This window comes from Labrus bergylta, chromosome 21, assembly GCF_963930695.1.
Source record: "Labrus bergylta chromosome 21, fLabBer1.1, whole genome shotgun sequence".
Taxonomy (NCBI): Eukaryota; Metazoa; Chordata; class Actinopteri; order Labriformes; family Labridae; genus Labrus; species Labrus bergylta.
Window position 1 is genome coordinate 8497468 of NC_089215.1, and position 67943 is coordinate 8565410.

General features: G+C 39.6%; 8 protein-coding genes and 1 long non-coding RNA gene across 12 annotated transcripts in view; 4 read left to right on the forward strand and 5 right to left on the reverse strand.

Annotated features, from left to right (window-relative positions):
* Positions 1-4368: 4368 nt before the first annotated feature.
* ascc1 (activating signal cointegrator 1 complex subunit 1) lies at positions 4369-19813 on the reverse strand. Its single transcript, XM_020649994.3, has 10 exons — positions 19530-19813; positions 19323-19425; positions 19120-19217; positions 18853-19031; positions 18594-18727; positions 17826-17945; positions 17579-17703; positions 15907-15980; positions 14024-14162; positions 4369-4573 (listed from the first exon to the last, which is right to left on the reverse strand). The coding sequence occupies exons 1-9, from the start codon at positions 19645-19647 to the stop codon at positions 14046-14048; spliced, it is 1068 nt and encodes a 355-aa protein (XP_020505650.2). The 5' UTR covers positions 19648-19813; the 3' UTR covers positions 4369-4573; positions 14024-14045.
* Positions 19814-19880: 67 nt separating this feature from the next.
* Positions 19881-24886, forward strand: anapc16 (anaphase promoting complex subunit 16). The gene is made up of 4 exons (XM_020649995.3): positions 19881-20032; positions 20314-20467; positions 24058-24132; positions 24240-24886. The coding sequence occupies exons 2-4, from the start codon at positions 20326-20328 to the stop codon at positions 24347-24349; spliced, it is 327 nt and encodes a 108-aa protein (XP_020505651.1). The 5' UTR covers positions 19881-20032; positions 20314-20325; the 3' UTR covers positions 24350-24886.
* Positions 24887-26358: 1472 nt separating this feature from the next.
* On the forward strand, positions 26359-28235 carry ddit4 (DNA-damage-inducible transcript 4). Of its 2 annotated transcripts, none has more exons than XM_020649996.3 (3): positions 26359-26514; positions 26759-26991; positions 27101-28235. In XM_020649996.3, exons 2-3 carry the CDS (start codon positions 26808-26810, stop codon positions 27598-27600), a joined length of 684 nt encoding a protein of 227 aa, XP_020505652.2. In that variant the 5' UTR covers positions 26359-26514; positions 26759-26807; the 3' UTR covers positions 27601-28235. The 2 variants fall into 2 exon arrangements, with proteins under 2 accessions (XP_020505652.2, XP_020505654.2); XM_020649998.3 differs by having other exon boundaries at positions 26362-26514; positions 26762-26991.
* Positions 28236-28820: 585 nt separating this feature from the next.
* On the reverse strand, positions 28821-33623 carry dnajb12b (DnaJ heat shock protein family (Hsp40) member B12b). The gene is made up of 9 exons (XM_065949394.1): positions 33325-33623; positions 31804-31981; positions 31535-31680; positions 31248-31421; positions 31058-31128; positions 30818-30927; positions 30155-30327; positions 29879-30017; positions 28821-29770 (listed from the first exon to the last, which is right to left on the reverse strand). The coding sequence occupies exons 1-8, from the start codon at positions 33455-33457 to the stop codon at positions 29896-29898; spliced, it is 1107 nt and encodes a 368-aa protein (XP_065805466.1). The 5' UTR covers positions 33458-33623; the 3' UTR covers positions 28821-29770; positions 29879-29895.
* A 32-nt stretch (positions 33624-33655) lies between these two features.
* Positions 33656-35977, forward strand: LOC136177266 (uncharacterized). Its single transcript, XR_010664893.1, has 3 exons — positions 33656-33778; positions 33895-33979; positions 35639-35977. It is a non-coding gene; the product is annotated as an uncharacterized lncRNA (long non-coding RNA).
* A 2758-nt stretch (positions 35978-38735) lies between these two features.
* Positions 38736-44924, forward strand: scd (stearoyl-CoA desaturase (delta-9-desaturase)). Of its 2 annotated transcripts, none has more exons than XM_020645780.2 (6): positions 38736-38893; positions 39163-39426; positions 40298-40428; positions 40570-40775; positions 41148-41380; positions 42639-44924. In XM_020645780.2, exons 2-6 carry the CDS (start codon positions 39189-39191, stop codon positions 42836-42838), a joined length of 1008 nt encoding a protein of 335 aa, XP_020501436.1. In that variant the 5' UTR covers positions 38736-38893; positions 39163-39188; the 3' UTR covers positions 42839-44924. The 2 variants fall into 2 exon arrangements, with proteins under 2 accessions (XP_020501436.1, XP_020501435.1); XM_020645779.3 differs by having other exon boundaries at positions 38746-38893; positions 39103-39426.
* A 3705-nt stretch (positions 44925-48629) lies between these two features.
* sec31b (SEC31 homolog B, COPII coat complex component) lies at positions 48630-61290 on the reverse strand. Of its 2 annotated transcripts, XM_065949724.1 has the most exons (26): positions 61143-61290; positions 60250-60474; positions 59727-59922; positions 59508-59603; positions 58769-58909; positions 57715-57857; positions 57509-57608; positions 57249-57410; positions 56679-56831; positions 56343-56573; positions 56185-56259; positions 54688-54780; positions 54481-54592; positions 54189-54367; positions 53958-54084; positions 53710-53855; positions 53177-53350; positions 52947-53099; positions 52645-52834; positions 52192-52563; positions 51982-52020; positions 51294-51352; positions 50740-50865; positions 50531-50650; positions 50362-50433; positions 48630-50087 (listed from the first exon to the last, which is right to left on the reverse strand). In XM_065949724.1, the coding sequence occupies exons 2-26, from the start codon at positions 60450-60452 to the stop codon at positions 49908-49910; spliced, it is 3642 nt and encodes a 1213-aa protein (XP_065805796.1). In that variant the 5' UTR covers positions 60453-60474; positions 61143-61290; the 3' UTR covers positions 48630-49907. The 2 variants fall into 2 exon arrangements, with proteins under 2 accessions (XP_065805796.1, XP_029135522.2); XM_029279689.2 differs by lacking the exon at positions 51982-52020.
* Positions 61291-61509: 219 nt separating this feature from the next.
* ndufb8 (NADH:ubiquinone oxidoreductase subunit B8) lies at positions 61510-65647 on the reverse strand. Its single transcript, XM_020645769.3, has 5 exons — positions 65493-65647; positions 65133-65259; positions 64869-64968; positions 62400-62555; positions 61510-61674 (listed from the first exon to the last, which is right to left on the reverse strand). Exons 1-5 carry the CDS (start codon positions 65623-65625, stop codon positions 61582-61584), a joined length of 609 nt encoding a protein of 202 aa, XP_020501425.3. The 5' UTR covers positions 65626-65647; the 3' UTR covers positions 61510-61581.
* Positions 65648-66255: 608 nt separating this feature from the next.
* The window catches only part of gpx9 (glutathione peroxidase 9), a 3264-nt gene continuing 1576 nt past the window's right edge, over positions 66256-67943 (reverse strand). Inside the window, exons 2-6 of the mRNA XM_065949925.1 lie at positions 67814-67943; positions 67604-67697; positions 66896-67026; positions 66649-66779; positions 66256-66577 (exon numbers count right to left, since the gene is read on the reverse strand). The exon at positions 67814-67943 is cut by the window's right edge and continues 206 nt beyond it. Coding sequence (XP_065805997.1) covers positions 66520-66577; positions 66649-66779; positions 66896-67026; positions 67604-67697; positions 67814-67943 — 544 coding nt within the window. The 3' untranslated portion in view covers positions 66256-66519. The remainder of the gene's footprint in view (positions 66578-66648; positions 66780-66895; positions 67027-67603; positions 67698-67813) is intronic.

Consider the following 67943-nt stretch of genomic DNA (forward strand, 5'->3'; position numbering starts at 1 on the left):
ACTGGACAAAGACAGTATGTTCTATTAATATTTTCAGCCCACTCTCTCAAAGAAATCAAATAGAAGTCTCTCCCGAAATGTCAAAGTTTTACTTTAATGTAGGCTACTTATAGTTTTCTTCTGTTTATTTGCAAAACAAACTAAAAGGAAAAAAGGCTAACGAATGACAATAGACAAGGAATACGCCTTTTTGGGCTGTTGCCTACTACTTTGCCTTATATATAAGCCTATACCAACCTTTTTCACACAGTATTACCTGAAGTCTTGGTCAATATTATTTCAAGCTCAGATGCTGACAGTTATAATCAAAGAAAGACAACTTAGTGCCTACACATTGAATTACTTTCCCAATGTAAGCAGGGTTTTGGTTGACTTCTCCAGAGATGGTGATATCTATGGAACATCTCTGGAAATCAGACTTGTCTACCATGTTTTGTATTATTAAAGATGATTACTACATCAGACAGAACACTCTACATGTCTAACACATGCTTGGAACTCTTACAAGTTTCTCTGTAATTCAGCATGAGTCCTTGGCCAGAATTTGAAAACAGTCTATCGGATGAAACATTGATTTTATGGTCTATAAAGTACTGACATGTGTCACTGAGGAGGTAAAATATGAGATATTTGCTGCTGTGCTGCTACTTTTTCCAATAATATGTGACCTACAGGGTTCTGCTGTACCTGCACATCATTTTAAGTCTACCCACGTTGTTCCTGCTTCTACCTAAACTCTCCATGCCCTCTCTCCCTCGCCTCTCCCTCGCCTCTCCCTCGCCTCTCCATTACATCCCCATGAAGATAAACATAATCCAGCGCTCTGCTCACTCATTTGAGTTTAAGGTTACCAATATTGGCCAAAGGCTGAGCAGCCAGGCGCAGGATCACATTCCCGGGATGCTGCTTAGCTGGTCAAACTACCTCTGACACTGTCATCAAAAACAGTTGATGTGGCAGATGCAGTTCTTTTCCTGAGTGTGCAGAGCTTTGGGAGGCAAGGGCAGCAGGAGAAATGTCCCGCAGCGTCAGCCAGCGGTGCACGTCAACACTATGACACGTTGGACATGATGTGTTAATCAAGAGGTCATCATCAGTCCTGTCATGACTACGATGAATGTTTTTCAGCAGATAAATGGTCAAACACCTGCAGAAGGTTGCTGTGACTGACCTAGATAATCTGAAGCAAAGCCTATGATTAAAGCTATACTGTAATTACGTTTTTTAGCTGGTTATGGACCAGAGTAAAATGTCTACTGAATCCTACAAAAGCAAACTAGACTATCAGCAAGGAGATTTAATACTTGTAGTACGGCTATTTTTAATGCCTGATACACAACAACCAGGCAGGTGCCAGAGACAAAAGCAATCAACTGCACATAACCCGGTCGTTTTATTATTTATATTATATATATATATATAAGATTCACAGTACGTGCTTTGTTCGATGATTAAAGGACGGGACAGGACCATTAAAAAGATAATACATAGTATGTCCATATGGGTCACCAAGATAATCAGACAATTCAAGACCTCACGATGGCAATAATTATTTCAAAATTACTTTATTTAGCGGTGTGAATATTTCCCATTGGGACCATTTGAGAGACTGGTGCTTTTAACTTTTAAAGGTGATGCCGTTAGGCAATAAGTAGAGAGTCTTTTAAAGGGAAGGATAATACCAAGCTGCAACCTCTGAATGGTGAAGTATGGGGCCAATGCGGAAGTGCAAAAACCAGCAGGTACTTGACTTGAAGCTGGCTGCAAAAGGTGAGGAATTATATTGAAATGCCCATTTTTACAGTAGAGGGTGGGTTATACTCATCTGTTTTGATTATATTAAGGCTATAGTGATGCATAAATGTGCATTTTTGGTAGTTTATAGCTGTTTGCCAGGCAGCTTAAGGCCTGCCTCAGCTCTACCTCTTTGTCTTCTTCTAGATCAATCGAAAGTAAGGTGCCGATAGCATTTCCAATATGGCGCCCACCATCGTTTGGCTTCAGACGCCTCGTCATAAACTAATGGAAGACATAACTGAGACTACGTTTATGTTTTTTATAGTAGGCAATAATAGGCATCTTTCTGTTTGCAAGCACCTGACCTCAACACATCCTTTGAGGGTACTGTATTAATACATTTTGTAAGGGTATAAAAAGGATGGTAATGTGTGTTTAAGGCGCTACTGTCAACAAAGTCTCAGTAAAGCATCAGTTCAATCATCTTTCAACTGGGGATGCTCTAGCTGCTCAGGAGTATTTACAGGCTGTGTTCCGCTTTGCATTATTAGCTTTTAAAGATTTTTGAGGGGTTTTAAGAAAGTCTGTGTCGACTAGACTTTGGCAGAGGAAAGTCTCATGAGGTCTCTCCTACAGCAAGTGGAAAACATGTTGACGAAAAGCTCCGGATGTTTAGGGATGTTTTTCGGAAGGAGGACTTTTTTTTTTTTTTTAAATTGCAGGGAGCTCTTATCAGCTCGCCTCTTCTGCTCCATTAATATGTGAAGTAGCAGCAAAGTGACCAACAGCCCAGGAGGACTTGTAATCACAGCAAACCATTTTTATATGCGTGGTACATGAGCTTCAGGCGGTAATGACTCTCTGGCATGCTTGTGCCTCACTGATCGCATTGAATCAGCACTCAATTTCAGTAGCAGATAATTCGTTTCAGTTGGGGTCTTTTCCGATGCAGCAGTAACAATCCTGAACCCATATTGAAACGATCAATCTGATCATTTACGTTACGCATATTGAGAATCCCACCACACTCACTTATGAAAATACTTTATGGATGCTTTGCCTTTCGGTCCTGACAAAAATGATGAAAATCAAAAACATTTGAACACCTTAGATCATAATGTTAGCGATCAGCTACAGGACTCGCACTCCTATGATGATTCCCATGACCTTTTACACCACTTGTGCTAAAACTCATGAGATGTTGAATGACTAAACAGAAATCTTGTACTTGTTTTAGCTGACACTTTTCCCACTACCTTCCTTACAAAATGTTTAATTTTTCTGTCTTCAAAATTGGAAAAATGAAGTTACAGTCCCATAATAATCTTACATTGATTTACCACTTGCGCACATAAAATAGCTAACTACCTTGTGTGCACAAGATTTTAAAAATAATTTTAAATCTTGTGTAAACTGACTCACTTTTATATTTGTTTAGACTTTTGGTCAATGCAGCCATATAACTTCCATGCAGTTAGGTCATCAAAGGAATGTAAACCCAAATGTGGCCTTTTCCACCTTGCAACCCTTACTAATGTAGTTTTATTGTTCATTTTGCAATTAAGTTCTCCTTCATACCTGGATGACGAAATGTTTTCTCCTCAAGTTGTTGCACTTTTATATTTACCACATTTTGTTAAAAAAAAAGCCTGATTATAAGACATAATGGCCATTTTGTTTATTTTTTTCAAGTTTCTTCACTGTTTTCCATACAGAGTTGTTATTTCAGTACTCTACTTATAACACTCAGTCATCTCATAGACACTTGTTGCTGTTTTTCAGGATTGTTGCTTGGTTACATGCTAGTTTAAAAATAAGTTGATTTCCATAATTTTTAATCCCACCAATGAAGCTCTGACTGACGGTTTCTCCTGCTCTCACTTGACACAGCTCTGGACCTTTAATCACTAAACAAATAAAATATAAATCACCAGGCGAGATAGAGAAACCTAGCCTCATCAATAACCGTACTTTTTAAGACATATGTTTTGTTTTGCAGACAGAACAGAACTTCTACTAAGTTGGCTTTAATGCTTGAGTTGATTTTAGTTTTTTTTCCATATTCAGTGTGTACATATTGCCTCAGGTTACCTAACTCCTCTGGTGATTGCCTCAGGAATCATTTTTGAGTGGATTTGACTAAAAGACACACACATCCAAACGGAAAAAAAACATGAAGTGCATCCTCTTGTTTTCTAAAGCAGCTCCACACAACCTGTTAAACATCTTAGAGTCAGGCTGCGGAAGAGTGCCTTTAATTGTAAAGAGATTAACTGATGTCATCTGTTTCCCTCCTGCTCCTCTCAAGGCAGATGTTGATAAATATGATCTATCCACTTCACCAAGCAGACTCAGTTTACATAAAGAGGAGTGAGGGACGGGAAGCTTCATTTAAATAACATCAGACAAGACTGTGAGAAGAAAGATATGAAGGGTTGCTTATCTGTAAATATTTGCGGTTTATGAATTTAAACAGCGTATTGGTTTTACGTCCTACAAACTGCTCATAATGCCCAACACGTGCTCGGTTTCTTATCATGGCTGTACATATTTTCACGTGTTGAAACTCATCTGTAAGAAACGGATCGGGAGTTTCTGCTTCACAACAATTATTCACAACAGGCCACGGTCGGCTGCTTTACACATTTATTTATTCTTGCCAGATTAAAACAGAATGATTAAATAAACTCCTGTGAGCGTGAAGCAAAACGTAAGTAAATCAAATGTTAGTTTTCCAACAGATTTCAGCAAATGATTTAACAAAGATAATGGATTCTGAAGTGTTTCTTCTTCTTCTTCTTCAGCGAGCCACACTGAAGACTTCTCCAACGATGACCTGAAACACATAATGAGTTGATCAATAGCGATACTTTAAAGCACCATGGAACCTCAATTCTGCACTAGATGACTCTTCGTTTGAGTTGTTTTTTTTCAGACGACTGATAAGAGACAGAAAATAACAAGCTAGGAGGAGAGAGTGGGGGATGACAAGCAGCAAAGGAGCATGGTCGGATTCTAACCCACAGTCTACAGCCTCTGTACATAGGACGAGCCACTTAACCGCTAGGCTATCTGACACCCTTCCCCTTTTTAAAAAAAATCAATATTTGATAAATTAATGAATCATAAAGTTGATCAAATATTAAAGTGAAAAATCTGAATCAACACATCTAAAAGTCAGAGGCAAAGTCTTTAGAATTGCGTGGGATATGACAAATGTTGAGTATTTTTTTAACCTGACCACATTTTTCTTAATTAATTTAATATATAAACTGAAAATGAAAATGTTTGCAGAGCGCTGGTCGTTATCTCCAGATTGTTTGTTTGGCCTATTGAACTGTCCTGAACCCCAAATATGATCATTTTATGATTATAAAAATAAAATAAAGCAACACATCTGAGAAGCTAAAACATGTGTGTGTTAAGAATGTGTAGCTTGATAAACGGTTAATTTAATGAAAACAGTTATTACAGGAAATACAAACTTAAGAACTATTAATAAAAAAAGAAACGTGGTTAAACCAGTCTTTTATAATGTCAGTGGTTTAGCTTAGAATACTGCCTCACCTTACATGTGACACTTTATTTTTGTATGTTCTTCATTATTACCAGTACTCAGAGACCCCTACAATCTAATCATCAGCATTATTACTGCCTTTATTATATTTTCAGTTTTTAACAAATCCAATTTTAAACAAACAAATCTGTGTTTCTTCTACAACAGCCACTACAGTTTGTTGTTTGTCTGTGAGTTACTGCCTGTGGAAGGTGCTGCCGCTGTCAGAGCTGGAAAAACAAGAAGTAGTTCCTTGAAAGGGGGAGAACCGTCAAAAGCAGTTATTTTGAAAGTTGAGAGGAGAATTAACCACATCGGGAAGCATTTGATAAGTAATCTCCTGTGACTTACAGCTGTAAAAGAAGCAGCTATAAACGCGTATGGCTCTAATTCAATTGGATTCAAAGTGGGTCACACAGCTATTAAAAGTGCAAAGTTACTTCTGGGGAGTCTGACAGCAGTTTGCCTTTAAAGTAGCGTAGCTGCTGGTGTGCACTGCAGGCAGCTGCAGGCAGGGCTGGATCAGAGAGCTGCACCTTTTTCAATTACATGTCCACAATATAGACAGAAGCGGACTAATATTCTGAACTCCTGACATCTTCACTCTCCTAGGAAGATTTATTTTAGTCGTCTTTATCTGCTACTACTATGAACCACAACTCCCCATCAGTCTCACTCTACATCCTCCCAATAAGAAACAGCTCTGTTGTGCTGCATGAAGGGATTTCACACTGAACAACTTTGGAGGGGCTGGATAAAAGATTTGAATAGCTGTCAGAAGGAGGATTTGTTTAACAATTTATAGCTTCCAATACGGAGGGAGTAAGAGCAGAAAATCTCAGCTTCTGCATATCAACCTGAATGGATAGCTTTGAGTGTCCAATTAGTCAATGAACAGGGAAGAAATCACCAATGGATTAAGTCTGATATATCATAAGCCTGTGTCACGATTTTGTATTTAATGCTGCATTAGTCCATTTTTTATATTAACAATGAATGGGTTCAATGGTTAGTGTAACACTCGTAAAGTGATTGCACACATTTATTATCTGTTGAGCAGTTTAGCCTCTTTCAGCTTGCTGTTTAGGTTTTTATAGCCCACCACTTGTCTGACTTGCATGGTTGACATAGGTCAGATTTGAATCTGGGCGCCCCTAAAGATTTTAAATTAATGGTGAATCTTTTCAGTCGTTAATTTAATGAAACGCAAAACATTTACTCGTTTGAGCTCATTAACTGGAGATTGGTTGCTTTTTTTCTGTTCTTTGTAATAGAAAATGTTCCAACTTTGAGTCAAGTAAAACATGAAATTTCACGACACCCCCCCCCCCACCCCCCTTCTGCTTCTACCTAATTGTTACCGATATGTTTGATACTCAGTAGATCCATTGTTGAAAACTCTAGATTTGTTTTGGAAGGGAGAGATTTGTTGAAGCCTATTTTGAGCTCGTATTGAGCAGAGGGTATGTAAGGTAAACAGCAGCTCAGAATGACTACCTGCTGTTCAAACACACTCAGCTTTGTGCCTCTCTTCTTCGTGTGAATGCTTCCAGCAGTAAACAGACGTGGACAGCTGCAGGCAGCCTCCAGACTCAGCTCTTTGAAAGATAAAGAGCTGCAGCAGGGATCACCTGCCTGCTCGCTGGAGACACAGATTAAACATTTCAAATACTCTCGCCTTGACTGTCTGTCAAGGCCGCTCGTGCCCATTAGTGACAGAGTGATCAGCGTGAGATCCAAACGGTGGCGACGCTCAGTTGGAGAGTCACGTCCTACATAAGAGAACTATCAAAGTAAGGCGCTGACATATTTCACCACAAAATGATTTGCAGTTTGAAATATGGATCGTTTATTTCATGCCAAAGTTGAACACAGGAGGTGTATAAACACCACAAACATGTGCAACGTATAGAGTCCAAACAAGTCATGCTCTGAAAACGACGGCCAGCAGAGGGTAAAAACTGGTGAAACCAAGGGCTTGAAATGTGAACAAAGTGTTGCCTAAACACAATCTTTTAGTATATTAAAGATTATTATTGTGCTCCTAGTCTATCAGAGAAGAAACACTTTCTGACAGACTCAATATTTTCTGTATCAGTGTTTTGTCTTTCTTTAGGAATATGATCCTAAAAAAACAGACGACTAAACCACTTGATGGATTCACCAGGCGAGATCATATAGTTTAAACTGACAAAGATCAAAACCAAACATTTGAAAGCTTAGCGTCAACCTTTGCAGTTTGTTTTGACAATACTTCAAATGGCTGATGTCTCACGTCCTGGTTCACTTTTGTCTCCATAAAGGTTCATCATTTTTCAAAAAAAAAAAAAAAAACTTAGTTCTGGGTTGTTTTCCCTGTTGGTAGTTCATCCTGCTTCACCGCAGCTTTCAGGCATTATTCTGTCATTAACTAGCAGACGATAGTGACAGGGAGGTACCTTCATGCAATTCTAAGACAAGTCACCATATTCAAGGGCGGCCATTTTCTTCATTTCCAAGATGGAAAGCTCAAATGTTGTTATTACTTCGTACTGCTTTGCCCCAGGATTACGATTCCTTAAAAAGGAACCCGAGTAAATCAATCAACCAATCTTTATTTGTATAGCACCAATTCATTTTTTAAAAGACACTTTACTCAAGACACTTTACAAAAGAGCAGCTTAAAGACCTCGCTCTTTGTTTTATATGAACTCTGCTAGTGTGGGTGCGCCCTTAGCTAGATAGCTGGTGGATTAATGCTAACGTTAGCTTTTGTCCAGCTGTAACTAACAGGCTCTCAATTATGTTTTACTGGCTAAATGATCACTGGAGATTGGTCGTACCTTCTTGCTGAATGACATGTTTGATCACTCAAAAGACCTTTGGAGGGAAATCTTGAATTCAAGCTTGTTAAGGGGGGAAACACGACAAGAGGAGCCGGAGTCTACCTACAGAAATGTCATCTCAGTGCTCCCTCGCTTGTCAAATTCATCCTTCCAGTTAATTGGACGTCGTTTAATATATTCTACGCTTTGCTCTGTTTAATGAACCTGCTCTACGTTTGCAGTTTTCGCACATTACAGCACACACTGGTAAAAACTCTCTGTGACCTTAGAAAGTAATTAAGAGCTCAATCGATTTCACGTGTGTTATTAGTTACTCCGAGCATGCAAATCAAACATACCTACTGTATTAAAAGGTCACATCTGTCAAACATCCCCTTTTTTTTCCCCCCTTCCCTATGCAGATGCATAGCTCCCCATTATAGCTCCCTTAGATAGAAGCTTAATTTGTACTCAAGCTATAGAAAATTGTATAGTGCTGTTCTGAATATCAAATAGCCCTTAAAATATGCACAAAAAAGATGAAAATCTGCTCAAACCTTTTTAAAACAACTTTTACATTAAAAAGGTTGCTGTGAAAATTGGCACCAAATGAAATATGCAAATTGGAAAGACACTTGAACAATACTGGGTTAGATATCTTAAGATTATAGTTGGCAAGGACGTTATAAAATTGCATGACTTTCAGGTTGGGCGTAGTTTTTTTAAAGATTTCTTTTTTTTGGCTTGGAGATAGGACAGCGGATAGTCGGAAATAAGGAAGAGAGAGAGTGGGGGGGATGACATGCGGGAAAGGAGCCACAGGTGGGACTCAAACCCGTGCCGCTCACTTGGAGGACTGCAGCCTCCACACATGGGGCGTGTGCGCCCTAACCACTGCACCACCAGCGCCCCCGTATTTCTTGTTAAAGGGTCATCCAAGTGATTTAACCGTCTCTCTGTGTGGAAATCAAACTCTTTGTTCTGTCTAATCAGTATATTGAACATAAATGTGTCAGTGTTATTTCACATCACATTGTGATGGCTTGGTTTCAGTGAGTACAGCGCAGCAGCCTTTTAAAACATACGATCTGCGTGACTCATCCGAGCATGTAAACAAGCGCTCGCACACATGCCTCAAAGGCGAATAAGCTGTTTAACATTTTAATTAAAAACCCAGCTCCTCCGTCACTTAAGATCCACAGACAATGAGGAGCAGATCCACAGAGGAAACACAAAACAGACACCGAGGTCTCATTAATGCCGCCTATTGAAAGGGACACATGCTAGTCTCGAAAATCTCAAGGGTCACTTTGGAAGTTCCCTCAACAGGAAGCAGAGAGCTGACTAATTAGAGTGAGACATGTGGCAGGGATACAAAAATATATGACTGTCGGTCGAGCTGTGCGCAAGCAAACTCAACCCACACACACACACACACACAGGAAGCAATGTGGCTATTAAATGAGTCAATACAAAGCATTAACAAATTAAACAAATACTCTCCAAAGTGATTTGTGTTTTTATTTTCTGATTATGCATTTAATGTGATGAAATACATTATTGTTCCCTGAAATTATTGTTTAAGTCATGCATCAACCACATCTGGAAAAGAATGCTTGTTTCATCTTCTAAATTGTAAAAGTATGTTTAATATCTCCGTAGATTAAATGTCTTTGTGTTCATGGTGACTTTTCTCTGTTTTTTGTCCTTTGATATTTGTATGTTGTGCTTTTATGAGACATTTAACCTTCGGCTTTGATTGCTTTACTTTGTCAATGAAATATATCTTTATTTATCAGAATAAACTAAATATCTTTGGTGTTTTGTTCATTTATCTTAAATATCTTTTTAAATAAAATGTGCTTGTGTTTTTTGATCACCCTTCCTTGTTTTATATCTCAGTAAAAGTAAACATCTTTGAGTTGTTTTTTTATCTTTATATATGAAAATTTAACTTTTGGAACTTTTGGAGTTCATATCTTTTGGAAATGAAAATATTTGGGGGTTTGAAAATGTAATTTCAAAATGTAATGTTGGGATCTTCAGTCATAAGCAGTAGGTAAACACAATAAGTAGGTCTGTGGCACTGTAAAGTTTTGTTTAAAGGTCAAATATTAGCCTCCATTTCAACAAATTTAAAAAAAGTCTCAAAGCTCCCCAAAACAAGTTTGCAAAGTTTGCAAAACCCCTCTATTTCAACCCTGCTCAGATCAGGCTTTTTCTGTGTCTGTAGCTTTAAATGTAAATGACCTGTGTTCGACCACGCCCCTCTCTGGAAGGGGGTGGCTTGGGCTTTCTTGCACCATGTCCTATTGTTTACGTTGAGAAGAAGAAAAACCACCTAGCTGTATGAGTGTCACCCTTGTGGGGGAGGGGTTACTGCCCTTTGTGATGTCATGAAGGGAAATCACCAAAAGGCCTGTTTGAGCACACATTTTCTGAAAATTGGAGCAGGCAAAAGACGAAGAGGACGGACTTCTCTAATAAACAGGCAAGGGACACATACAATTTATTAATTTTAGAAAAACATGGTGAAGTGTATTTTGCATAATAAGTGACCTTTAAGTACATACAAGTGTTTTAATGGTGCATTAGTGTATGTGAATATACAATTAAAACCGTAAAATATAGAGGCTAGCAAGTGATTTTTTTTTTTTTTTTAAACCACATCTTAAATGTTTGTGTACTGCTGCTAAATGCTCAATTACGGACTTAAATGTCAGCCATTTCAAACATTTTCTGATTAACATTTGTGACTAAGCAATTGTTCATATAGAGAATCAATCTATCCATGGTCAATACTGCAGAATTAAGCAGTCTGGTCCAATAAGTTCCTGACCTTTGCAACAAAATACACACAGAGGTATTTTAAATCAACATGTAGTCCAAACATCTTTCCTTGAAATGTGCTTACAAATTACATATGTCACCAGCGTGAGTCTGAGGATGACGTGGGTTTTCAGTATCATCATTACTGAGGACATCTGCCTAACGCATCCTTAATCATGTCCCTGCCAGAAAAACAAGGATGCACAGTCTCCATGAATTAATTAACTTGCAAATCACCTTCTCCCTCTCCCCTTCTCTCACTGTCTCTCTCTCGCTGTCTGCTCTCTATTTACAATTCCCAGAATCCTCACTGATGAGTTACCTGAGAGTGGTTTATGCATAAAGTGTACTCCTGACCCAGTAACAAGCGGCACGGAGTGGCTAATTAGGTCCCAGAAAACATACATTTCATGGCCAGAAAGTGTCACAGTCGATGAACGGACACCTCAGCGGGCTGGTTGATGAAAATTTGCATCTCCCTGACTAATGGCGTCTGTTGACATGGCTCCAGGAGGACAGAGAGAAAAAAAAGAAAGAAAAAAGAAGTCACACCACTGCTGAAATGGGAGGGTGGACAGCACAGGATGGCAGAGCTGACAAACAGAAACCGCCTCAGTTTGCATCATTGTAACTTTTGACCGCTCTGAGATCACCCTCCTGCATGCCAAGCAGAGAGCACAGCCAGCTGACAAGAGCGCTGAGAGAGAAAAAAAAAAAAAAAAAAAAAGCTCTGACGGCAAGATCAAGTGACCGAGGCTCTGCGTCCAATGTCTGTGTTAACAGACACACTCGACAGACGGGAGTGGGAGCAAGGTTGTCCTTGGTGTGGGAAGGGCACGGATAAAAAAGATTGAAAAAATACTCAGACTTGTGTAATAAATCATGTCAGTGACGCATTAACACATTCATGAGGCAGGGAGATGAAAGGAAACAGGGAAAAGGGTTTTTTTGACTTGTAAGAGTTAGTGATTGAGACCAGATCAAAGTGAAACTCAACCAGAATGTTTAAAAAAAAAATGTAAAGCTTATTCAAAAAAAGCTATTCTTCTTAAAGCTCCTGTGAGGAACTTTTGGTTCCTGTTGATTTTGGCGCCCCCTGTGGACAAAGCAGTACATCTTATCTGTATGCCATCTTGTCTTTTACTTTTGTAAGTTGTGTTTTTTGACAAGTAATCTCATCGTGTTTTCTTTCAACTGTCAAATACATCACTCATTGGGAATATTTGCTGTGGTCAAAGTAAACAAAGGCTGTTTCTGTAGCGTGCTGTAACTTCGTCTGACACCTACCTCTGGCAGTTTTTTCCAATTACTGGTAAAATTTAAAAAAAAAACGTTATTTATTAACATATAGAAAAAGTTAATCTTATAACTAACTGTCCCATTTTGTTTTGGTCACATTGGAGCATCTTTATTTATTCAAAAATCCTCACAGGGACTTTAATATTTGCTAAAATCTAAAATGTTAAATTCAGAGTTTTTGGTGGAAAAAATGCTGGGGAAACCTTGAAGAGCTATTTCAGCTATTATGGTCGACAGGAGAGACGACACAGAAAGGCTTAAATTATTCACAACCTGCCATTAATACTGACTTCCTGTATGACTGGACTGAAGTTATAAGAATGGCTTGGTCATTTAGGGCATAAAAGAAGCTTTGCAGCGAACCATTTCCTTCATTTTATGGAGAGTATATTACTGTGATGGATGTTATTTACCAGTAGACAAAAAGTTAATGTTAGTGGTGGAAAACATAATCAGACCCATCACTAAGAGCAAGGTAAGGGATGTAGCAGAAGTCCTAGTGTCAGAAAATATTTGTATAAAACTATTGCCAGAAAATAAGTACTCAAATATCATTTTGCATTTACTAGGTTTTGTTGTTGTTGAGGAATCTTCAATTTGCAGCCATGTATAAGCAGCTTTCAGTTATGTATTTGATTGAGTTGGAGCTAATACTAACTTCTCTAACAAAGGTTGGGCTGTTTAATCTTTAACTAAACATCAAAGGATGAATGGATCATGTGTTTGGCGTCAAAATCTTCATCTGCAAAGTAAAAGTACAGCCATACAGTCGATAAAAAGAAAGAGTAAAAAAAGAAGAATCAAATGGTGAGACACAAGTGAAGGAGCCCAGAAATGCTGCATGAGAACAAGTGGCTATTACTGGTTCCATTTCCTTCCAAGAGCCAGCTCATTGTGGGTTTGAGGGTTAGAGAAGACGAAGCCAAGTTATTTCTTTCCCTGAAATATTGTATACAGGCTGGTTCTCACTGAAAATGTAAACAAAGGAGGAGTGGTCTTCTTAATTGTAATTTTCCCACTGGACAAACCAGCTTACAGGTGCATTGTCACCATCAATTAAAAAGAGGAGGGACAGTGACTTTCTGAGCAGGCGTTCAAATTCAAAGGCTGTTAAATATGACTTGATACGACTCGTCTGTACCAGACATGAGATGATTTGTATTTTAAGCACACTACTCGAGCGAATACATTTTCTACACTTCAATGTAATGACACTGAACAGCTACCCCAACAAACACTGATTCAAACCCTGAGTCGTATTCAACTTCGTTCCTTCAACCATCCACTTTACAACTGGATTCAGTGTGTGACCTTCTCTAGAATGGAAGAAGAAAGGAGCGTTGCTGTCTCACACTTTTCTTCTGTTCATTTCTTATTGGAATTAATAATCCCCAAACTTGCAAAGAGAATAATGAGGAAAGTCTTTCTCTTTTTTTCTCTCTCTGTTCTATTAAAACATTTGGTGTCATTAACTCTGATGTTGTTGGACTCCCCGTAGAGAACAACTCCTCTGGAGACTGAAAGACACAAACAGAAACCTGCCTGACGCGAGCACTCCAAAGTGATTATGCATGGATGTTTCATAATTCTAATCATTTTTCACTCTGATCATTTTTTTTTTTTTGTTGTGGTTTTTTTGCCTTGGCAGTTCCCAGAGGATTTGAGAAAAACAAAGTAATTGCTACAGACACAGACGGAACAAGTCACCTGCAAGACTTAAACGACCCTCTGCTGCCCTCTACTGGACAAGGCTTTCATGACACTACAAACTACAAACTCTTCATGATGAACTTCTTACCTCAGTATGTGCAGCGATGAGCTCATGAGAGGTTGATGCTGCCTGCAGACGAGTAGTAGCCCGTACAATCAGTGGAATATCGCTGAGACAGCAGGACAGCATTCAGCTCAAAGTCTCCAAAGTGATAAACTCCGAATTTCTGTCATGAAAACAACACGTAATAAATAATGAAATAAAAATCAAAAAGCACAAAACTCCACCATTAAAATAACTTTTTCTTTTTTAATTCAAGGCATGTCGTGTTTCCAATTTCAAGGCAGCTCAACCTGGAATTGATTCAGAAAAGTGCGCTCCTTCATGTTAGACTCTACAGAGGAAAGATGATGAGCTGACAATTACAAACACTGTGTTACTATGGTTACAGAAGACTCCTGTAATTTGCCAGGGCTAAAAAAAAAATTAAGGACTTTATTTTTCAAACAAAGACTTTGTCGAAGCCAGAGAGGATGAATTTAGAAGGTTTTTTTATTGACTGATATCAGATGTCACATGGAAGGAAACTGCACCTGGAAGATTTTAAAGTCTGACTGTATTCAAAAATAAATAAGTGAATAAGTAAGTTAATAAAAACACTATTTTTGAGCTGTGCAGGTTTATTATTGCTCTCAACATTGGGTTCAATTCATATTCTAATAAGATATTTGCTCTATATATTGATTGCAGATTGTTCTTTATTACCTTTCACATTTGTTTGCTTTAATTCAAACAGTGTTTCTTTTAACCATCCATCCATTATCTATACTGTTTTTTCCCGTTGCAGGGGGCTGGAGCCGATCCCAGCTGTCAATGGACGAGAGGCGGGGTACACCCTGGACTGTTCGTGAGTCAATCACAAGGCTGACATAGAGAGAGAGACAAGACAACCAGCCACACTCACATTCACACCTATGGGCAATGTAGAGTCACCAATTAAACTAACAATCATGTCTTTGGAATGTGAGAGGAAGCTGGAAAACCAGGAGAGAACCTACGCGTGCACTTGGGAGAATATGCAAACTCCACACAGAGAGGCTCCTGTCAGACAGGGATTTGAACCAGGAACCACCTTGAGGCAACAGCGATAACACCATGCAGCCCTCCTTTTTAACAGCTGATCTCAAATGTAAATTACATTTTGGAAAAAAGTCTTGAATGTTCAGAAATTAGCTGACGATAACAACATAATATAACGGCCTACATGTAACGCCGTCTGTTGCAGGGTCCTGGTGTACGAAACCTGTTTGTGATGTGAAATTGGGCCACGCATAACTGGCCAGTAAGTAGATCAAGAGGGTCTAATTACATATCACAGCTGCTCTGGGAACAGAATCATTCAGTCGCAGCTTGATTTCATGAAACCTGGCGGGGTCTGAGTGAGTCAGCAGCAGAAATTAACCCGACTGTCCTCCGTGCATCCTAAAGTGGAATCAGAGTGTGCCACCCCCAAAGCCCTAAAGCTCTCCATTTTAAGACCTTTTAATTAATTTGAAAGCTCTCGAATCCCACTAGGACTTGAAATGCAACCACAGTTGAAAAACCTGAACATGCAAGTACTTTGAATATGCAGAGTTGTTGCATGCTGTTATAGTGTCATGTTGTTTCATTGGCCTAAAGAGAGCCTATTGCAGAGATTTATCACCACTCACAACACTTCACAAAAGGGATGTTTTCAAATTTAGCCAAACATAATAAAGGAATTGGTGTTAAACAGTTCCTGCAATCAATGTGTACAACTGGGTCCTACCTCTATGTGCTTTTATACCCTTTGGCCGACGACTATGATATATGTAACATGACTATTTCAAATCCCTCTCATGTATTCTTTATCCAGTATTGACATGGAGCCTGGATACTTGTGATTCAGGGGTATTTTTAAGGGCATGTGGGAGTACTTTTCCACTCACCTTCAGTACATTTCTGGCATCAAAAGCCTCCCTTTCACTCATGACTTGTCTTCCTGTTCCTCCTGAGTCTTCAACTGTCAATGAAAAAGCAGAACAATGTCATTCAGAACACAGTCAATACAGATATGTTATCTCATGATCACATAAACATGCTCACTGCTGCGTCAGCTGGCAAAAGTAAGGTGACAATCAAGGTCATCTACTTTGTGAAACCCGTTTGTGAGACAGAGATGAAAAACACTGATTTTAATCGGATTTGTCTGCATGTTGGCAAACACCGTGAGCAGTGACACGGCCACTCCTTTGTGCGGTGTTGTTGGTCAGCCGAATGCACATTTGAGAACTGGGGCTGGACCTAATCCATGGCCAAAATGAATGAGGCCATTGTCAGGGTACTTGGAAAACACGGTGCTGGGTGCACATAAACAAAGATGAGGCCAAACAGAGAGCGAGCGGCCTGATGTCTATCACCAGGAATTTGTTGTTGTAATTGTTCAAGATTCTGTTTGTCGTCAATGCAGCCCAGGTCCGAGCCAAGAGATAATGAGGGGACATTGGTAAACATGTGGAGGACAGGAGCTGCCGATGTGATCAGAGCAGGTCGATAAAGTTTTTTTTTTTTATAGAAGCAACAGGAGCAGCACTGTTTCTTTTTTTGGCTTTGTTTGTTGAGCCTAAAGCCAGAGTTTTCATGAAGCTGGCTCTGTTATCACCAGGCTAGATGGGACCACAAACTTGTGCTTCATACCAAAGAGCAGCGTCCTATAACTTAATCTGCCCTGAGAGTATTCTCTGAGCGCAAAATAGACCCCCAGCAGAGAGAGAAGTTTACGCGTGCCGACCTGTTGAACGTTAGGTTGGTAATGACACAAAGCAGCGATCTCTGGTGTAGATAAATTGAAGGCAATGCAGTAGTGCAAAAACACTGCATTTCCTCAAGTGTCGCTTTGGTGCCGGCTCCAAAATCCCAATTAGAGCTCATATTAAAATGCCCATTTTTACAGCAGAAGCGAACATGTTTACAGCCTAGTTCAAAAATAGTTATGTTCTTCACAGCTTGTTTCTTTATATTTGGTAGAACTCATCCACATCAAGGTTAAGAGTTGTACATGATTAGGGTTGTAGCTGATTTGACTGATAGGCGGGGGGCTTTTGGCCGTTTGCCAAGAGGATTTAGGCAGCGCCTCAACTCCAGCTCTTTTTCTGTTACTAAGCAGAGCGAAAGTTAGGTAGAGATAGCATTTCAAAGAAGGCGGCCACCATCATTGGGCTTCAAAAAGCCTCTTCAGAAACCAATGGGCAACGTCCCTGAGACTATGACCAAGTCTATGAATTCTACGGATAGATGCAAACTGTTACAGAGCACATTGTTGTTTTTTAAAAAGAAATCATCTCATTTTGATTTGGCAAAAGACTAAAATGATTTCCACATTGGACAGTGGAAGGGATGACGTAATATTCTCTCATATTCTTGACAGCACTCTGTTCCTCACAGCTTAAAGACTCTTAGGAAAACTGCTCAAATTGTGAAGTTGAAAGACTTTTTAAAAAGCGTTAAGGGCTCATTTTATACAGTACTCGGGGTCTTGCTGACAAAGACAGTTGGTTAAACCAATACAGTAATTACAACGATCTCATCAGACTGTTTTAGGTTCATCAAGTCATTCGTTACCTGTGGAGTCCTTCCTGAACAGAGTGTTCATCACAGTGCCGTGCAGCTTCACTCTGTCCCACTCTCTAACCATCAGCCCTGCTGAGACAAAATGCTCAACCAGCCTGTCAGCAATCACCTGCAACCTAATAAGTAGCAGGATTTTTAAAAAAAACAATTCAAGTAGAATAAAATAATTCAAAATTTTGAAGTGTCACCTTTGTAACTCTATTTAATTTCTCACAGGGTTTGTAATTGATCCACTTACCTGTCAGATCCATCTTTCACGTTGACTTTAGCATACAACACATCCACCATGGCTGGATCATCATTCATGTACTCTATCCCCTTCACCGCCAGTGGCAGAGGTTTTCCCTCTGTGATGTCCCTGACGACCGACGGCAAAATCAAGACAGCAGCTACTCAATTGCCACATCAATCTTAAAAGAAAGACTTCACTTTCCGTTGACTCTATTTGTGCTGTCAGACATCAAACTGGACTCACTAAAAAAAATGCTTTGTATTTTATTTGAGCAACTGTTCAACAAGTGGCCCGTTAAAAATGTCTCTTTTCGCTACATATTTTCAAACTTAACTATCAATAACACTGAGCCTATTTATTACTGCAGAAGAAGACATCTTAACAACGAGGTCACGACACATAGTTTCATTTCATTTCATTTTAAGTAGCATGGTTTATTAAAACAGCTGGAGCCTGTATTTTAAAGTAAATAGGAGTCAACATTGTGTTTGCTGGGGACTATTTTCTTCTGTGGATTTGATGTGCTATATGAACTTAAACAACAGGACAGTGAATACTGAATAATTTAGAAATAAATTGCGATTCCCATTCTCATAATAATGCAAGAACATCCAGTGCAACAAGGTTTCCATGAATGCGTTGTTTGCTTCTGGCACAGACATTTCATACTTAGAGCAGGAGTGTATAGAGTTGTTCGTATAATAACAGTTTTCTTTTATTTTGTAGTTATGCACTAAAGAATCTTTTAAAACAATAGTCTCGATTGGCCCCTACCTGATGAAGTTTTGACACTCTTGGAGATGCTCACACGCTTTCCTCACTTCCACGTCATTCAACAGAGCCAGGGTGCCGATCGTCAGGTGAAGCTTTGCAGGGTTCTGAAAGATGCTTCCATCTACCCCGTGATCCTGCGAAAAGATTGAAAACACAGAAACTACTGGAGAATATATAATAAAAAGAAAGGTTGAATGAACGTCTACGTCTGCCCCCTCGTCGTCACCATCCTTATTCACGCCGCCCTCTACACGGGTACCTGTGAACACTGCTTCAACACCTCCTCTTTAAAGGTCAGGAATCCCTCTTGAACTTTTGCGTCGTTCAGGGGGAACGACAAGAAGTGCGTGAAAGGCTGCTTTTTCCGGAAGCTCTCCACGAGGACCTCGACTCTTGTGACCGCAGACGAGACTGCGGCTTTATGGGAGCCTGTGATCACTTTGAGTCACACAAAAAGAAGATGAGAGTAATTATTCTGATCAAGAGAGTGGTCTTTAACTTGCATTGGGATTTTCTTGACCCTCACCGATCTGTCCTTCCACTCCTTGCTTTGGGATGCCGATGGACGTCTTGGTGTCAGACTCTAGACGTCTGCGTGTCTCTCCTTTTTTCCCAATGATGTATCTGTGGAAACAGAGGGGAAACAAAAACACACACTATCCTACTAAAACACAACCATTTTGTGCTTTTCAAGGCGGCGAAGAGAGAAATCAGTTTTTTTAAACTCACTTGTAAAGCACACTTGGGACATCAATGGCACAGCGGTATCCTTTATCAGTCTGTTCAATGCAGGTGGTGTCACAGGATTCATCTTCTGCAACATCTTCACTCTCTTAAAAAAAAATGGTAACCCAAACACACACACAACATATTGTTTTTTTTAACTTTTAGGGACTGTCAACTCAAGTCTGAGGTGTCACAAACATTTCCACTAACCTGGTGGTCCCATGTAAGAGAAATCTTCCTCTTCTTCCTCATAGTGTTCATCCTTTGTGATATTCCTTCTGTATATTCTTCCATCTATATTTATAAGCGGTGGACGTAAAACCTCCATAATGTAAGGAAGCTAACCTAACCTACTTAAAAGGGAATGTTTTAAGAAGTTGTTAAATAAGCTGAAGTAGCTTTTGAAACACCTTTTTCTTTCTTCTTTTTTTCCCCCACAAGCTTCGCGTTAGTTACCTGACAGTCGTTGTGTTGATTTTTCTTGCTTTACGGTGCGCAGAAGCTGCCGCTAATGTTTCGCAGATCTACAAACGAACATAAGCGGCAACTTCATTACGAAATGAGGCCATCCATGTGGTTTGAGATCTGCTGTTAAACGTAAAGTACACCTCTGTCGTAAAACTAGTGTCGAAACATCTAAACAAACAGCAGCAGCAGCAGGGATAAAAAAAAAAGAAGAAAAAAAGCGTTTCTGATTGACTTTGAAGTAGACGGTAAATTATGTTTTTTAAGAGCTTAATTATATCGATGTTGTGTTTATTCACGTTTAAATGTAAATGTTAATAGTTGCCTATGTTGGTGTCAGAAGGAGAGTTAGCTTTATTGCTAACCACCTCGCAGTTAACAGGAGAACAAAATCTGCTTTTGTTTATTTTCATGAGCTGTTTTTTTGCCAGGACTCGAACAGTCCTATATTGTTTATCTTCCCATATTACGTTAAGAATAGCAGTGATTTGTCATTTTATTTTGTGTGTGTGTGTGTTTGTTTTTAAAGTTTACTGCGGCGATGGCTGCGTCGTCTTCGTCCTCCTCTGCGGGAGGAGTCAGCGGCAGCTCGGTCACTGGATCTGGGTTCAGCGCCTCGGAGCTCATCCCTCCCAGAAAGGTGCTGTACACCTATCCTAAAGGCGCAGGAGAAATGATGGAAGGTGAGATTTAACACCTAAAGGAATCCGTGTCATGAAATTGTTTAGTCAGTGAAGATTTAAAACCACAGACCAGGTAAGAAATCTGGACGTAGTGATGGACTCAGAGCTCAATTTTAAAAGCCACATTAAGCAGGGTGGGTCGGTGTTCCAGCAGCCAGCATACATGCAAACACACAACACAACACATATATACATACATATCCCACCCATACAAAAAAAAAAAGCCCACAATACAGTTTGATATATGAAATTCAGGCTAAAGTTTAAAAAGTTTAAATGTCTTCTGTCCTTACTTAAAGGGGAGTTGTTTTAAAGTGCAATTGCAGTAGGTAAAAAAAAAGCCACATTAAGACAATTATGGGCGGCTGTGGCTCAGTTGGTATCGAGTTTTTAAGATATATCGATATATTTTCAAACAAGATACAGAGCAGGGGTGGGCAACTGGCGGCCCGGGGGGCACATGCGGCCCTCGTCAACCCTCAGTGTGGCCCTCAGGTCAATTATATCTCAAAACATGAAGAAAACGTGGCAAAATCTGCCATTAAAAACCAGAAATATGTCCATGATAATATTTGATCACTGGTATATGTTGAGTTAAATTGGAGACATGATTGACTGTAATCGTTTTTGTATTCTACAATTTGGCCCCCTGGCGGTGAGAATTAAATGAATGTGGCCCCTCGCTGTGACCAAAGTTGCCCATCCCTGATCGTTAATATCGATATAGTTTAAGTTGCATTAAAATAACGTGACAGAGGTGTCAGGTCACTTTTTCCTCATCTCACTGATGATGACTGACTGTCTCTTAACCCTGCTCCTCCTCTCTCTCTCTCTCTCTCTCTCTCTCTCTCTCTCTCTCTCTCTCTCTCTCTCTCTCTTTTTGTATTTAAGGAACATTTTTATTTTATAATATCACTTTTTAAATTCACAAACAGGTAGTTTATTTTTCCATGTGGCGGCTGTGGCTCAGTTGGTAGAGTCGTCGCCTCTCAACCTGGAAGGTTCGAGGGTTCAATCCCCAGCTGGGCAACATGTCCGATGTGTCCTTGGGCAAGACACTTAACCCTGAATTGCTCCCACTGCTTCGGTGGCGGTGTATGAATGGGATTAGTTATTTCAGATGGATGATACTACATAGCGATCATCACTACCATCAGTGTGTGAAAGGGTGTGAATGGGTGGGTGTGACCTGCGGTGTGAAAGCGCTTTGAGTAGTCGGAAGACCATTTACAATTACAATTACAAAGTCAGCCTACTATCACCTGAAGAACATATCAAGAATTAGAGGACTTATGTCCCAGCAGGACCTGGAAAAACTAGTCCATGCTTTTATCTTCAGTCGTCTTGATAACTGTAACAGTGTCTTTACAGGTCTGCCTAAAAAAAATCAGTCAGACAACTGCAGCTGATCCAGAACGCTGCTGCTAGAGTCCTCCCCAAAACCAAGAAACTGGATCACATCAGTCCAATTCTGAGGTCTTTACACTTGGCTCCCAGTCTGTCAGAGAATAGACTTTAAAGTCCTGCTGCTGGTTTATAAAGCGCTAAAAGGTTTAGGGCCAAAATACATTATTGACCTCCGGATTAATTATGAACCATCCAGACCGCTCAGGTCGTCTGGGACAGATCTTGCTCTCTGTCCCCAGAGTCAGAACCAAACACGGAGAAGCAGCGTTCAGTTTCTATGCTCCCTATATCTGGAACGAACTCCCAGAAAACTGCAGGTCTGCTGAAACTCTCAGCTCTTTGAAATCGAGGTTGAAGACACACCTGTTTACAGCTGCCTTACATTAAACAGCTTTAATAAGATTTTAAATTTTAACTGTAACTTTTAACTCCTTTTATATTTTTAATTTATTAATTTCATTTGAATTATTTTATTTGAACATATGTTCAGATTTAATAAAATCCAGTGATTTTTATTTTTTTTATTATTTTATATATATATATTTTTTTATTTTAATGTTTCTTTTCTTTCCTCTGTCAGGATGCTTTTGATGTCTTGTGTGAAGCACTTTAAATTGCCTTGTTGTTGAAATGTGCTATATAAATTAACTTGCCTTGCCTTACACTTGAAGAAAGAAATGGGTGATGTAGATAGCTGCGTCAGTCCCTGTGACTTTGTGCCCTTCGGTTGCTGTTGGATCTCACATTTGAGGCATGTTCATTGAAGGCTTTATTCAGTTCTCTGAGCTAAGCTGAAGAAGTCTGAAGAGTTTTGAAGAAATAAACAGGTTCCTTACTGTCTCTTCTATGAGGGAAAAAATATAATAATTCTTGATTAATTCATGACACCAAAAGAGTTGTTTAACCCTAGTATTCCTTCTTAATAGGATAATTTCCTCTTCAATGATCTTGGTTTCTTGAAACTACTGATCAATGTTTTCATGTAAAATATCACTACTGGTTTCCTTTTTTCCCAACTGATTGAGAAACAGTAAAAATCAACAGTGATGTGTAGTAGAAGACTGTGTATTTGTAGATTCTGCCTCTGTGAAAGCTGGAGACAAAACAAAAATATTAAGATTTACTTAATAGTGATCTGGCACCTCTCCAGCTACCAGATTGGGTCCGCACTGGGACTTGAACCGGCGATCCTCCCAGTTCCCAACCCAAATCCCTACAGACTGAGCTACTGTCACCCAACTTGCCAGGTTTTTCTAAAGCTTGGCATGTGACCATCTTCTGGAGCAGTGGTTCCCAAACTGCTGCACAAGCTCTTCACGGTGGTTTGCAAGAGCTTTGCGAAAAACCCTTTTTATTAAAGTCAGAGTCACTCCAAAGATAAATTAATTGTATACAAACAAGAGTCATTGCATTTCCACTTTTATGCATTTGAATATTTTAGATGTAAAATTTGCTGTTGCCTAGCATAACATGATGAATGTGAAGTGTTGCGACATGCAGTCTGACACAGCATGAAGAAAAGATAACAACAACTTTTAAAAGATAACAAGGTCCAAAAACAGTCAGATGACTAAATTGACCCTGATAATACATTTAATGCTGGCCGCACTCACACCTAGACTTGGCAAGATTAGGCCGATCCAAACAGGCTAATTTATCTCACCAAGTATTGTAACTAGTAGAAGTAGTGATTGTAGTAGTTTTCCATGGTTTGGAACATCTAAAGGTTTTTTATGTTCTGCTTTTAGTGAAGTTATCTCCAATAAAGCAGGCCGATTCTTGCCCACCCTCTTTATTCTATAGCACTTCAATACCTCTCTCCACATGTGGATGTATGTGTGGCACCAAGGCCATCTTGCTCTGTACTCTCACTCTCACTCTTTGTCTTGTCTGTTTTGAAAGTGTTCTAATTAATGCGGTTCGGTTTGCTAAAAGTTCAGAGTGCTGCAAGTTTAAAAGCAGCAAACACACTGATGAATAGGACTGTCGTGTTACTAAAGGTCTGGCAGCGCTGAAGGCTGTTTTTATGTAACACTGAAAATTGCACAACATTCAACTCGAAGTCCTCTCTCAGGAGTAGTTTGAATGCTCTATTATAAAATTGTCTGTTTAGTGTAATGAACACAAAAGGCACAATTACGTCTCTCTAATATACCTCTTGACTTTTTTCTGTTTCTTTCTAGATGGCTCAGACCGATTTTTATGTGAGTCTGTTTTCAGCTACCAAGTTGCCTCCACACTAAAACAAGTCAAACATGGTAAGTCAGTAACTGTTTATGAAAGGAATGCTGTACATGCTGTTTTCTTTGTGTGATCCATGAAAATTCCTTACCCTAATAGAGTATCACTTTTGTACCTTTTCCAGATCAGCAAGTGTCTCGAATGGAGAAACTTGCGAGCTTGGTGGAGGAGCTAGAAGCAGACGAGTGGCGGTATAAACCTATTGAGCAGCTATTAGGATTTACACCGTCTTGAATACAGCTGTCAGGTGCCTTCAGAAAATAAAGAAGCCAAATAGAAGGAGGTGGTTTATTTTAGTGTATAGCTATATTCATTTGTTTGGTTTTATTCTATTTCAGATTCTTTATATCTGGAAATACTGAATGTGAGATCACTTTCGCAATAGTCTGAGTATTGCTTTCTTGTTTACCCAAAATAAAAGAACTAAAACACCTCTCAGTAAAAATCTTTGTTTATAATAATTGTAAACATATCAAAGTTTTTTTTTTCTGCAAGTTCTTGGTATGTTTTTTTTCCATCTGATTTATGCTTGAAGGTTAGGTTGTTTTTCCAGCCAAAGCTGTTCTAACACTCTGTGTTAGGGGAGAAAACATTTATGTTGTGTAATAAATCCCTTGAAGTGAGGTATTGTGTTTCCTCATGGCTGCTTTGTAACTCATAAATCTGAAACACTCCTTGCCTGCTCGCTCTCTCCTCTCTTAGTGAGTCCTCGTCTCTGTGTGCTCCAGCACAACAAAGGAAGCTTGTAAATAAAGTCATACTTGGACATTCCTTGGCTTGTGTATGTTTGCTTTGCAGTGTCCTAACTTCCACTGACATGATTCTGTTTTCTTAATGATGGGCAACTAAATCTTAAGACTTGTTTGTTTGTGAAGTAATCAGCTGTTCTTCAGAGTGAACAGTTTTTTCTGGCACATTTTGAAAACTTGCTGATGTGGCGGTGTACGTGATATTACTCTCGTATGTTGACGACAAGGAGGTGTGCAGATCTGTGATGTTTTGTTTAGCGGCTTATTGTTTTCAAACAAATGAGGGCTGGGACTGTACAGAATGTACTTTTCTGAGTAAAAAAATGTCTTAGGGCGGCCCTGGACACTGTAAGACACACCCCTAGTTGGAGCTTAAATGTCCCTTCTTTTTTTTTTTTTAGGAGTTCAAAAGTTTTACTGCACACCTTCTAGGAATCCAGTTTACAAGTAGTGTTCTCAATGTTCTTGAACATTCATGACAGTTATTTTTTTTTTGTACTGAAGACTTTAACTTTGGCTCAGAATCTTTGCATATGAAAAAGGGAACTACCTCCCCCCCCCCCTCCCCAACCCCAGAACTTTGCTGTGGACTCTTCGTTCATAACATCCTCCCCCTGAACATACTGAGCCTGCGACACGTGTTTACGTCTTTCATTTCCTGATATAAAGTACAGGCCGTCCCAGTCACGTGCAGTAACAGCATATATCTGGCAGCTTTCCAATAACTTTTTCTATGCAAACACTGAGTTTGTCATGCACAGTATGACCAACAGAGGCAGCAGTTTTTTCCCTTTGTACTGCCAGTTTTATGTTTTTATTTTAAAACATTTAAGTTTCTCCTTCTGGAGTCCTATAACTCACATTATGAATAATATTCATGCTTAATAGATATAGATAACACATGCTTAATAGATATATTAAATATTAGTTTGTCTGCTTCTTTGCTTGTGCATCCAAATTGTTGTGCTTTGTTTTTTTCAATTTGAGGTGGAAACATTACATCGTAAAACATATATTTAATTTGTCCTGCATCAAGAGTTGTGCTTAACTTTTGATGGTGTTGATGAGCATGAGCTGATGTTTGCATCTCTGTGTGCCTGATCAAAAATTCTGATGTAATGCTCGAGCAAAACAGGTGACGTAATTGTGCACTGCAACACTGTACCAGCAGAGCTAAGCCTGCATGGACTTGCTGCCGGACCTCTATGCTGTCAATACACTCTGGACGCTTATACAGTTAAGAAATGTATATGTATGCCCATGAAAAATATAAAACAAAGAAATGCAGCATTATTCCTGCAAGACCCTGTACATTTCCACAACACTGGGGTCTGCTATTCATCATATCAACCCCCCTTCCTCTGCCCCGTGTTTGTCTTCTCTGCTGGCATGTTACCAGGCAAGATACAGCGCAGATGGCGTGCCCCTCTTTTTGATTGGCTAGCTGGAGAGGGATGGGCGTGGCCTAACAGCCCCTATATAAACATTGTTGTCGGAGAAACTGCAGAGAGCCTGGCAGCTGGTGAGAGACAGAGACAGCGTTAGGGACAGAAGTTTTTTTCGGCACTTGTTATTGAAGACAATGAGCAGGCAAAAAACTACATGAAACACTCGACAGCGAATTCAAACGACGTCGTTTGCAAATACGCGGTAAGTACTGTTTTACTATTGTGTTTCTGGCTATCTTTGGTGCTAATTTTAACCAGTTTTAGAGCTGCTGCCTCCATTGAAACAATGGTGTTCCTGCTAATAACTTTTCCTATTCATGCATTCCGAAATAAGCCAGCCTTAAAATGCTTATAACCTAACAATTGGGTTTATTTAAACTGCTAACTTATCCTCTTCTATTTCGTGCTTGAAAGCTTATCAGTTGTTTTTCTCTTGTCGTGAATAGCAGAGCACAGAAGAAGCTGTTACTATTGAATACTGCAAAGAAGACAACCATGCCTGCTCTGTCTGCATCTACTGATATCGGCAGCTCACCACCTTCCCCGGTGGACAGTAGTCCACGGAGGCTGTCCTGGGGCAAACTGGTGCAAAGACTGACTGATTTCAGCACATCTAGCAATGGCAGCAGTATAGAGTCTGGGTCCAACAATGGCAGCAGGAGTGATCTCTCAGACTCAGGTAAGCAGTGCTTGCAAACATTTATAATTGACTTATTAGAGGTTGTTTATATCTTCCATACATTGCATTCTTCTATATCTTACCCATTGTGTATTTTTTTTTCCAACAGGCTCAGATGTCTCAAGTGACCTCTCCCCCTGTAATGATGACCTGTTTTATGATCCAATGGAGGAAACCATCCTGAAAGAAGTCGTGGACCTTATTGCACGAAGCTTGAGAGAAGCCAAAGACTCAGACTGCGCCTTGCGATGCACAAAACTGCTCATTCCTGAGAAACTTCTGGAGCACATCGGACAGGAGCTCCTTCACCTGGCAGCTAGTGAGCCCTGTGGTTTAAGAGGGGCTCTCGTTGACCTGTGTGTTGAGCAGGGGGCCACCTGTGAGAGCATGGGGCAGCTATCTGTAGACCCTTACCTTGTCCCCACCTTTCAGTTGACCCTGGTGCTGAGGCTGGAGTCTGGGGGACTGTGGCCAAAAATCCAAGGACTTTTTACTGCGAAGTCTCCTACCAGTCCAGTAGTGAGACAAGCAATCAAACTTAGCACTGGTTTCCGCGTGATTAAGAAGAAACTGTATTGTTCTGAAGAACTGCTCATTGAAGAATGTTAAACGGTGTAGAGGACTTTTAATGGTTTATTGTCTACGACTTTAAAATGAGCTCACAGAAGAGCCTTATTACTGTAATGTCATGTGTATGATGCCTTCTAAAGTGTAAGGAGGGACTCTGTCATGGTACATCCTATTGTTCCTATTGTAAGGGAGATAAAAGTTCATGGTACCTGGAGCAGGTGTTGGATAAACACCCACTCTGCACTGATGACGGAATTTTCAAATGTGTTAACATCCTGATAATATCTGCTCAAAAGGCATTTTGCAAGCATTGAAGTGCGTACCTCAGTTTCTATTGAAACAATGTAAAAGGCAGCTAGCTATATGATTATATTCATGAAAGACCATTGTGTTTTTTTTAAGTGTTAATTAATTGTAACGTTCACCTGTTAATGATATGTACACCAAGCATACCATTAGGGACCTTTATTAGTAACTGCTTTAAATTCAGAGCAGAGGCCTACCACTGCTTGCCTTGTGCAGTTTATGTGCAAGCTGCAGCTATTTCAGGCTCTATCTTGTATCTGTGTGGACCTGTTTGCATTCAACTTTATTTATTTGACATTCAAATACTCATACCATTGCACTGTTTTGTACTTCCATGATGCAAATAAATTATTTTTTTCTACAATTCAGTTCTCGGGTTGACTTGTTTTTATGAAACCTTTCAGGTCTATTCCATTCGTTCTTAGTTTTACAACAAAGGTTTAGACTGACATTTGGGAAGCAAATAAATCTTGGAAAATGAGTGATCAATTCTGCTAAATATAAAACCACAATTATCAAGCTGCAGCCAATCTCTTAGTAAACTTTAACCGTGTTAGAACATCTTTGTGGGAGTGTCAATCTTTTGCCTAATCCTTTTTAGATCATCTGACAGACCTAGGAACCAGCCATTATCAGCTATTTCATGCACATGTATAAAACCTGCAGAAAAAAAACACTTCAGTAAATGGTGTGAGACAAAAATAGAAAGCAGAGCCACAAAAAAAACATGCCAGAATGTATCCGGTGAAAGATTGTGACACTAAAGTTACTAAGAGGCACATGTTGCACGTTCCCTAAAACGTGAACGTGCCGAGTGCCATGTTTCCAGTTACCAGTCCTAGGTATGAGCCAGCCGGCAGACTTTCTGCTGAATGCGCTGAATGTGCTGACTAAGCTTTTGTCTCTGCATTCTGTGCCTGATCTGCTCGGAGCAATAAGTCACGTCCAACACGTTTAAGCATCCATATTTTATTTTCATCTGGGAGTAAAAACGGGGTGGAAAAAGTGAGCAAGGTTTGTTTGTTTTTTTATCTTAGATTGATAATACATTTGTTAAATAAATACTATTTGAAATAAATAGCATACTATAAACATAAACAGTGTGACAAAAAAACAACTTATTCCATCAGTCATTCATCAGAGACATTTAGCCGCAAAACTGAAACACCCCTCTTTGTGGGTGACTATGTCTTTTCTTCTTTAAGCGTCTATTGTGAAATGCCATAAATATACACTATGCGATCTTACCCTTAATACAGTTACAAGAGGCAAAGTGTAAAAGGGACATTTTCTACATATTGTCTCTCACACGCACACACACACAGCAGCAGAAGACAAATAAGGTGTTCAAGTGTCTGACAAACCTAGACATGAGTGTATATTCATCAGAGGTTTCACATTATTCCTGCATAGTTTCAGAATGTGCATTTTAAGCAAAAACAGAAAATCTCACCCAAAACTTGTCTCCCCTGCTGATCTGACTGCATGAAAAAAAAAAGAGGAAGCATTCACTGTGGTATCTAATCAGCTGCTACATAAATAACATCCGTACGACTACAACTACGTTCTGGTTTCTTACTGCATTTGCACAAAAATTATGAAGAGGCCTCGGCCTGCTTCATCATGGCTCTGTCAGAACTTGGGCTTGGATGTTGTCCATACCCTTTCAAGCTATTTTAAGTGGCTTTTTTTTTTTTCTCTTGTCTTTTTAAGCACTTTTAAACGTTGTATTTCTATTTCACAGACTTAGTTTCCACAGAAATGGTTTCAACCAGTCCATGTGGTCAATTTGATGCAGATTGGTGCTGGTTTGTTCATGTTGCTTGTTGAGTCATCTTCATTTTCCAGTTATTAAAGCTCATCTATTTACAGCCGATTTTTCTTTTGTGTGGATACTGGAGACCTGGGGGAAAAAAAAGAAGAAGAAAACATGAGAAATAAAGACGAAACATGCTTGTAATCACAAACAAAATATGTTCAGAAATGTGGAAAATGTTTCTGTAGAACATGCTTTTAGTCCTGAAAGCCTCATCCATGTAATGAAGCTGTGATCTCGGACAGCTTGGCGCAGCTCGGTGTGCGAGCCCTCTGAGCTCTTTGATACAGATCAGTGTCTCCAAAATAGCGAGCTCTATAAAGCATGCCCTCCTCTGCAGAAAAAGAAAACAGGTCATGAAACATGTGTTAGTCTTTCATCCTTTTCCATGAACATATAATGGTAGAAACAACTTTCAGTGCTTGCAGTAAAGTCCATCAACAAGCACACTGATTTCCCTGGCCCGCATACTTTGTTGTTTCTCCTTCCAGCAATTGTTGCGCAAATTGGAAATATAATCATCCTCCACCGTCCGCTCCAAAGTCTTCAGATTCCCTCCAGTCAACTCTTTGGAGACCTGCTCTCCCACATAATATGGCACCTTCAGGTTCTCAGTTAACCTCTTCTGCGTGTAACCTGCTGACCTGTGTGAAGATAAGACGTAAGTGTAAGAGATATATCACACGACCCAAATGCAGTGCAAGGATGACGGTCTGTCTCTGTTAACACGACACATTGCTTGCTGTGGCTCACAGATGGGCAAGAAAGGTCACAAGTGTATCTGAAACACACAGAGAGACAATATGGAGAGCGGACATGGAGCCAGCAATCACTGCAAACACAGGTGAGGTGTGTTGAGATAAATGAAGGCTGCAATAAGATGTTCTCTCCAGAATAAAAAATAAACTAAAAAAAGGCAATAATGTCAATATGTCTTAGGGCACATTATAACTGCAAAGACTATAAAAGCTAAAAGCTATTTTTGGAGCTGTTAAACCAAAAAAAAAACAGAAGAAAACTCAAGCAGATTTCATGTAAAAATAATCTTCTTAGTCTACTTAAATGTAGCAGAGCAGTTTGTTTTTGGATTTGAAATAAGGGAAGGAAGGCAGTCAGAGAAGGAACCAAACGTACGGTCTGAAGCTGAGGCTATAGGGGGGGCTGTTGACCATGATCTGACTGAGAGCCGACACAATAACCAGGATGAGGATGGGCATGACCTGCACGAAGAGAGCGAGGCCTCCCTGCAAAGGAAAGACACTCCATTACTGCTGAATGCACCCCCAAAAAGATACAGTCACAGGTGACTTTGCAAAACTCACATTGCAATATTTGCACGTCTGCAGCCTGCAGGAGCTCTAATAATAAACTTACATCTCGCTGCCGCTCTCTCCTCTCTCGCCTTGGATAACGCATCCGGCCATTTGGATACACATTAGCATTACCTAAATGAATATAGCAAATGAAGCAGTTAATAAGACAGACCATATAGAACGTCACAATGAAAACACATCTCAGAAGCTTGGTATAAAAACTTTTTTTTTTTTAAAACAGTGACACTTACTTGTCGGGTATCCTCCACCAAAGAACATATTGAAGAGGTCTTCAGGTGAAATATCTGGCTCGAAGTTTTCATTTTCATGGCCATGTCCCGAAGGATCCTTCCTCTCTTCGCTGCACTGGTCGTACTGTGTTCTTTTGTTGGCATTGCTCAGAACAGCATATGCATTCCCAATGGCTGTCAGAAATCAGAAATAAGTATGTTTGAGTATCACAATGGAGGATTTAAAGAACACTCTGCAAAAGCCTTTAATCATTAAGATTGTTGACGCAAGTGTCCATGCTGGTCACCTTTAAACGCCTCGGTAGCACCTGGAGCATGATTCTTATCTGGATGGAACTTCAAAGCAAGTTTTCTGTAAGATCTTTTCAGTTCATCCTCAGAGGCGTCTGCCTGGACCCCGAGAATTTCATAGAAGTCTTTGCATTGTTTTATCCTGCGTAGATTGAAAATAATTCTCTGTATAAGTTGTTATGAAATAGTTGAAAATATGCCATACATCGACAATATTCCTTAAAAGAAAAAGAAAAAAACAGCTTTACAGCATTATAAACCGTACCTCCTCACAGCATCCAGCTGATCTGCTGTGTAGGGTTTTGATGTGTCCGAGGGCTTTTCTTCTGGTCTGGTATTCTCGCTGGTGTTCTGCCGCTGCCGAGGCCCTGAGTTCCCGTTGAAGTCTGAGTGACCACCTTGTCTAGGTGCGAATCCATTCTTTGCTATTAGCTCCAGAAGTGCTAGAAGAGGATTAACATAACAGTGTTGTAAGACGTAGCTTGGCTGACCCCTCAGTGGGCGCCATGTACAATAAATGGTACAACTCAAAACTGTGCGCCTGAATTTGTTAGGATAGGATAGGATAGGATAATACTTTATTGATCCCCGGAGGGGAAATTTCGGGCGTTGCAGCAGCACAGACAAAGAAAGCTAAAAAATACACATTAAACAGAATAGATAAGATAAATAAAAATAAAAATAAAAACAGGGGGTATATACAGTACAAAATGAATGATGAAGTTAACTGGGGGGAATTGAGAATTGAGACAGTATTTGCAGAGAATGACAAGATAAAGTGACAAGTGATTAAAGTGACTCTCAGTAATGCACAAAAATAACTTTTTATTTTTTTTATTGTATTTTAACTTATTCAGTATGGAAGCTATCTTCTGAAATGTGTGGTGTTATGTCTGTCTTGAAGCTGTTGTGGCACTGTAATTTCCTGTAAAGGATTATTAAAGGATCTATCTATCTATCTATGATAAAATAGCAGCAAGTCATGTAAAACAGCAGAAAAGAGAGGCAGTGTTGTACCACAGTAATGCAGAGTGCAGTTATATAATATAATGTAATATAATATAGTGCAATATGAACAATATAGTGTAATATAATGACATGTTATATAATATAGACTAATATAATAATATAATAAAACTATATAGAATGTACAGTATATATGTATATATATTGATGCTAAAAAAATAAAAAATAATAATAATAATAATGATAGCTTACATTATGTAGGCAGATAAAAGAGAAGAGAAAAGGTGTCACTTACTAAATGGTCCCTCCTGTAAAAAATAATAACTAAAAAAACAATCTTAATCTCTAATCATATATCCAATACTATGTTTGTGATATTTTGAAAATGTATGCAGCCTAAGTAAATGCATTGCCATATGGGCCAAATGTAGGTGTATTATGCCTTCATTAAATGTTATATTAAACCATTTGCACAGTAAATAGAGATTCTAGTCATCTAGGGGTCTTTTATGTCCATCCACTCCTGCTCTATTATCAACTGACTATATAGGCTGAGCTATCAGACGGAAAAGACAACATCTCGTATGGAGCAGGTTTTAAATACAATTCAGCAAACCTTAACTACAGCAGGAAAGGTTCAGTTTGTCTCTCAAAATAAATGACCAAACTCGCATAAGGCTAAGCTCGTGCGCTATTCTCAGGCCTTTTCCTGCACGCGCTGCAGAGCTCAGTCGGGATGCAGGTGATGCTGACGGCCGGTGATGATGCTGCGCAACCTCCCGTCGTTTCTTCCTTTCGACTCGGCCATCTTTTTACTCACCCTTCGCTTTCTCTGTCGGAAAGAGCCTCTGCGCCTTCTCCAGGAACCGCTGCGCTTTGTCCGGACGGCCGCTGCCAAACGCTGCAGTCGCAATGTCAATGCAGCGCTCCGCTTCATCCCTGTTTACTTCCATCGCAGCGGGACTTTTACAGCGGCGAACTGGACCAGAAGTAAATAAAGTCGCTTGCTGATGACGTCATGCAGATGCTGCAAAAAAAATTAAAAATTAAAAATGAATCACTTAGCGAGAAATTTGACGATATTTCAACGTGTTTCACTGCTGGTGTTTGGACACCAGATTCTGAGTACAGTGGGTATAGGTTCATGAGTACAGTAATGGATTAGTGCGCTGCCTCATTTATTCACTAGATGGAGACAAATCGCCTGTTGGTCAACCTCCATGACCATGGGCCCTGTGACTGCTCACTTCAGTGACTCAATATGTCCTACACTGGTGAATTATTTTTCATACATCATTTGATTATTGATGACATGAAAGAACAAAAGCAACAGCACTTGACCATTTCAAAACATAAAGTTTCCTGTCCTGTGTTTGATATGTGTGTCCAGAGAGAGGCTTGGGCTCCCTTTGAAATCTGATTGGCCGCCCCAAATCCTGAACTATGAGAGTCCATATTTGCCTTATCAGGGACAGGTAAGGCACGCCTTGTTCCTCATCCCCTCTGCATCTTTTTTGACCTTGCTTTGGCGTGAGTATGAATCCTACCTGTTTGCAGCACTTCTGCAAAGTGATGTTGACGTTTGTTGCATGTTTTGTTAGTGGATTACGTACACAGTGTTTAACATAAATCACAGCTGTTATGTGAGCAGCCGCGCCTACTTGCATGCATGGATCTGGGGAGGATCATGCACAGATCCGTGCATTTCCTGCATTTGCTGGGATTATATCAGGAGACACTAGTAAACTGATGACTGACAACTAACATTCGACAAACAACATACCAACAACAATGCACAGAGACTAAATAGACACAGGGTAATCAGACACAGGTGAGTCATAATTTGATCCCTTGTAACAATAACCTTTTTTGTAAACTAATGGTTAAATAGTGGTTTGCTTCACTAACATGGAAAAACTATTAAACAAAATTAAAAGTAACCTTGAAAACTGGAGCAGGTTACGTTTGACTTTGTCGGGGAAAGTAAACATATTAAAGATGGTAATTGTCCCACAGATGAAATACTTAACTGGAATGATACCTATATGTATTCCAACGCCATTATTGCAAAGATATAATGACATGATGAAACATTTTCTCTGGGAGGGAAAAAAGCCTAGAATGAATTTGGATAAACTCTGCCAACCTATAAAAGCGGAAGGTCTATCACTTCCAAACTTAGAATATTACAGCATTTCATTTGAAATGGCTAAACTTGAAAAACATTGGGTAGAAATTAACCCTGAAATGGACTGGGTCCTGATTGAACAAGAGCTCACTTCTCCATTTAAACCTGTTGAGGCCCTCGCACAAACATTAAGGAAGGTTCAAAAAACAAGGGAAAACCCCATCTTGGCTTATTCCAAGACAGTGTGGCAAAGGGTTCATGAAACATGTAAACTCTCTGAAACTAACCAAAAATATGCATCCCTTATGGTATAATCCTAATATAAAAACAGGTAAACAAATGGCTGGGCACAATGGCTAAGACGAGGTATTAGAATGATTGGGGACCTATTTGAGGATGACCAGTTTCTTTCTTATAACAGGATGAGGGATACATTTAACTTAGAGGGTCATGGTCACCTCTGGAAGTATCTGCAAATTAGACACTGTATGGAAAAAATGTTTCACTTTCCTAAAGAAAAAAACACAATCGAGCAATACTTTCAACTACCGGTAATGTTCCTTAAAGCCTCAAAGTGGTACGAAATGTGTCCATGGTTAAACAATAATAAAGGTAAAAAATCTTCAGAGGATTTGGGATACACACTGAATGAGGAGATGTGGGAGAGGATTCTTTTACAGAATGGGAATTATATCAGAGAAGCGAGAGGCAAATGTATTCAATATAAAATACTAAATACACCCCTGCAAGACTTAATAGTATGGGTTTAATCCAAAGTAGTTCATGTGGGAAATGTAAATCAGAATGTGGTACATATAATCATGCCTTATGGGAATGCCGAATGGTTTTCCCATTATGGAACAATGTTTTAGCACTTATGGAGGACTGGTTGGGATGCCAACTTCCTTTGTCTCCTGGGGGATAAAGGTGTAGTACCCTATTTAAGCAAATACTCATTTAAAGTATTAATAACTGGCTTAACAACATGTGCTCTGCTAATTCTTAGATTTTGGAAAAGAACCAAGACACTGAAAATGTGGAAAGAAGAAATGGTGACAATAGCTGCTTGTGAAAATATGCTTGGAATGCTGAACTGGAAAAATGACATTTCTAAGGAGCAATGGGACAATTATATCAGGAGGACGCAACACATCACTGCCAGGGTGTTGATTGACTTGTTTGTTTGTCCTTCTGGAGATGCACTGTTGATACTGTCTGCCTCGTTGTATCTAATTTCTGTCATCTATTTACTGTCTATTATGTTTCCTGACTGTTTTGTTGGTCTCTTTTAATCTGTTTGTTTGTTTTTATAATTGTTTGCCATTATAATGCTGTCATAAAAATCAATAAAATATAAATTATATTCAAAAAAATTGTTGTTCTTCTTCTTATTGTCTCTTATTTGTTCCCTAGAAACTGTCCTCATTTCCCCCCAACTATTAGTTAGTTCCACAGTCAATCCTCATTTGATCCCTGGTAGCAATGGCTGGTTAAATAATGATTTGTTTCTCATTGTCTCTCATTTGTTCACTAGTAACTAAACTCCTCAAAAAAAGTTTGTAAACGTTATTTCAGTCACTTATCTCGCCCCTTTAATAATACTAATTGGAGTTGTATTTTATATTGTTGGAAAGCCTGATTAGTCACCTTTACAATGAGGTATAACTTGTAAGGATCGTGCATTCGTGGAATGTGCAACACAGCTAAACGTGTGGGTAGCGCCCTAAAAAAAAAAGTGCCAAAATCCCCTGCAATGGGGCACTGGTGGAGCAGTGGTTAGTGCGCGCCCCATGTACGGAGGCTATGGTCCTCCAAGCAGGCGGCCCAGGTTCAAATCCAGCCTGTGGCTCCCTTTTCCGCATGTCATTCCCCTCTCTCTGTCTCTCCCTGATTTCCAGCTCTATCCACTGTCCTATCTCTCCATTAAAGGCACAAAAAGCCCCAAAAAAAATCTTTAAAAAAAAGAAAATCCCCTGCAATGTTCTTCTGTTGGTATTCACTCCTGTTTTGAGCTTCAAGTGCTGCCAGGTGTGCGCCAGTTACTGGTGTATAACTGACACCTAATTGACAGCACTTGTGGGATCATCTTGGGCGTGCTGTTCATGCCAGAGTGACCAACACAACCACGCTGGTTGACCTTCAACAACTCCTGGTTGAGGAATGGGATGCCATCCCACAACAAAATGTGACCAGGCTGGTGACAAGCATGAGTAGGAGGGGCCAAGCTGTTGTGGCTGTGTATGGATCATCCACACGCTACTGAGGTCCCTGACAGTGTCAAATGTATAAAGTGTAAAAAACATATAACTGTGGGAAGAGTGCAATCATCAATTCCACCAAGCAACTCAAAACAGGAGTGAATACCAACAGAAGAACATTGCAGGGGATTTTGGCACATTTTTTTTAGGGCGCTACCCACACGTTTAGCTGTGTTGCTCAATTCACGAATGCACGATCCTTACAAGTTATACCTTGTTGTAAAGGTGACTAATCAGGCTTTCAAACAATATAAAATACAACACCAATTAGTATTATTAAAGTGGCGAAATAATTGACCAAGATAATGTTTCCAAACTTTTTTTGAGGAGTTTATAATGATTAACTAGCGGTTGGTTCCTCATTTGAGCCTCATTTTTGCCCAAGTTGTCAAGGTTGTAGGAAAACAAGGAGGTGTGGACTCAAGTGCAGAATAACATAAACGATGTATTTTTTTAAACAAAAAGGCAAACAAAAACTTACTATCAAAATCCAACAGGAGAAAACAAGGAGCCCCGAGGAAACACAAGGAGATTGACAGTAAACTGACGACTGACAAATAACATTCAACTGACCCAGACGGGAAGAAACACAGAGACTAAATAGACATAGGGTAATCAGACACAGGCGAGTCCGAATTTGATCCCTTGTTTACAATAACCTCAGTCAGTTAAAACCATTATTTAACCAGCCATTGCTACCAAGGATCAAATGAGGATTGACTGAGGAACTAACTAATAGTTAATGGGGGGAAATGAGGACAGTTTCTAGGGAACAAATAAGAGACAATAAGAAGCAAACCACTATTTAACCATTAGTTTACAAAAAATGTTATTGTTACAAGGGATCAAATTGGGACAAAAACACACAAGGGAAACAAGCAACACTAGGATAAACAGGAGAAATTAAAACATGGAAACCTAAATACTGAAATACAAAACTAAATAGAAAGAAAGAAAGTGAAAATAAATGGACTTAGGTTCAGTGTTGGAGTGTTGCAGGTTCAAGTCCTGGTGCTGAACAAGAATTTGGGATTGGTTGCCGGAACGTACTGAGTACTGCCGAGGTGCCCATAAAAAAGACAGTGAACCCCTAACCTTCTGTCTATTGATCCATCCATCCATCCATCCATCTATCAACCTAGCGATTTAACTATTTCTCAAATCCAAGCTTTTCTTATTTAAAAAAAAGTTGATCCTTGACTGAATTTTGTTTAATGCTATCTATTTTTATTATTTTATTTTATTATATAGCATTCCTTCATTTGTTCTTTTGTTAAGAAAGTAAACATATTAGGTTTCTTACTTTCTTTCTACAACTATTACTACTACTATTATATTGTGACTGAAAATCAGTGTATGAATAATAAATAACATTATTATTGCTGCAATATAAGAGAGTGAAGTTAACTTTTTTAAATTATTGGCTATACTAAGAATAATAATAATAATAATAATAATAACTGTTGATTTTTGGGAACGCTTAGGACGTCACAGAGCAACATCCATCCTCCTTGTAATTTCTCTGAAAAAAAATTAAATAATAATATCCGTGTACTCTGTGTGGGGCGGGCGGGGGTCCTCCCCCTCTGACGCTGGATTTTGGTGTAAAGCAACTAGTTATGTTCCAGTTTCATTGTTTAATTTGCATTAGCCTCGTCACTTCGTGCTGGATTCGCCTGAATGGAAACATGAGAGCTGTTAACTATATACAAGTCTAGACAGAAACAGCTTCTCTCCATGGGGAGGTAAATATACATCTGGCAGGAGAATGAATAAAAGGTGAACAGCAGATAAACCGGCAGCCAATCACATTCCGAGCTTGAGGCAGCATCTGGGCGCTCATTGGTCGGTTTCATCTCGAGCTCCGGCTCTTATTGATTCGCTCGCTGCAGAGCTGACTATCACTCTCCCTTTTCTGGGTTCCTGTACTTTTTTTTTTGTTGGGCTGAGCGGCTTCACCTCCGTTTAACAACGCAATATTTCTACTTTTCTGCAGGCCTTTGGTGAGTCATTTGTGTAAAACCGTATCTGCGCTTAACGTGTAATATGAGTGTTACGCAACCTAGCGAATGTCGTGTGTGTGTGTGTGTGTGTGTGTGTGTCAGCATCATCGTTACATGACCATCCTCTTCCTCGCCAGCTTAGCCTAGCTTCTAAGCGGAGAAAAAAAAAAAAAAAAATTAACATATTTGTCGTTTTTTCGTATCGTTAGCTCGTCACAAAAAAAAAAAAGCCACCAACTTGATGGATTTCTCTAATGTGTGCCGCTCAGAGCATCACCGAGCCGCTGCCAGCACCATGACGGAGGCGGAGGCGTTGGAGAAGAAGCAGCAGCAGCACAAGCCCAGCAACGGGAGTGTTCCTCCAGAGGCGACCACAGAAGACGTGTTCGATCACACCTACAAAGAGAAAGAAGGCCCCAAACCCGCAACGAGCATCGTATGGAAGAATGTCATAATGATGACTCTGTTGCATATAGGTGCCGCGTACGCCTTGTTCCTCATCCCCTCTGCATCTTTTTTGACCTTGCTTTGGTGTGAGTATGAATCCTACCTGTTTGCAGCACTTCTGCAAAGTGATGTTGACGTTTTTTTTTTTGTGTTAGTGGATTACATACACAGTGTTTAACATAAATCACAGCTGTTATGTGAGCAGCCGGGCCTACTTGCATGCATGGATCTGGGGAGGATCATGCACAGATCCATGCATTTCCTGCATTGCTGGGATTATATCATCATCAGGTTGTGGGGGGGGGTCATGTCACAGCATGTACATTGAAGCTTGTCTTTTTTTTTTTTACAGTGCATGCTTGCTTGTAAAACATGTATAGAAAGCACTCATCAGGTTTTTTTTTTTTTTTTTCATGATTGTGTAACAGCCACATAATGGCAGGAACGCAGTCAAATGAATACAGCGCATTTATTGTATAAACTGAATACTTATGACTGTTTTATTTTTTGTTAGAAGTCAGTGTATTCCTCATGAATGAAAAAGCCAATATGGCTGCACTACTGCTGATTTAAATGTGCCCAGTCTCAAACATGCAATCATCAAATGGTTTTATCCATCCATCCAGTCATCATCCGATGTGATGCAATAATTATATTACCCTGAGTGTACCACAGTTTCATAAAACAGGCATTGCCTTGTTTGATTTAGTCCATCTCCTTCTGAACAAATAGGTCAGAAGGGGCTTCAGTTGAACACGGACTTTAAGTGTGTTTAGCTAGACAAACCCCGGGGAAGCTCGTGTGATACATTTGTTTTATTATAAGGATCATTTTGGAGCACATATTTTGCCTTTAAATGAAGAAAAATATCTGATGCAAAAAAAATGTTACACAGTGCCGTATTAGTCAACAAAGAGCTGTGGTCAGACTAATTTGTTGTTGCATTTTTCTCCACAGCTGTACTCTGTTTTTTGATAAGTGCTTTAGGAGTGACTGCAGGAGCTCATCGCTTGTGGAGTCACCGATCCTACAAGGCCACATTACCTCTAAAGATCTTTCTTGGTGTCGCTAACTCCATGGCATTTCAGGTGCCTAAAAATGACACACACAAACACACCTTTCACACACAAACACACATTTGACTGTGATAATAGCTGTTTTCATTACCGCCTAAGTACCATGGGCGTATCTACCATGTATGTTATCTCTGCCTTTGCTTGAACCCACAGAATGATATCTTTGAGTGGGCTCGAGACCACAGGGTTCACCACAAATATTCAGAGACTGATGCTGACCCTCACAACGCCGTGCGGGGCTTCTTCTTCGCTCACATTGGCTGGCTGCTCGTGCGTAAACACCCCGATGTCATTGAGAAAGGACGAAGGCTGGAGCTCACCGACCTGCGGGCTGACAAAGTCGTCATGTTCCAAAGGAAGTAAGTGGCATCGCTAGAGCTAACTTTTAGCCTTGGAAGGTCAAATTAAAAAGAAAAGAAGATGCACTTGATGACCTAGGCAGATAGTGTGGACACTAAACAAGCAGTCATTGTACGAGACCAACAAGAAGAAACTAATCCATCTTCTACTGTTTGCTCACAAGTGCTGCAGAGTAGTGTCACTATAAGGCGGGTTGCATTAGTAATTCTGGTTCAACAGGCTGGTGGTTACTAACATGTCGTACATCCATGTTGGTCTGGGTGTAAACTGTGTCATGTGAAGGGAAGATAACAATCCAGGGTCTGACAATCATGACGTTTGTGTTGCACTGAGTAAACAGCTCCATTCTCTCTGCTCTCTACCCACTCTAGGTATTACAAGTCGTCCGTGCTGCTCATGTGCTTCTTCATCCCCATGTTTGTGCCTTGGTACCTGTGGGGGGAGTCTTTATGGGTGGCCTACTTTATCCCAGCTCTGCTGAGGTACACCTTGGTGCTGAATGCCACCTGGCTGGTGAACAGCGCCGCTCACATGTGGGGAAACAGGCCCTATGACAAGAACATCAACCCCAGGGAGAACAAGTTTGTCGCGTTCAGCGCCATAGGTAAGACGAACTCATGAACATGTCAACACAGCAAGAGAACTATAACAGGAACTTGATCTTTAAGTTTTCTGAGTGGCATTTTGCACACAGAAAACGTTAGTGCTACACAGAAATAAAAACAAAGAGAGTATAAATGAGTATCTTTGTTGCGGCAGTGCCACCTATGGATGAAATAATAAAGATTGCAGGACTGCTTTTGGATGGTAATCACACCTTTTGTCTTCATTTGGCTAATCAGCAAGGTCAAGAAGAGTATATAAGATGTCAGATCAAAATGTAGAACTTTATTTAAACATTTTACCCAGCAAAGGTTGAAGATTTGAGACAGTGATCATAATAAAACACAACATATGTAAGGGTCTTTGGTTTTAATATTTCCCTGATTCAAACTCAATCTATCCCCAGTACCAGCAACTAATGAATGTTTTGAACTTCTAGAAGGAAGTTGTTAAATGGCGACAATTCACAATTCTCTTTTTCGAGAGGGTTAAAGTACTTAGCTCTCTTTTTTGGTCACCTGTTGCCATGGTGAATCATAGTATCGGGGCTCCATTAATGTTGTCGTAGGTGCACGCGCTGAACACCGAGTTAGCCTACTCAGAGTTGACTGAACAAACTCAAATCAGTTTCACGCCTTAGGGTGGATCAACTCAGAACTCAGGGTTAGTCTGAGAGTTTGTTTAACCTTCTTTCTGAAACAGGCCCCTGTATGTCTCTTCACAGGTTTACAGTACTTAGGGTAATTATATTTTGCTCATTGTCAACCTTTGGATTGTTTTGTGTTTTTTTTTAAAACAACACAAAAAGGCTTGTGATTTGTTGCCGGTGCTGTCTGTGTCTCTGGGGCAAAACCTTTGCTGCACATGTCCAAAATCTGATGCTCTTTTGTCCAGCAGCCCCATCATTTATTGTGCATAGTGTGATAAAGCTTGTTGCAAAGAAGAACTTAAACTTGGAATTCTGTTCTTCTCAGTTGCAAACTGGCAAAATTGGCATTTAAAATAGCTCAGTATTAGGCAATTCAAATGTAACCGTCTGAGACCCTTGTTGGGCTTTACATTACTGGTCACCGCTTTTTGTCAAGTAGTTTGCAAGATATCCTGCAAACACATTAAAAACATAACCTCTTCATGAATTTAAACGGGGTTTTGTATGAGACTCATGGCTTTCAATCATAATGCTTTGAATGCAAAGTGTGCTACACATTGTTTGATGTGTTTAGTATGATTTGCTGACGACTGTCTCTGCTCCCTGCCAGGTGAAGGATTTCACAACTACCACCACTCGTTCCCCTTTGACTATGCAACCAGCGAGTTTGGCTGCAAGTTGAACCTTACCACTTGTTTCATCGACTTCATGTGCTTCTTGGGCCTGGCCAAGGACCGCAAGAGGGTGTCCCACGAGACGGTCCAGGCCCGAATACAGCGCACGGGAGACGGAAGCCACCGGAGTGGCTAGGATTGTTGCGCTGTGTTCAGCTTCAAGGCGAAAAGAAAAAAACGTAAAAAGCAGAAGCTTCACAGTCCTTTGACAGCTCTACATTCTTCATCCTGTGAGGATATAAGTCCGCTTATTGAGGGCCTCGACCACATTTTGCTTGTTTTTTGTGGTTTTTCGTAGCTGTAACTAAACGAATCGTTCAAACTGAATAACTACCCGACACATTTTGCAAAGCTCTTGGCCCTTTGTTTCTAACACTCAGACAGGCCAAAGTGTTGCAAAGATGTTATAGATTTAAACTAGAATCATTTTAAACTCAACTTCATTATAAGCAGTCGCCGTGCAAAGTCATGTAGCCCTTCATTGTTATGTGAGTATTACGCAAATATTAATCAAAGTAGAAAGGCGGAGCACAGATTGGTGGAGATTTAACTTAGAGATTACGTTATCATACGGATTGGAGATTGTTGCCTTTATTGCAGTTTACAGCAAGTTTTTACAGTTGGGATATTCGAGCACTCAAAGAGCTAAAAAAAGTTTGAATCATTTATGGTTGGGAAAAAAAAGTTTCTGGCTTTAATGAAGAAACAAAAATTTTGAAGAGAGGGGGAACCCAGACCTTCTTCTTAAAACCTGAATATACTGACAAAGCGGAATGCCAAAACTGTACGGTGTGTTGCAGCATGTTACATGTTTTTTTTTTTGGGGGTGCGGGGGTGGGGGGGACCAAACCAAATATGAGTTTTCTTAAAACAAATGAAGGGACATATTTATCATTAAATAGAAAAACTGCCATTGAATATTTACTGGAAGTGAAACATGTGATTTTATCTTGATTCCATGTGATGTTTAATTGAGTTTCTGTGTTTTTTTATGACTTTATAAGAGTGCTTAAAGCGTGCCAATGGTCGACATATTTAAAAACCATCTCAATAGAGCACACTAAGTCGATATTGCTTCTTCAGTTAACATCATTGTGGAAGTTTTTGAACATAGTGGTATCAGTGGCTTTGCTTCCTCCTTGAGATTTTAAAACATCATGTACCTTTTTTTTTTTTTTTTTTTTTCTGCCCTGAGAATTCTGCAGCAGCAGAGATCTCATTGGTTGATGTAGCAGCCGGTCATGTGACAGTCGTAGGCGTTAGAAAAACAACAAAGCCGCCCCATGCATGATGATATTCGGTTGTAGGTGTCATAGTGAGGTGATTCTTAGGTGACTCTAATGGCAGAGCCGTGTCTATTTTTGTAACGTGGAGCTGCATTGTTTTTGGAGCATCAAAACTGTTGCTATGGTGATTTCTAAGACGGAGTCTGGTTTCCCTTAAATGTTCTAAAATGCTGATTGTCACAAAATTCAGGTGCATCAATGTTTAATGTTCAATTCTGGTGTGCGGAATGCCTGTACTTTCTTATTTATGCATTTATTTATTTTGCCTCCTTATTGGCGAAAACCAGAAGCGTTTTTTTTTGTTTTGTGCACTCCAATATTTGGCCGACAGACTCGTAAAGTTGAACAAAATTCAAATGTTTATTTTTCCCCGAGAGTCAGGAAACAACCGAATGCCTTATGACTTGCATCCATTCCTGATCTTCTTCACGACCTGTCAGTTAAGACAATAAAAGGTTCAAGTACCACAACAAGAATCTGACCGACGTCCATGTTTACAGGCCGAAGCACCAGGGTGGAACTTTTCTGACGACCACATTGAAATATTTCAAATTGTAGCATGACGACATTATAGTACAGTTAATGCAAATAGAGGAAAACAAGTGTCATATACAAACTCAATCTGGTGAAACGTTTTCCAGATTGCAAAACGCGGGCCCTGATGGATGTGCCAACTAGTTTTCGATCCATTTTTAGTGTGAAAACTACAAAACAAAGGTGCTGTCATCATGAGAGTCTTAAAGCATGTAACACGCCCGACAATAAACAACACAAGCCATGCAAACAACTCCTGCTTTCCATAGCAACAATGTTGACATTTTCCCAGCGGCAATGAGGATCATAAAAGTTGTCTCTGAACGATTACGTCAATTCTCAACTGTATACTATTCTGAAATAAAATCCACAATATTTTCAATACACTTGTAATTCCATTAACAGTTGTCTCTCTTCATTTGTTTTTCATCATGTGTCTTTGCTTTAGCTGATTCAAATCAGGCTCAACACTTCAATACTTAATGCCAAATTTGGACAAGTTGATTATCCATAGAAAGGTTTATTTAGTTTTTTTTTCTGAAATTAGATTTTTCTACAAATTTGGAAACTTCTCTTGCCATCTGGAAGTTGCAGTAATTTCAGAGTTCTAAGTTGGAGTCCGTTCTATGTGAGCTGTCACGGCAGGTCTGTCAGAAGTGAAACAGATGATCCAGCAGCTGCTTGAAGGCCCGGTTGAGTCTGAACAGCAGCAGGAAGCTTTTAATCATGATTGTGTGAAGAACGGGGCCAGACGCTGTCCAGAGTGTCTGCTGTTTCAATGATGAATGGGGCTTTCTTCATGACGCAGTGTTGGGAATGAAGAGCTTAAACGTCAGTGCTGGTGGAAGTCCATGGATACTCTACTCAACCAAAAGTAACAACAATAAATTAAAGAAAAAACAAAATCAAAAAACATGTTGAATTCCAGTGATTGAAATACTCAGCTAAATGGACTTCAAATCAAATTAAACTTATCTTACAGGTGAATCACAACTGTTAATTCAATTCAATTATTAGTCATTATTATCCATCCATCCATTACCTATACCTTTTTTCCTGTTCAGGGTCACGGGGTCTCGGAGCCGATCCCAGCTGTCAGGGGTTGTTCCCGCCTCCCACCCAATAACAGCTGGTTATTGTTAATATTGACGAGCTAATGTGAGACTATTTCCAGCTTTAATATGGGGTGTTCGGGCGTTTCCTTTTAGCAAACTGAGTCATTTTAAGATTTAAAGCCAAAGGAAGTCATGTTATAAAAACAACAAGGTATTAATCCAGGAGATTTAAAATACCAAGAAAATCAATCAAGACAATTACTGAAAGTTGATTAAATGCACCACAAGTTTAGTGGATCACCTTATATTTTGCATTCTAAAATGACCTTTAAAACAAACAAAAGCTGTCCAACACATGTAGTTGAATAAAAGTGACAGTTTAGTCCAATGAATGAACTTTCCACCACTGCAACACTTCCATCCACGTCACGTTACAATACTAGTTAGTTAGAAAATTCTTAAAAACACTTGAAATTGAGTCGCAATGGCATGAAAAATCTACATGCATCGCTCCATGGCATTCAGTGGACAGTTGTAGTTCGTAAAAGGATGTGAGTATTTGTGTTCAACACATGCGGTCAGTAACTAAAGTCTGCTTCCTCATCAATACAAAAAAAGGACCTTTGAAAAAAAATGCTGATTTTGACAAGTAACATAAAAATGCTGCTAACACTTCCCTTTGTTGAGTTCAATGTTTTATATAATGTGGGTATTTTGACTCTAGTATCTTTTGTGTGATATCTATATTTGTAGAGGAAAAAAAAATCTACTTTTAAAGGTACTCGAGTAAAGGACCTGAATATTTCTCTCACAGCTGTTTTCTGTTGGACCAGAAATGCTGGAATTCATCAGGTGATTTCCTGCTCCCTGGTTTGGTTTCCCCTCTGTGGTGAAGAAGGGCTCAACTCGTCCACTGTGCTGCTGATAGAACATTACAGACTGCAGTTGTTTGCTCCCGCCTGCAGCAGAGGACGAGAGCTCTCTGAAAATGTGTCAGATGGTTTACACAGGGCCCAGAGGAATGTAGAACCGGTGTGCTGACGACGAACAAAGTTTTTATAACACCAGGCTTCTTCAGTTCAGAGAGGGCATGCTGTGTGCATGTTACTATCTGCTTAGAATGGCATTTTTATTGAGTCAGGTGTTCCAATATGATTCAATTAATCAACTAGCTGACTGTTTTAAGTCATTCTGATAGAAAAAAAGCTTTAAAAGGGGAGTTTTTATTTTTATTTTTTATTATTTATGTCTCTAAACTGAAATCATGTTTTAACTACAAGTACTCAGATCTGTTAATAAAGTCAAAGTAATTTTGCCTTCATTTCAAATCCATCTTTTAAAAAGTCCTTGCACTTGCAGATCCAGAAGATAAATATCATCTCTGACTTTATGTCTCATGATTGTTTGACATTTATTGATGCATAATATGCTGTAGCAATCAAATTACTATTAAAGTTAAGAGGCCTATATTCTTTAATATGCTGCGTATAATGTCCATAATTGATTTACTCAGTGGTTTTCTTCTGTTATTATTTAAAATGTGCAATTTCATTACAAGCTAAGTGAAGTAAAACGGAGAATTAAAATAAAATGAGAAGAAGAACGGGCTAATAGAGAATAGAAGAGGAAGAAGAACAAGAGGACACTTAAATAAAGAGGGAGTGCAGAAGCAGACATTTTGAATACTCGTATATGCCACACTTCGGTGAATTGTAGGACAGCACAGTTCTGTCTTAGTGACTGAAACCTGAGTCACCTCCTGAAGTATCTGATGATCAGCGTGACTCAGGTTGTTGCTGTGGTGTGATGTGTTGAAGATACATTCTAAAGACATCACCCCAGAACGACTGACCGAGGTTACTGCAGTTCAGAACGACCCCAAAAAAAAAAAAACCCACATGCGTACGCCGCTCACAGCGTCTGACCCCAAAACGACCAATCAGCAGCGAGGTCCTGACTTATGATCCTTATAGACCAATGGATGACAAGCGCGTGAAGCACCTGTGCCAGCTTGTCAGCCGCCCTTTCGTACATGAAATGTATGAGAATTTTATGTAGCCTAGTAAATGATATCAATGATAAACAACTAAACTAACATGATGTCATTAAATGCGGTCTGTGATGCGTTCACGTGATTTTCTTGGAAATAGGAAAATAGAGCAGCAGCTTAAAAGTAAAGTTTTCCTGTGTGACCAGTTGTATCAGGTATTTTTTTTCTCTTCTTTTTAACAGAGAGACCTCTACTGGCTAAGAAGAGAATTACAAACAAACTTTTATATCTTTGCTCTCAAAACACAAGTGAAATAAATAATTTAAAGAAAAATGCTTTTATGATAAAAGTTGAAATACAGTATTTCATTACGCTTCAAATTAAATGTAGTCATGTACACGTCAAATCTGAAGTTTCTACAGCTGCCAAGTGAAGGTTTGTGTTGCATTCAGTGGATTAGCTGATTATTTTTGTTTGTACACTTAAGATTTAGCAGTTTTTCAGAAGAAAATGATCAAATACAAAAAATAAATACACAGAGTCTGACAGATTTGGGTAATTACAATAGATTAAATGCTAAACCTACTTCCAGTTTCTAAAGATAACCCCATTTTTTGTTTGTAAACCGTATGTGTGCTTAACTCATAAATCAACACCAATGCTTTGCAGTTAAAAATGTGAGTAACTCCAAGAATGAAGAAACCAAATTGGCATGGCTGTTTATCTTTGAGTAGGACACATGATTTGTGATTTTAGCTGGATCCTTCAATCACAGGTTTTGTCCCTGTAGGTAGGCATAAATAGGTGGTTTACTATCTAATAAATCACAGCTTTTACATTTAAAAACACAAAAACTGACCATAAAGGTTTTTTCCCTTCAAAAATTAAGCAACGTTCAATTAAGAGAGAACAACATCGTTCTTGTTGATGACTAACAATAATCTGTGAAGCATTCAAAAAGTTTCAGTGTACCAAAAAAAACAAAAAACACCACTGATTTAAAAGCCAGTACGAAATGGGTATCAAATGTGACATTCAAGAGGCAATTAATCGAGTCTCAAAAACCTTTGAAGGGAACTTTTATTTGAAAAAAGTTTCTGCAATGAGTAAAGTAAGCAACATGGATTGTATAAATATCTGTGCAACCAAAAAAAGAGCACACGGAGGCACTTTACTGCCTTCTGCTGCTGCTGCCATGATACACCAAACTAACCAGCTTTATGTCCAGCTACAAACTTCAGAATATATCATGTTTTTAAATGTGTCATTTCATTAAGGTTTGTGAGAATGTATGGTCTATTCTAAAACAAATACAACAAAATAAAAAGAAGGTAATTCAGTGTTAGCAAAAGGAGAAAAAGTAGCCTGGGTAGATGATTTAAAGCAATTTAAACATGGAGGGTCAATCATTTGCCGTCCAACAAGTTAATGTTTTGTTTATGAGCTGCCATGTTATTTCAGAAGTCAGCGATCAGTTATCTAGCTCATGAGGATCAGTGCTAATCGGGCTAAATTAACAAAAAAAAACAAACAGAAAAACGATAATAAGCAGCTATTTGACAATCACTGTGTGGGTTTCTCCTGCAGTGCTTTGGCCCAGAACCCTTCATGGCACAATAACCCGGACACCATCTGTTACAGCAGGCGAAGAAAACAATCAGTATTAACGGTTTAAGAGTTTGGAAATGCTCTTGATGCTTGTTGTAAATGGATGTTACAAAAAAAATCTGAATAAGACAAGGCAGTCTCTCTCTCTCTCCCTCAAACAAACTGAACCGACAGGATGAGTAATAATAAGTGCAACCTAGATTGTATTCTGGTTTCCAGCCCTGAACTGGATGTAGGAGCTGAGAGTGCCAGATGTTTTGTTAAAGCAGCTGGAGCACTGCATGTATTCAAACACATACTTCCATCCACTTCTGCTGAAGAAAGACAAAAAAAAAAAAGGATGCACGTGTGGAGCGTCTTTTGGACTATGAAACAGCACCTACTCGTACAAACGCTGCCTTCGATTCAAACTTTGCACCACCTCTTTATATTTTACATCAACGGTTGAATTTACAGAGAATCACTACTTTCAGAATACATTCATCTTTTTTTTTTTTTGTTGTAAAATTACCACAGCAACATCAACGATTCCTTACAAAAACAAAATCCCCCTCAGCTGAATCCTCCAGGAAGGAAAATGTATGGAGTGATGACGACCACAATCAGCAATATCATCATGAATTATTCTCGTTATCAAAGCACATCATCAGGTCAAACAAAAGAAATAAATACATATATAACAATATGATAACACTGAAGTCTGCTTTGGGGGGGGTTTGGGTGGGGTTGGGGTTAGACACCCAACTTGTTGGCGATGGTCATGACCACTTTGAGGATGGGCATGAAGGCAGAGATCTCGCTGAAGTTGCTGCTGCTGACCACCTGAGTGTGGACCTCAAGACCACGCTGGTAGTTCTGACTCGCCACACAGCGGCTGATTTCATGGAGCCCGTTCAGGATGTTGTGAGAGAGCTGAGAGATGAAGAGGGGGAACATTACTATCTGACGTGTCATGTTGAGCTGATTACGTGTCAAAAATTTGTTTAAAGAGTTGAGCAAAACTAGGGTCCAACTTGCACTCTTGGTGTTACTGGAAACCAGAAGTTCATTTATTTAAAGATCAAATTAAAAAAAAGGTCTCAATAGTTATTTTCCGATATTCCACTTTTAACATTTTTGTATATGTGCTTTAAATAATTATCTGGGTACATTTGAATCACTTTGTGTGCCTGTGTTTATTTCTTACCGTCTGCTCTCTGAGCTTGTCATACAGGTATCCCAAACGTTTGCCTGCATCTTCAAGTTTCCTCTTTGTTTGCTGAAAGGAAACATTTTGGTGGTTATTTCGCATCCAATAAAAAAACATATTTTCCTTCTATCATGTCAATGGATGTCACACATATAGTGAGACTTACTGGGTCTCTTGCTGCGAGCTGGCAGCGCTGCACCAGGCTGTCAAATGTAGATTTGAGGACCATGTGTTCAGCTGGGATTTCTTTCTGCTCCACCCTCTCTGCTGGCAGCTGCTGGAGGAGCTGAGGACGAACAAGGAAACACACACAAGGTTGTTGACGTGTTTGCCTTGTTGCGCGATGCTGTTGAGAATTCTTCAGAACACACCAACCTGCACGCTGGGCTCCTGGGGGGCTCCAGGGGGAACTTGGGTGTGATCGTGAGCCTGAGGAGCCTCCATGGGGAATCCCATCACAGGAGCAGTGATGGGGGCTGGTGGAGTGTAGTTTTCAGGGACCTGAACACACACACGATAATAGTAAGACACATACAAAACACAAGCTGAAATGTGCTCAGGATTTTAGATTGAACACTTTGTTAAAGTTTTACTAAACAGCTTGGATGGTAGTTAGCCAACTGCTATCTTAGTCTTATCAGCTTCATGCTGTTGATGCCAGCATGTGTGCTAACAGCATCTGTCCTCTGCTGCACAAGATCAAGTTAATGAAAATAATCACTATTCTATACAAAAGTTTGTGACACAAAAAGATTGCTTTGGTTTCTTCTATAACACTGATTGGATAAACTGCATAAGCAAGGCAGCTGGTATTGTAAAGTTTCAGGATCATAAAAAAGGAAAAAACGTTTGAGAAAACACATTTAAAGCACAACATTTTCATTTACACATTTGCACGCAGTTTCGACTGCGACAGAAAGCAGAGTTACCTTCTTCTTCCTCGGTCCACCTCGCACCGCTGGTGGGTCATTCCAGCCCTCTTGAGGTCCTACATTTAGAAAAAAAAAAAAGGGGGGAAGGGAATTAGAAAGACTCTTATCTGCTTTTCTTACTGTAGTCACACTCGAGCTATCAAAGAATTCTTTGAGCCAAGGTTAGAATACTTCTTAAAAATGCTCAATTTAAGAACAAGTCATTAAGCCAGGGGTTTCAGCAGTTTTAGAAAATATGATAAAAAGCACAAACAGGCTGCTCATAGTTTCTCAACACCAACAAGGAGGGAAAATTACAAGCATCTCATACATTGCTTTTTGAGCTCAAACATGTACTGTATGTATCAATTGAGAATGTTGAAATAGCTCAACTTGAGTCTTAATTTGCACTTTAAATGTACAATTTGATTGAATCGTGGATAATGTGGTTAAAAGCTAAAATACTTGTAAATAAATCAGCTCCAAAGTCAATACATTTCCCTCAAGCGTACAAGCAAAACACCACCAGAAATGCACCGAGTTACCAGAAAAATATGGCATCCCTGCACAGAGGAACGCCATGAGATCTGGCTTAATGTAAAGATACTGTATAAAAGTGTAAATTAGGAAACGTGTGTTTTTTTCTGGTAACTCAAGCCTATATTAAAATGCACTCATATTCCATATCCAACCCTGACCCTGTCACCTTGGAGGTCACACTGGGAATTCAGCCAGGGAAAGAAGCCTGCAAGTCAAATGAGGTTGACAGCTGAGTACCATTCAAATAATCATTAGCAAACTCTTATGAATGGATATGTTTCTATTTTTTTTTTTAATCACATAAACATGTGGAAAGCAAATGGAATGATTGTGATTGAGAACTTTTTAGCGACAAGTAGTGTAACATGACATTTACCTATAGGGGGAGGGGCAACTGGCTTTACAGCAGGAGCACCGGGCCCTCCCTGTGGATACCCAGATCCGAGAGGGTTATAGTAACCAGATGCAGGCCCCTGGTTGTGGTGGGTTGCTGAATACATGGGGACCGGAGCTCCAGGTTGTGAGGTGGGTGACATGGGGCCTGATGGTAAAGAGGTAGACGGCATGAAGCTTGTTGGTGGCACCCCTGGGCTTGGCATGGGGGGCAGGCCTCCAGCGGCGGATGATGAAGGAGGGAGCGGAGGTCCTGATAGGCTAGCAGCCGGCATTGAAGGACCTGGAGGAGGGAAGGCTGAAGGTCCACCAACGGGCATCTGCTGGGGCTGGAACGGCTGATTAGGCAGGAAACCTGGGGAAAGACAAAGACCAATAAGTCAGATAAAACCAGTTTGAATGTTTAAAAGCATTGACTAGCAGTCAAGTGTCAAACCTGGAGCAGGAGCTGGATGTTGGGGGTAGGGAGGCCTCATGGCAGGGCGGTTGGTGCTGGGTGGCAGGACATGAGAAGAAGGCGGGAAGCGGGGCCCAGTGCTGGCTGGAGCAGCTTGTGGAGTAAAAACTGACGGCATCGGAGGCTGTGGTTGGTCCGCCTGAGAGGGAGCGGGTGGCTGGTACTGACTCTAAGATTGTAAAAAACAACAACACAATGTTTTAATGGAAACCTAAAACATATTTGATTAAATAACAAAGATTATCTTGTAAAATATATGATATAATGCTTTTGACTTGTACCATGACTTGTGCTTTCGGTGCAGCGGTCTGTGCAGCAGGGGCGGGCTTGGCTGCGGACATACCGACTCTGTTCAAAGAGTTTGGAGGCTGCTGTCCACCGGCGGCCTCTCCCTGAGCGTTGAACAGTCTGTCTCTCAGCATCATGATCCCAGGCTGAGAAGACACATTCGTCAAAACACATATTGAGTAATAAATTAAAATAAAAACTAAAAACAAGGAAAGCTTCTTACTTGGTCTGAGTTCTCAGGCAGGTAGGTCATGGCTGTGGCTAGACTGCCCTCTGCAGCCAGAATGCCGGCGTAGCACGTTAGCTTCTCAGCGAGGACGGGGCTCTGGACTGCCACCTCACTGTTCCTGAGGCGCTCTATGGACTTACGCAGCATCATTACTTTTTCAACCAGGTCCTGAAAAATACAAAGACAGAAAGAGTTTCTTGAATACCCTTATTTCCAATTTACGTGCAGCAAATACAAGTTGTAAGTTGCAACTTCTTCGAACAGAGCAATTCTCAATTAACCCCAAAGAAATGTTTGGTATTTACTTCAGATATCTTTAAAAAGTACCATGAAATGAATATTATTTTTGCCTATATAACTATTCTACTATCCTTTTTCATTAGTTTCTAATGTGGTAGCCAAAAAAATAAGACCCCCTTTGTATTTTGAAACACGTTTTGCTAATATTCATGATCAGTGCAACAGTCTTCTTCGAACCATACTAACTTGTGACAAACTATGACCAAAATCTGACAAAGACGTATTACCTCTAGACCAAGAGGAGAGGAGCTGTCTTTATGTGAGGCCCAGCACTCCACCAGTTTCTCAATGTTCCCAGAGCAGATGTAACACAGACAGGCCTGCAGGCAGCGCTTCTCCGAGCCCTCGTGCTCCAATCGGCCTCCCAGGGTATCTAAAGAGAGGGGGAAACTTTTACTAACTGTACTGATTGACACGTCAAAGTCCTCTTAAAAGTGAGGCAAGTTGCAGCGTAAAATACTTGCATGCAACTTACCGCACAAACGTGCAAAATCCTCGGGGTGAGCGTAGGTCAGCAGGGCAGCGAGAGCCTCCTTCCAATTGTCCAACTCGCAGCTTTGCACGATGTCTCTCCAGTTCTGGGTCACCACTGATGATATGAGCTAAAATTGGGGACAGAGTAAAAGAACATACAGCTGAAATATTTTCCCCCTTCTTGTTTTTTTTTTCTTCCAACTATGGCACAGCAAACCAACTATACCCTTACCATTGAAATGCTATTCGTTTGCTTGCTTAGGTATTTTTGCTGCGTTTTCTTGAGCAGCTCCTCTCCTCCGCTGATTGACAGCAGGATGGCTTCAGCGTAACGACCGTCATTCAAACACAGATCCACAGCTCCCTCGAAGTTTCCAACCAGCAGCGCCTGGCTTATCAAACCATCCGTGTCTGCAAAAGCACAACGAGGTAGTTAGCCAACAAAACCTTAGCCCTTAATTTACCGTGTAATCATGAGACACAAACAGAGGTAATGTGTAAATCACATAATTTAGTGTGTGTACCACAGGTTATGGGAATCTGGAAGTTAGAGTTGTCCTTTGGGGTCTGACTGAAGAAGTCTGCTGGTGAAACAGATCCTGAGGTTCTTGCATCAGCAACTGCTTCATCAGACCTCTGGGAAGAAACAAAATACAGTAATTAAACAAAGGTTTAAAACTTGGCAAGCAAATTTAAAAGAAGAAGATTTGAAGAACATTTTGTGTGCTGACCTCAGTGGAGAGCCGCTGCATCTTTTCTGCAAGATCTTTAGCATCTACTCCATGTCCATTGTGCTGAAAACTCTTCCCCAGGCATTTTGATATCTGAAAAAAAAAAAATTGACTTTAATTATTTCAACTTTTCCTTTATTTAAAAAAAAAAAAAAAAAAGAGGTTTAATTGGGACTTTTTATGCCTTTATCGAGAGATAGGAAAGTGGATAGAGTCAGAAATCGAGGGGGGAGAGAGAGAGAGAGAGATCGAGAGAGAGAGAGAGAGAGATCGAGAGAGAGAGAGAGAGAGAGAGAGAGAGAGAGAGAGAGAGAGAGAGAGAGAGAGAGAGAGAGAGAGAGAGAGAGAGAGAGAGAGAGAGAGAGAAGACATGCAAAAAGGAGCCACAGGTCTGATTCAAACCCGGGCCGTCCGCTTGGATGACTACAGCCTCCGAACATGGGGGAGCACTAACCAATAGGCTCCAGGCGCCCCCAAACTTTTTTTTTTTTTTAAACCTCTACAAATCACAAAGGCCCTCACTGTCAATGATGTCGAGAAAACAAAATAAAATAAATAGCACAAACAGACTAACACAAAGAACGGCAATAACGTGATTAAAAAGAGTTGCACAGCTCTAGTCACCTCTTAATATTTGTATTTATTTATTTATTTTACTTTAAATGCACTTGTCTATTGTATAGCAAATTACCAATATGTTTGCAGAAGTTGTCAGTCAATCAAGGAAAAAGGATTGAAAAATGATGTGAAGGCTGCCATATGTGTGGGTATATGCATGTATGAAAGTTTATGTCTATCTAATATGAAGGAAAGGGTGTGTGTATACATTTAAACTAACCCATAATTACAAACGTGAGAAGTTATTATGTTTGGTGCAAATTTACATGTGAATGTAGCAGAGGGGGCAAAAGTAGTTTATCCACAGCAAGTGTTTGTCTGTGGGAGTTTGAGCATGAACCAGTCACTAGAACATGTTGAGAAGTGACTTTGAGACTGATTTAATGAAGAAGTAATAAATGGATAAAATTTGCCAACTAAGGCTTTATGACCAAAGAAAAAGGAAACAGTGCCTGTCAAATCTCACAGTAGGAAGTGCCGAACAGACTTTTTCATGTTAAATGCAATGATGCGTGGATTAACTGCTTCCTGTAGTGAATCTGAGAGAGTGATAAATGGACTCTAGGGGTTTCAGAGTGGAGGCAGAGGTGTGTAATGTCACCATAATCAAGAACAGATAAGAAGTCTGGCTCAGTGATTTGTTTTCTGCTGAGTAACAAGAATATCATTTTGTTTCTATAGAGGAATCCAGTTTTTTGGTCTTAGCTTGTTGGCAAGTGTATTAATGTAGAATTTGAACATGAATTTGTGATCCAACCAGTTACAAGATATTTCTATTCGGAGACTCTTTCAATGACATAAAAGAAGAGGATATAATTTATAGGAACAAGCTTATGTATGACTGATATCTGCTAAGGTTATAAGTTACAGACAGAATACCTTTTTCTCCAGTTCATCTTTGCTGAAACCCAGAAGTCTGAGGAATTTAATGCGGGCTTCATCTTCAAAGTTCACCTTTAAAAAGAGAAGATGAATAAGCTCCAAGTATGACAAACCACACTGACAGATGGACTCATGTGATTTTCCTAATATCCCACCAGAAGGAACTTCCAAATGTCCTGCTCAGCATCTGACTTGGCGTTCTGAATCTTGGCCTGGCAGTAGTTGTTGAAGGAGCCCGACTGCAGCGCCGCCTGCAGCTCCCTGGAGCGCTGGAGGAACTCTGTCTCCGTGGTAACCTGGCTCACAAACACTTGTCTGGGGACGGGCTGAGGGCTCTGCACCGGAGCCAGCTTGGGATTCTCAAAGGTTATCAATTTTCCTCCAAACTGATGAATAAAGAAAACAAACAGATCTATCATACTATAAAAGACCATGCGAGTTTCAATAGACTTTTTTTAATTCCCCGTCTTAAGTTTCAATGTCTCACTCACAGCAAAGGAAGCCCCCACTGGTCTGCGCACCCACTTAGGGGGCTTCTTCAGAGGGGGGACTATAGTTTCCTGCATTGTAGGCTGAGGAACCTGCAGGGGAGGAAGCACCTGCCCTGTACCAAAGGGATCCATGGTATCAAACGAGGAGGATATCTGTGAAATAAAAGGTTTAATATTAATAAAAAACACAACATATTAGGGTAGAACTGACAGTCGTTCTACATTATGTTGATGGTCGACTGAAGAAGACTTTTAGGTTTGTTTAACTAAATTGTGATGGAAATTTTTAGCCATTTGTAACAATTTTAAACCAAACAATTCATTTCAGGGTTTAAATAAATACCAGCAGGTATGTAAAGTAATTTAGATCATTCATACTTAGCGAAATTAGCTCTAAAACTTCAGGCAGTCATTTCACTTTCATTCATATTAAATGTTGTATTCTGTTAAATGCAGCTGTTCATAAGTCGACATTAATCACTTCCCTCTAGCACCATCTTGTGGTCAAACACTGCAGCTCTGAACACGCTTCTAGATTAAAACACAGTATTCCTTCAGAACAGCCTCTACCTTATCAGCTGTGCTTTGCTGCTCAGTCTTTAAGCTCCCTCCCATCACTGAGTAGATGGTGATCCTCCCGTCAAAGGATGCGGCTGAGAGCAGGGCTGGATTCCTGGGACACCACTGGACGTCAAAACACCACTGGTTTGTTGTTGGAAGCTCGTAAATGACCTACAATGAAATAAATGACATGAAAACACACTTAAGTAAAGAACAAACAAAGCAAGGAAATTCAGGAAGAAAAAGGAAGCACATTTTTTGATATATACCTCTCCAGTGTTTGGGTTCCAGCAGAGGATCCTGTTGTCTTTAGCACTACTCAAGAGGAGCTCAGGGTCAGCTTGGCTCCAGGATATGGACAGAATTCCCCTGTAATAAAATACCAACAGCAGAAGATTGATAGGTAGAACTCTAGAAGATGGTTTAAAAAAAACAAACAGAAATGGGTGTTAAGCTCAAACTTCTAAAACCTTACCTTGTGTGGTTTTCAAAGACTTTAAGGGGAGATGTGGCAAATCGGAGGTCCCACATCTGGATGACTGGCAGTCGATCATCTTCAGAGGCCAACACCAACTGAGTGGCGACTTCAGGGTGCCAGAGCATTCCTGAGCAGTGCATCTGAAATCAAATAATCAAAAAGACTTTGAAAATCTTGAAACACAACCGTTATGCCTGACCTGAAAGGGGTGGTAGGTTTATAAAGATACTCTGAATTTTGCCTTACCCTCAAAGGTTCCTATAAACAATGTGACTGTTTGAAAATTCTACTTTAAGAACCTTGCCGCAACAGAAACAGAGAGAGGATAATGAAAACTGAGGTCTGTATAGTGTGTTCCAGTTCAGATACCTTCGGCTGGGGGACTGAATGGTTTAGGTTGTTATACTAGTTGCTACAACCACCAAGTAGGCTTTGCAAGTTTGCAGACATTTGGTCAAAACCATGCAGGACAGAAGCTCTATAGCTGATACGGACTATGTTACTAAATTAGGCAAAGGACGCATGCATTCTTTATTCACTTTGTGGAAATCAGATGTTTTCACTCAAAAAGAAGATAATTGAGGACTGTAAATGTTCAATCTTTTAATTTTGAGTCTCAACATAAAAGCTCTTTCAGGCGCTTGCTGCAGCTGCTCTGAAGGTTCATCAGACTGTACAGAAACTGCACAACAGCTACTCTATTTATAGTTCTTATTACTGTTGGTGAAGATGTATTGCGTTGAACAGTGTGCAGACCTTGCTCTTTTTTCTGCAGTTTATTTTTATTTTTTGTCCTGCACCTGTATGCAATTTGTTTGGATTTGCACCCACTTGTCACAAAAGTGACATAAATGTTGGGTCAACCTAAAAATTCCTTCATGAATTTTACTTTTGGTAACATCCAACCAGCTTTCTGAGCTACTGTTTTGCTGAGAGGGCTCGTTGCTTACATCTGTACGTGTTGCAGAATCCCAGCAGACAGGACTGCAAAGTACACAAAAAAGTAACCTTAGACTTGAAACCCCTGTGTTCTGTATTAAAGGTCACCAACCCTGTTACTGTGGTCACTGATCTTGATGATTGGCTCGTTCTTTCTCAGGTCCCACACAACTGCTTTCCCGCTGGGATTGGCTGAGGCCAGGATGTGCTGGACCTGCCTGTTCCAGGACACGACACTGATGTCTTCAGCAGGCTGAAAGAGGAGACGAGGGCTGTTAATATCAAGACGAACCTGAACACGTGCATGATAAAGTCAGGTTCCTGCTATGCAAACAATCTCTACCAGGCCTGTGACATGCAAATAGTGATTGTGCCTATTCAAATGGCTCTGTTTAGAAAGCTGCTGACACTGACGCAGGATTCAATTTATTCAGTAAGGCAAAGAAAAGCATAAATAAAACTTCTTGTGGCTTTCATTCTTGACTCATTCATACATAAAACTACAATACTAAAGACACAAGGTGCCTGTTTCGTTCTGAAGTTGGGTTGTTTTTTACTCAAACATTAGTTTGCAAAATACATCTCTAGGATACGCTGGGATGCTTTTGGGTTTCAGTTCTTTCAACATCACCCCCTCACTCAGGTGACCCATTCGGGGTTGATCAAATCCCGGATTGCATCCCAGCAGCAGCAATCCACAGGCTCGCCCTCTTTATCCCAAAGCCACCGGGTGGCTTTAGTGATGGAATCACTTCAATCCGCTGGTCACTTTGAAATTAAGAAGCCAACTCATCTCTCACAAGGGTTTTTGTGATATTTAAAAACCTAGGACCTCTCAATCTCACACTCACCTGTGTCTTTGCTCCTGGTGTCATTGGACTGCTGAAGTTGTTCAGATCCCAGATATATATCTCTGAATCATTTGCCCCTGATGCAAGAAGATTACTCTGGGATGGGGTGAAAATGAAGAATTCAGTACGAGTACTTCAGTAGCAGAAAGCAGCAAAAGTGAAGTTCTATATAAACGGTCTCTCTCTTTGACAGAGCAGCCCGTGAGGGAGCACATTTACCTGAAAAGGGTTGAAGTCGAGGGCTTTAATGGGTCCCGTGTGCTTGTCGGACTGTCCCACAATTGCATCTGCTCCAGAATTCATTATGACCTCTGGGTTATATACGGTTAAAGTGCCATTTTCACTTCCACCAACCAGTCTTCCTCCAGTACCATCAGCTCCTGCGCCAAAATTCACCCATACAATACTGTGCAACCTGCGGAATATGAAAGCGTGATTTTTTTTATTTGCAGTAATCTGTGAACTTCAACGGAGGCTATGGGTTCAGCTCTTTAACTATTCCCCCTTTAGCACTACAAAAACTGGGCTTTCCAGTAAATAGAGCTCGTTACATATCATACCTGTGGCTGCAACTACATTTTAAATACAATTGTACCCATTAGACCAAAATAAAGCAAAAATCAAAGGGTCTATGAAAGGACAAAGACGGGTCATACTTCTCTATAAAGAATGATGCAGACAGGGGGATTACGGATTCAACTCCTGACAAGATATTGTGTCTTGCATGTGAATGATGTTTTACCTGTTTGCGGTGGGTAATGATCCTCTGAGCTGCATCTCCAGAGAGGGGTCAGAGAAATCCACCTCAAATATCTCCAGGGCAGCAGTGGTGTTGAAAGAGGCATCGAGCTGCTGTGCTGATGTCCCTAACGCCAGGTGGATGGGATGGTGCCCTGTGGGACTCCACGCCTGGTGGGCAGTCCTCTGGATCTCCTTCAGCCTCATTTTCCTCCACAAGTTTCAAGTCCTGGACGAAACGAACCATCACAGAGTACATTTATGACCATGACACTACCTATTGATTCAATAAATACAAGTTATAAAGTACAAACTGGGTTTACCAATCACTGCTAACAGTGTTTTTAAAGGCTCCAACAGGGTGTCACCCTTACTGCTACATGGACTCCGACTATTTCCTGAATATACTGTCTAGCCTACTAAGCAGATAACTTTCACCAGTATTAAAGCTTTTATTAAAACAACAAAATGTGACATGTTACCTGTGATTGTCGGCATTTGAATATTCCCAAGCCAACTCACTCAAGGCTACAAAAAAAAAAAAACCCTCATCAAACATCCAGTAGCCTAAAGCTAACGCTGCCATATCGTTAACTACAGCTTCAACAAGCATGTTTCACAAACTTAGGCGTAAACGACTATTCAATTCAATTAGTTTATCATCAGGGCATCACTTTAATGTTTGAGGAGATGTCACACATGCTTAAATGGAAGTGTAAATGAACTAGTAAAGCGGAAAGGCAGCCGAGCTCTTCCAGTAGATAACCGTAGCCAATGTTGCTATGCGCTAACAGCCACCACCCTTTGCTGTTATAATCAAGTGGAAATGAGGTTAATTCTGTATCAGACACACTTAAAACCCAGCAGAGAATAAAGAAATAAATGTTTTTAACTCACGGCAACTGTCAATTCCACAGCCTGACTGTCTGCATCCACAAAAAAAGCCTGAAGAGCCAGCTACTTATCATCCGAGCTAGCAGCTTAGCCACAGGCAGATTCCGACCAAAGTGCTTTGCCGTGTTGTCACTAAGCTACGGAAGCCGACATGGACGTTTCTCATTTCGCGGTGGCCTAAGGTAACCTCGCTTTCAAAGTTAACCCAAGAAAATACTAACTTGTATGTAAAAAAAAAATGAAAGAAAGATGTGATGTTTTAAAATGTACTTTGAAACATTTTATATCCTTATTTTTTTTTTTTTTAAATTAAACAAACAATTACTGCAGGGTGAAATAAGTGTCCACACAGAGCAAGAGCCACACTGAGATCTTTAAGTGTTAACATTTATTTTATTCTTGACAGAAATATATATACACAAGTAGAATCGGAATTAAGTCGTTAAATAACATAATTTTTGACTTCTTCTGGTTGTTTTTCAGGATCTCCTCCTCTCTCCAGGTACAAGTTGTTGTAGGGATACTGTTTCGGTGCCTGGAAGAAAGAAAAAACAGTTCGCCATAAGGTGCATGTTATTTAAAGGAAACAAAAATAAAAAGCATTTCATCTGCAGGCCACAAATCACCTTCAAAATGTGACAATTGCATGAATCAAGATCACCATGAGCGTTAATGTTACATTTCACTCCTTTCTATCGAAACATTCCTGTGTGGGCTGCTTATGATGCGTTTACACGATTTAAAGGATTTGAGTGAAATTGAGGGGTTGCAGAAGTGACAATCAGGGCTGCAACAGAGATGGCTTCTTAAGTTGAATTGAATCATAAACTCAATATTGTTTTCAAATATTGTTTTTTACACTGAATTAATTTCCTAGATCTTATATATTTTTTAGATACGTCCATCTAGCTTTGTAATCCTCAAGTCTGAGCAGAGCTTTGCAATACTGAGTTCAATTTGTTGATTAAACAGCTAATAGTCTTTAACACTCAAATGTTTTCATTTTATTGGGTATTCAGCCCAAACTTTCAATGCATATGTCAAAATACCCCAGTGATGTTATGGTGCACTATCCTAGCATGCAATATGTAACAACAGAAGTCTACTTAAGAACAAAATCAAATAATTTACTAAACATGAGTATCAAGCTTTCTCCATAAATCCTAACCCTTTATTAATTTTTAATAATTAAGTAATTTCTAATCTCCTGGAAATATTATGTAGCACACAAAAATAATCCTAGTGTGGGTCTGTACTTACAACAGCTTGGTAAAATGGAAATATCTCCCCAAGGTAGAACATGAGCAGTATAAAGCCGAGGGAACCAAACAGTTGTTTGCACATCGAGGACCAGGACAAAAGAGTGGGAGAAGTATCCACACGGTTCCTGATGAACATGTCGAAGTCCCAGTGCATCTAAAAATAGACAAAGAATCATCACTGATTATTTGTTACAGGCAAACTCATACAGTGATAACTAGCTAGGCTGAATGAAGAATAATGTATTTTCTTATTATTTCAGTTGTATTATTAAAGCAAGAAATTCTGTTGATATTGAACTATTCGAGTGTGTGGATACCTCGCATGCACAATCTTCATTGTTTGTACAATATTGTGTAGATGTTGTGTCTCTTTATACACTACACTAATACACTATAAAATACACAGACACTTGTTACAAAGAATTATATATTTTTGTCCTGTATACATGTATTTTTTATTCATAACTGTAACCAAGATATTTACTGATTAGGGCATTAATTACAAATTAATGTAGAAATTGATTTGACTTTACTTGGGCCTTTTTAACATGAGCCGTTTTATAAACACATTAGACCCTAGTAAAGTTGATCTTCGTACTACAAGTGTTGCTGGAGTATTTTGACCTCTTCTAAGTCTTTCACTCTTCATGCACCTTGGTAGTTGGTGAAGTTGTGCTAGACAATCCTCTGCTTCTAAAATAAGCAAGTTTGTCAGCACTGTTTTCCAAGAATCATCAGAACAGACTCACTTGGAAATGGCTAACTGATATGCAATATAGACAAAGCTCTCACAATTTCATACAAGGATAATCAGAGACGTTTGAAGTTTGAAACACATCTGGATTACTAAAAAGAGTGCAAAAAACATGTAACAAAAACTTTAAAAAAAACAAAAAAATAAACAAAACAGCTCCATAAGGCATGTTTACAGGCCTGCAAACAACTGTTATTTTTTGCCTGACAATATATCAGCATACAAATGGCCAACACATCTGAAAGCACATGCACGCTTTTATTACCAGCAGGCTGGACTATTGTAACGCTCTCCTTTCTGGTCTTCCTAAAAACACAACACATCGGCTACAGCTACTACAAAACTCTGCCACACGAGTACAGACAAAGACCAGAAGGCGAGCACACATCACACCTGTTTTAAAATCGTTACACTGGCTGCCTGTTAGTATTCGTGCTGATTTTAAAATTCATTTTATTAGTTTATAAAGCATTACATGGCCTTGCACCAGACTACCTATCAGATATGATTTTAGTTTATGAACCAGTACGGCCCCCTCAGATTCCTCCACTTCCTCTCTCTTAGTTGTTCCACAGAGCAGGACAAAAACCTTCGGCGATGCTGCTTTCAGCTGTTACGCTCCGACTTAAACGCAGTCTTTAAAACTCATCTATTCAGTCTGGCTTTTATATAGAGTTTTATATTAATTAAAATCTTAACATTACTGTAGAGGCCATTTTAATCATGAGAACTTTAGTTTCAGAAGTATGGTTTAAGTTTGTGTTAATAAGAGTATATTTTTTGTGCTGTAAGAAGTAAGTATTAATTTATGCTTAGTACTTGATTTGACATAGAAACCTTTATGGTGAATAATGGATTTATTTGGGCATATTTTGTGTTATGGGTGGAGCCGAGTTAATTAATTTGGGTGCGATGCACAGGTGGTGAGAAAAAAGGTAGATCGTTTTTTGTTTGTGGACTGCGGTGGAGGTATAGGAGCCACGCAGCAAATGTTTTTTGATCTTTTGTTATGAGTTTTGATATATTCACTTTGGATCTGTTCTGGAAAGTGGAATCAGGAATAAAATAAGAAATCAAGTGAAACAACGGCTCTGCGAGTATATTCAAGTGGACACGCATCAGGAACGAACAGGTTGGCTCCTACGACACAAGTGACAATTTTTACATGACACACAAGAAGAAATTGCTACTACAATTACTGCATTGTCTTTTTTTATCCTACAACAATTTTAAGTATTTTCCTCTTATGTATTTATTTTAATATCTTGTTGCTTTTATGTGTCGTATTTTATTTTATTTTATTTTTTTAATTATTATTGGTGTGCATTAGTCTCTCAATGATTTTAAAAACTACTTTTTCTCAACAACTTTTCTGCACTCTTGTAATCTTAACATTACTGTATTGTCTTTTTTATCCTACGACAATTTTAAATATTTTCCTCTTACGTATTTATTTTAATATCTTGTTGCTTTTATGTGTCGTATTTTATTTCTATACATATATTTTTTTTAATTCTTATTGGTGTGCATTAGTCTCTCAATGATTTTAAAAACTACTTTTTCTCAACAACTTTTCTGCACCTCGAACTGCAATTTAATGTGTCCGAAAGGTGCTGTATAAATAAAGTTTGACTGATTGATTGATTGATGACTCATATCACAACATTTTCCTCATTTCAACAGCAAGGAAATAAAAAGACATCGATCACTTACCGGCTCTCCCCAGTTCCTCCTCAGGTCAGGGTGGTCCCACTGGTACCAGGGGTCTCTCTCATGCTGAGATCTGTCTGGGAGCTTTGGATAATCACCAAAACTACAAACACATAAAGGTGGCAGCTTGTTAATTATATTAGTAATCAATGTAATGAGTAATTAATGATTCACTCTGTGGTGGACTATACAGAGTTAAACCTTACTTATCTGCACCCTCAGAGAATAGAGAAACTGATCTACAACCAATGCATACATAAAGCTTACCCCTCGCCTTTGTCGGGATATGGTTCATAGTCTTCAACCTTCATGTTGTACTTCTTTGCAGCTGCAGCTCTCTCCTCGGGGGTCGTCGGAAAAGGACCCAGTATGGTATCCTTTGAAGGACCAGAGGCTGAAACACCAAGTCACATGTTCATAAAACCAAGTTAAACTTTTAGAGCCCAAACGGGAAACAGAAGAAGAAGAAGATGAAGAAGGAAAAAGCGATGCTAGTAACGTGAGCTAGCGTTAGCATGTCAAGGTTATGCCCGGTCGACTCTTTTAAACTTTAAACTTTAAACTCAAACGCGTTTGTTAAACGACATTAAACGGACCCTTCAACCCAAATGGTTCAGCGCAGCTTACCTGCTCTAGCACCCGACAAAAGGCCTGCAATGCCAGAACCTTTCCTTTTAGGAAGGGCTTGGGCCCAACGAAGGAAGCCTACACCAGCCATGTTTACTGGCTGCTGCTGTCTGACGGACTGAGAAGTACGCATGCGCAAGTACGGAAGTAAAAGGTCGGCGTAAGGACCAATCCCAATCTTTGTAATATAGCAATAAGTAAGGTCTTTTACCTGCTTTTTGTAACATAACAATGAGTAAGGTCTTTTACCTGCTTTTTGTAACATAACAAAGAGTAAGGTATTTTACCTGCTTTTTGTAACATAACAATAAGTAAGGTATTTTACCTGCTTTTTGTAACATAACAATAAGTAAGGTCTTTTACCTGCTTTTTGTAACATAACAATGAGTAAGGTATTTTACCTGCTTTTTGTAACATAGCAATAAGTAAGGTCTTTTACCTGCTTTTTCTAACATAACAATGAGTAAGGTCTTTTTACCTGCTTTTTCTAACATAGCAATGAGTAAGGTCTTTTTTCCTGCTCTTTTGTCATGTTAAAAGACAAAGAGTAAGGTATTTTACCTGCTTTTTGTAAAGTGTCTCGAGATAACACTATGTTATAAGTTGACACTATACAAATAAAAATTGACTGATTGATTTGATTGATCCCATGTTGCACATTATTTCTGGTTAAAAAAATGAAATAATAAACCCCTGCTGCGTAACCCAAATCAACATGTTCATAGAGTAGTTAAAAAAAAAGAAGTGACGACAAAATAACAACAAATTATGGAAGATTTTATTTTTTTATTTTTTTATTGATATACTCATTGTTGAACATTTCTTTAAGGCGTATATCATCCCATTGTGAGACAGTCTGATAATAAAATAAAAAAACTCCTCCAGTGGCTGAAGGGAACTGGTTCTCAGGGTGAATGCACTAAAGCCTTGAGGCCTGTTCCTCTTCCCATCAGATCCAGCTCAGGTGCATAAGGGCATTTACTGGGGGATCGTCACTCTGCCACCGGTTAAAATGGAAGATAATCCATCAGACAAGACCTGCTATGTCCTTCTCCACTATCTCAACAGGGCAATGAAGTTCATATCTGCAATAAGTGGAAAACATTATAAAGATTATGATAGTTTTCATACAGGAGATCTCTGAACTGAAATGTACCTTTTGAAGGGCCTGCCATCTGCAGTGATTAAGAACTTCTCAAAATTCCACCGAATGTCATTGACTTTGATTGGAGACCAGTAGAATTTCTTTATATCTCCGATCACAGGGTTCACAAACGGGAGGGATTCCTGAGGCAAATGGGAAATGAACAACACAAAGAACAGGTGCAGCATAAGCACACGATATGGATAAAGTTTCATCCGTTACTTTGCGTATCCCAATGTAGTAAACACATAGAACATACCTTTAGATATGTGAAAAGAGGCTCTTCGTTTAGTCCATTCACCTCAACTTTGCCAAAGACAGGAAACTTTGGCACAAATCCTCCTCCGGGTCTCACATACTTAAGGATATTGAGGGTTTCATGATTGACCTCTGAAAAATAAGTTGTGACTTAAATGTTTGAAACACAGTAGCTTATACCTAATACTTATTTGTGTCGGTCATTTAAAACAAATGGCAGAGGAAGTATTAAAACTCCTGAAATAAGTTCACAAACAAACAGAATATTAATGTAAAAGTTACTCAAATTAAAGTATGACTCATCTTTTGTGAAATCCACAATTAATCCACTTTATAAGTCAGTGTTTAAATTTGTCATAGAAAAAAAATTGAAAGCTGTCATTCAGTCTTCACAGTTGTTTTGAATTTCATAAGATTTCAATTTTGAAATGCAAGTCAGAATCTTAGAAATGAAATGAATGTAGTTGTCAATTAAATAAAGTTGATAAAAAAAAGTGCAATGTCGACAATGACAGGTATAATTCTATGAACAGAAACGAGACTGCAGTGAGGGACGAGATGTTTCATCTGGCAAACAACCAGACAAAGAAAAGTATAATGTATCATAAAACGGTTCTTCACACAGTACTAGTGCATAATACACAATACACAGTTACAGGTACAGAGTACAGGAAGAATTCATCACATTTTAAAGCTGCAGTGTACCTACCAGGTGACTGAAGGCCGAATTGGTTGCAAGTGAATCCCAAGACAGTGAAGTTGAGTTGGCCAAACATTTCCATCAGTGCATTCAGTCGGTGGTACTGAAGGTAACAGGACACAATTATCAAACAACTCTCAATAAAACCGCTGCACTACTTATATGTTATGAGATAAATTGATCTGACTGTAATCAATCAGTGCTCTTGCAGATTATTACCTCCTCTATAGTTGACCCTCAGAAGGTGGCAACATTGATGATGAGCAGCACCTTCCCCTTGTAGCTACAGAGCGGAACCGGCCGTCCATCCAGGGTCTCAGCAGAGAAATCATAGATTGATTTATTCGCC

What these genes read in the sequence shown, in the direction of transcription:
- ascc1 (XM_020649994.3), bottom strand. Translation starts at nt 19,647, where the DNA reads ATGGAGGTTTTACGTCCACCGCTTATAAATATAGATGGAAGAATATAC. An exon ending in CTCTTACATGGGACCACCAG is followed by an intron (nt 19,426 to 19,529) that starts GTTAGTGGAAAT and finishes TTTTTTTTTAAG; the next exon opens with AGAGTGAAGATGTTGCAGAA. An exon ending in TGTTGAAGCAGTGTTCACAG is followed by an intron (nt 18,728 to 18,852) that starts GTACCCGTGTAG and finishes ATCTTTTCGCAG; the next exon opens with GATCACGGGGTAGATGGAAG.
- scd (XM_020645779.3), top strand. Translation starts at nt 39,135, where the DNA reads ATGGATTTCTCTAATGTGTGCCGCTCAGAGCATCACCGAGCCGCTGCC. An exon ending in TTTTTTGACCTTGCTTTGGT is followed by an intron (nt 39,427 to 40,297) that starts GTGAGTATGAAT and finishes TTTTCTCCACAG; the next exon opens with CTGTACTCTGTTTTTTGATA. An exon ending in TGTCGCGTTCAGCGCCATAG is followed by an intron (nt 41,381 to 42,638) that starts GTAAGACGAACT and finishes GCTCCCTGCCAG; the next exon opens with GTGAAGGATTTCACAACTAC.
- ndufb8 (XM_020645769.3), bottom strand. Translation starts at nt 65,625, where the DNA reads ATGCGTACTTCTCAGTCCGTCAGACAGCAGCAGCCAGTAAACATGGCT. An exon ending in TTTGTCGGGTGCTAGAGCAG is followed by an intron (nt 65,260 to 65,492) that starts GTAAGCTGCGCT and finishes TTGGTGTTTCAG; the next exon opens with CCTCTGGTCCTTCAAAGGAT. An exon ending in GGAGGAACTGGGGAGAGCCG is followed by an intron (nt 62,556 to 64,868) that starts GTAAGTGATCGA and finishes GTCTATTTTTAG; the next exon opens with ATGCACTGGGACTTCGACAT.
- dnajb12b (XM_065949394.1), bottom strand. Translation starts at nt 33,457, where the DNA reads ATGGAAGTAAACAGGGATGAAGCGGAGCGCTGCATTGACATTGCGACT. An exon ending in GGAGAGAGCGGCAGCGAGAT is followed by an intron (nt 30,928 to 31,057) that starts GTAAGTTTATTA and finishes TTTCCTTTGCAG; the next exon opens with GGAGGCCTCGCTCTCTTCGT. An exon ending in TATAGCCTCAGCTTCAGACC is followed by an intron (nt 30,328 to 30,817) that starts GTACGTTTGGTT and finishes ATCTTCACACAG; the next exon opens with GTCAGCAGGTTACACGCAGA.
- sec31b (XM_065949724.1), bottom strand. Translation starts at nt 60,452, where the DNA reads ATGAGGCTGAAGGAGATCCAGAGGACTGCCCACCAGGCGTGGAGTCCC. An exon ending in TCATTACCCACCGCAAACAG is followed by an intron (nt 59,923 to 60,249) that starts GTAAAACATCAT and finishes CATATTCCGCAG; the next exon opens with GTTGCACAGTATTGTATGGG. An exon ending in CAGTGGGGGCTTCCTTTGCT is followed by an intron (nt 56,574 to 56,678) that starts GTGAGTGAGACA and finishes TTTATTCATCAG; the next exon opens with TTTGGAGGAAAATTGATAAC.
- ddit4 (XM_020649996.3), top strand. Translation starts at nt 26,808, where the DNA reads ATGCCTGCTCTGTCTGCATCTACTGATATCGGCAGCTCACCACCTTCC. An exon ending in GAGTGATCTCTCAGACTCAG is followed by an intron (nt 26,992 to 27,100) that starts GTAAGCAGTGCT and finishes TTTTTCCAACAG; the next exon opens with GCTCAGATGTCTCAAGTGAC.
- anapc16 (XM_020649995.3), top strand. Translation starts at nt 20,326, where the DNA reads ATGGCTGCGTCGTCTTCGTCCTCCTCTGCGGGAGGAGTCAGCGGCAGC. An exon ending in CGCAGGAGAAATGATGGAAG is followed by an intron (nt 20,468 to 24,057) that starts GTGAGATTTAAC and finishes GTTTCTTTCTAG; the next exon opens with ATGGCTCAGACCGATTTTTA. An exon ending in ACTAAAACAAGTCAAACATG is followed by an intron (nt 24,133 to 24,239) that starts GTAAGTCAGTAA and finishes TACCTTTTCCAG; the next exon opens with ATCAGCAAGTGTCTCGAATG.